The sequence below is a fragment of the Acipenser ruthenus genome, chromosome 5, assembly GCF_902713425.1.
Source record: "Acipenser ruthenus chromosome 5, fAciRut3.2 maternal haplotype, whole genome shotgun sequence".
NCBI lineage: Eukaryota > Metazoa > Chordata > Actinopteri > Acipenseriformes > Acipenseridae > Acipenser > Acipenser ruthenus.
In genome coordinates, this window is record NC_081193.1 from 67,725,765 (window position 1) to 67,786,712 (window position 60,948).

A 60,948-nucleotide genomic window follows, 5' to 3' on the forward strand; every position below is an offset into this window, starting at 1 on the left:
CATGAACAGTGAGTTTTTCAAAACCTGATTGGCTGAGCTATTTCATAATGTCAACTACTGTTTTATGGTGAGGACACATTGGACCGTATTCACTAAAGATTTATTCCAGTGCTGTGATTTATATAACTGTTTTTTTCATGGAAAAATAATGTTGCAAAACTTTAAATATCCAGTGTTTATACAATGTACCCATGTAGTTATTTGTTATTTCTGGTTGGATTTGTAACATTACTGGTTTGTTTTTCACTTTTGAAAACATGGCATAAACACTGCACTGGCGCCTTCTGTTATTTTATATTTTCATTAATTACATTTGTTTTTTAACCTGTACTCTGTCAAGATAAGCCACAGTTTTCTTAAGAGGTTTACAACACTGAGTATCACCCGGAATGGCTTCAGCCATCTGTCTGGTTATCCAAGGATTACCCCTAAAAATACCTGTTTGATACAATCCAGGTAGATTTCCTGGCATTGTAAAATGGTCTACAATAGATCCATCTGTGGTTCATCTTGTTGGGTAAAAATGAACTCTGCAGTGCCACCATTTGACAATATTATAGGAGTCCTAATTTAAATAATGTCAGTCTAACATTGTGGGTGTTTACATGCAAGTTTTAATCGCGCTACTATAGTGCATTCATGACATGGATCCTCAGCATGGTACTCATAAATGCTGTCAGTGTATTTTTTATTTTATTTTATTTTTATTTTGTTTTGTTGTAATAAAAGAGAAATACATTCAGGCCATTAACAACCGGGCAACAAAACAATACATGTCTTAAACACATGTGGATTAATTTGAGGCCACCTGTTCATACATTTATTGTACAATTATTTGAAAAAAACACATTAAAAGTATTTTCTTTTTATATATAGTTCAATCAAATACCAATTTAACTTGTGTGAAAAGTTTTGCTGAGAAGTTTTTTTGGGTGTTCTTTGAAATACCTGCCAATATTTTAGCAGGTAATCAAGACAAAAGCAAACGTTTATTTCCAAGGACATGTCATGCCAAGTCCTTGAAACAGAGTTCCCTGTTCTTCTACCGGAACCCAAGGTAATGAATTCAGCCAGAAATTAATCATTTCTATGCCATACACTCATTAGACTCAATCTTGGAAGTCGCCATCACAAAAAATCTATTTTTGGGGGTGTCCCACTGGGACTGGAACAGACTGCACTTTTTTCTGTATATGGAAGAATAAGGGTCTATCAAGATATTTAGGGCCAGATTTGTTTGACAGAAATGTGTGCAAATTGCATTTTGGTGTAAAAGACTGTTACAAAACTTGGCAGGTTAATCTGAGGACTGAAAAGCCATTTTGTAATATTTTAAGATTTTTCTTTAAAAAAAAAAAGTTCTGAGTGGGATAAAAGAGGCAACAAATGCCCCACACATGGCATATATATATATATATATATATATATATATATATATATATATATATATATATATATATATATATATATAAAAAGAAGAACATAAGAACATAAAGTTTACAAACGAGAGGAGGCCATTCAGCCCATCTTGCTCGTTTGGTTGTTAGTAGCTTATCGATCCCAGAATCTCATCAAGCAGCTTCTTGAAGGATCCTAGGGTGTCAGCTTCAACAACATTACTGGGGAGTTGTGTACTGGATACATATATATACATATGTATATGTATATATATGTATATGTGCTACATTTGAAACAAAAATAGAGGTAGCATGTTATGCTATTAGTCCTGAAAAGAAAATCCCTTGACCCTGTCCTTTTCTATTTTGACAAGAGTTTACAACAAACTTCTAAATGCCACTCCAGCAGGTGTCATTTTATGGTAATTAAGGAGGGATTATGCATGTCATATAGCATGCATAATAACGGACCATGTATTAGGAGGCTGTGTGGTCCAGTGGTTAAAGAAAAGGGCTTATAACCAGGAGGTCTCCGGTTCAAATCCCACCTCAGCCACTGACTCATTGTGTGACCCTGAGCAAGTCACTTAACCTCCTTGTGCTCTGTCTTTCGGGTGAGATGTAGTTGTAAGTGACTCTGCAGCTGATGCATAGTTCACACACCCTACCTAGTCTCTGTAAATTGCCTTGGATAAAGGCATCTGCTAAATAAACAAATAATAATAATTAAATGTGCATTGCATTAAAAACAGTGTTTACAACGACTTTATCAGATTTTAGAATGATTTTTCAGAAGGGCACCAATTTTACTTACCTAATCATGGCCAACTGGGTTTACAACAGATGAAATTGGAGCGTTCTGCTGGTCATCTCTATTTTTTGTATCTCTAAGGATGATTACATGTAATTATTTATTAAATATTTCCATTAATATTCCCTCATAGCACAAAAGGGATTCCTTAATGTGCTGTGTTAAAAGTTGTGCCAGCCTGCTACTGCGACTACTAATTAAATGAAGTTTATTTTTTTAATGACATAAGTTAATATGTGCTTTGGTTTTTTGATTATTCAGAATTGCAACTATCAGAATTGCTACACTGTAATATGAAATTCATAAAAAAAAAAAAAAAAAAAAAAAAAAAAAAAAAAACTGTCTGGCAAAATCAATTAATTTGCAAAGGAAAGCTATAACTATTATAATTATTATAAGTTAACTATTTTGTATTAAAATATTTTTCAACAGCAGGTTTCACTGCTAAGAGTTTATTGATTGATCTAAACAAAGAGCTTACCTCGCTGCTGAGATTTCAGTGATTTATCAGCCACACTGGAGGTATGTAGATTGCATTTGTAATGTATATGTCAAATGTACATTATTAACAGATTAACTTGTTTTAAAATGTTTCAGAGAAGTTTGTTATGAAATTACTAAGAACGTACTTTTGACAATCGTGGAGAAGCACTGGTGTACCTCTGTGCCTTTCCCGGGTTTGCTTTTTTATTTTTTAAACTGAGCTTCATAGGCCTTTTCGATATTTGATCTCTTAACACAAGATTTAAATCAGGATTACAGGATATAAAGAAGTGTATTTCTGTTTCAGTAAAATGATGATTGTTCCATGTATCCCTGGAATTAGACTTTGACTCGTGGAACGATGTTAGTTGTTCCAAATTGGCACTGGCCTACCCCTTCCAGTCGTTCCATTTCTAAAATCTAGAAAATGTACGATGACTGTATGATGACATCAACATTCTAGAAAAAGAACATTCTATTCTGGGTGCCAGAAGTTGTTGTAAACATAGCCAATGATACATTTGGCTTTCCCTACAAAAATGTAACTTAATCTAAATTAGGAATGCACAGCACATATAACATTGAAACCTGTTCAGGAACAGATCAAGTTTCTTAGAACACTCATAAGATAACAAATTGAACCATTTAAAATAAGTACTTCCAGAACAGAACATAATCTTTGTTTATCTAATGGCATAGTGGTTTTTAAACCACTAGTTTAAACTTTACTCACAAGAAAAGATAATCAAATTGAAAGGTGAGTGAACAGTCCTGAGTTAACATTTTGTCAACAAAGTCTCACTGATTTATATTCTAGCCTCCTTTCATTTTTCAAAAAAGGTAAATTTATCATAAAGGTTTAAAGATCAACCTTCAAAGGCACAAACCTCAGAGACTTATCAAATTATCCTTGAGCATAGATACAGATCTACATTTTAACAAAATTATTAAAATATGACTCCAGAGAAATGTTAAAAACAAACCTTAAACCAGCAGTGGTTCAAGTCATTAAAATATTTGTTCTGTGGTGCTTCTGACAGTTAAGTGCTACTTGTTTTTATGTGTACAGCCTGAAAAGGGCCCATCCCAAAACAAACAATTTCAGGATTATATTGTATTCCTCTTTCCAAAATTCCCTATGGGTATTTCTGTGCAACGTAGCCATTTACAACACAAGAGATGAGTTGATAAAGAGAATTACAAATCCCCAAAAGTGGGAAGAAAACCATATTCACATTCCTTCAGTCTTAGGGCCTCATTTACAAAAGGGCGCTAAACTTTATGGTGCATCATAATTGCCATTAGTGTGCACGTTAATGATTTCCGTATTTACTATTGCAATTTTATTCATTATCGTGTGCGATACTAGGTATATTATGATGCTGTCACGGATAGCTCTGTGGTGACGTCAGGCCAGGAAGTAGACAGACAGCAGTTTTGTGAGTGAATGCGCTGTTGCACCAGTTTATTCTAAATAAAAGGCTTTAGCAAACAAAACAAAACGACACAGTGGCTAAAACAGACAGACTAACAAACAGACATGAAACAAACAAGTATCATGCTGGTGTAGAACCAGCACGCATAGCAATTGTTATTGATATTTTCTCTTTCGCTCTTTCACGCTCGACTCACATCTCTCGTTCCACCTCTGAACACACCAACCTCGATCAGCCAAAGCTGCGGGTTTATATACATGTGACCATCTTCAAATTAGCAATAAATTAATTATCTGGAGACGGTCATATTCTGCATGAGTTTAGCATGGATGGGGAATTTTAATCCCATCCATGCTGCAAAACAATAACAAAATACTGTATTTTTACAAACTAAATAATACGTTTTTAAATAATAATACAACACAAATACAAAATAATACATACACACACAGGGGTGTACCCTGTCACAGTTGCACACTAAATGTACTGCTTCACACTATGGTAATCAGAATGAATATGTGATTTTTATGGTAATGTATTCTGATGTATTTAGATGAGCAACCAGCTCAGAATAATGAGATGAGCTGTATTCACACGGCATTCACTAAAGGACGTTAATTTTAGTGCAGAACAAAAAGAAAAAAAATATACCATTGCACAACATGACTTTTATTGCATTAAAGGAGAAAGGAAAAAGACTTTTTTTTCTTTCTTTTTTTTTACATCAGACAAGGAATACATGTTAATATTAAAAGGTAAGCAGTGCAGTTTCACTTTACGTTGCCTCTGCCTGTCCCCTGCTGAGTGCTGTGTCTGTTGATCGCTCATTTTCGGTCAATGTAAGCCACCTCCACCTTCACAATAAGCTACTGACCAAAAGATACACCTGGATTGCTGGGGCTTCTGATATCATGGTGGTCACAGGTAAGTCTCTGACATTATCGTGCACATTAAATTATTACTCACAATACATGTAGTGTGCACGGTACGGTATGTAAATTAGCCAAATACTGTGCACGTAAATTAATGCATTCTATGTTAGTAAATGGGGCTGTAAATTTAGATTCAAAAAGAAAATGAATGGCACACAAAGACCTCAGCCTGGTACTAGCCATGGTGATGAGGATGCTCTGAAGCAAAAACTGAAATTTACCAATATGGAAGTGAAGATTTTGGTACAAGCCGTACTTGTAACACATGAAGATGTGTTACACGCTTGAAATACATCACCAGGACAAAGGAATAAAATATGGAATGTGTGGTGGCATCTTGATAAACAAATGTACCACTTCAGAGTTTGTAGTCTGGGTTGCTTATACATTAGGATGCATCATCCAATTACTGTGTTTCGCATATTAGTTCAACTTCTTATTTTGTATACAATAATTCCAGGCGTATAGACTTTTCAAACTTCAGAAACAATACGTTTTATTTACTTACATCTGTGGCAGTCAAACGGGTGGAAAATCCTTCCATTGTACAGCAATATGTTCAACAACAATAACTCCATACAACTTCATACGAACAGTCTTCAGTTTAACTACGACTTATATCTTCTTAATTTCTTATGCAGTTACAACTCTCTTATTTCTTATATGTCTGTATTTCTGACTCTATGTATGATTTTAAAGCATATCTGTATGGTCTATAATATAGCTACATTATTCAGATGTGCCTACAACCAGCTATACTGTATTTGCTCTAGCTAACTGCGTCATCTGTCCCTCTGTCCTTTTTTTTACCGTTTTCTTTCCAACTCGAATTTAACAATACTGCTTGAACAGGTATTGTTAAATACCAGAATTCCATCTTACAAAAAATACTTTCTGTGGGCATTACTAAAATAACGGTGGAGGATGAGCCCTCATTGTATATGAGACTTTTTCTTTCGTGCGCCTCGGAATATCGTTCCATCTTTTCGTAATCTCCTCCACCGTTCTTTTGCCTACACTCTAAGAAGTAAAGGCTCTCGTTAGAACTTTGCTTTGCCAATGTGGGGAGACCTTTTTAGGTGCTTCTAAGAACCTTTTTTTACATGGATTCTATATTCTCTATTTGCAGACTTTCTTTTTTGTCATGTAAGCTATGAAACATGTACAGGTATTGAAAATTGGAGTTTGCAAAACAATACGGTATTATAAACCGTAATTTACAAACTGACTTGATCAGAAGGGTTAAAAAATTAGCTCTTTACAAAATGTTACTAAATGTTTCTTTGTCCTTGAAAATGGTGTCTCCTTCTTGCTGCAGACAAGTCTCCGACATCACCTTGCCTTTTATATAACCTACTGACTGACTGCGGCAAATTAACGCCTGCTTTTCAGAGTTCTTAAAATAATCACGCAAATACGAGGCCCACATTTACCGACAGCTTTAATAAATTAGATGGAATATTTAATAAACCTCATTTGCAAAATCCCCTCCCAATTTTAGCGGTTTCGTTTAGAAACACCCCAGAATTACATATGCACAGAATTACATATGCATCAAGGGCTAAAGCACACAGAGACATTGCCCCCGCAAATCACGTGATAATTGCGTGTTTATGCTATTGCGTGTGTTTTATAAATCCCATCCAAGAATTCAGAACCCTCAGCGCCCGTTTTACAGTCGTAAAACATGCACAATACTTTTATAAATCTGGGCCTTAGTGTTTTAATAATAGCACTTGGATTAGTGAGGGTATATTACTTTATAGTGCTGGGACAAATATCCGAATGTTCGAACGAATATTTTTTTTACATGTATTCAGATTTTTTTTTACATGTACCTTGCACTTATTTACCGTCTCAACAGAATTTGCGCGACGGTTTTCAAAAAATGAAAAAATGAATGAAAAAAAGGAATAAATAAATAAATTGCATTGTCAACTTTATATACTATTTATTTCGGGAAGAAACAAAACAATGTTTAACTTGAACTGCTATTTGGCATAATTTGTTTTGTGGTTAATTCACTGGGGGTAAAGTAAGGCCTGCACAACTTATTCTTTACTCCTGGGATATTATTCTATTTTAACATGTTACATATTGTAAGGTCTTGCTGTAAAATAAAGGCGCATACACAGGGGTCACGGCCACTGCCCCTGCTGCTATGCCGTCTCTGCCTGCGTGCAGAGCAATATAATGGTTTTTATTACTTTTTGAAAAACAAACAAATATTTAAATTATGAATGAATATCTGAACATGAAAATCCTGTGTTCGTCCCAGCACTATTACTTTATGGGTTACAGTACAATTCTTATTGAACCTGACATACAGTATGCCTCGCACAATGAAGCAAGATATGGAAAGTTGTGTTACTAGTTTTCAGGCACTTTGTGGTAGAGCACCACTTTAACTGTTAACTGAAATAAAGATTAAGCAATTTACTGATACACATTCATGATATTTGACCAAAAATGGTATTTGTTTCACCACATATGTGCAAAAACAGAACAATACCATGGAGTGGATTAAAACATTTTCTTCAGGTTCTAAATTTCCTGTGGCAGCTCAGACCACAAGTAGCTTTTTAACAGCACACAGTGCAGTAATATAGCAATACCACCTGTGCCAGATAACATAAAACAGTCAGACAGCGAGTTCAAACAGCCCAGTGATGGTACAGAAATCTGTAGAAAGAATTATGGTCTGTGTCGCTGTATTTTATAAAGCCTAAGGCATTGCACACCAGAACAAGATATTTTACAATTTAAGAACAATGGGGTCTAATCCAGTGATCTAAACAGTGGCCTTTGCCAACGTTTTACATACTGACACAGAGAAACCATGACGACACACCTTCTAATTTACACACTTCACTGTTTGAAAATAAAGAAGCAGTCCAGTGAATATGTCCTGAATTGTTTCAGCTTTTTCCTACTCTAAAACAAAGTTATTTGGTAATCACTAGCTCTGGAGTACAATAATGAAGGCCTCTCAGGTGTTACTGTCTGGAGAGATGCCATGTATCCCTGGAGTACATCCAGTGTTCCAGAGGAGCTAACTAAACTTTATTGGAATGCAAGGGGTCTGTCCAATAAAAAATCCACCTGCTTTAATCTTTATCACCTGTTCCTCCACTGAGACATTTGGCAACCTATAGATTACTATCCAACATAGTGAAGCTTTTGTATACCAGTATACACTACATACACTGCAACAGTTATAAGTTATATTTAAATGGTTAATCAAGTGGTAGAAGTTATACTAATTAAAAGTTCAAATAACATTTATTGTTAACAACTAAATGTGAAACCAAGTACAATATTTAAAAGTAAATCAATAAGAGTTTGTGATATAGTATATATATATATATATATATATATATATATATATATATATATATATATATATATATATATATATACACACTACCGGTCAAAAGTTTTATAACACCCCCATTTTTCCAGTTTTTATTGAAATTTAAGCAGTTCAAGTCCAGTGAATAACCTGAAATGGTACAAAGGTAAGCGGTAAACTGCCAGAGGTTAAAAAAAAAAAGTTTAGGTTACCAAAAACTGAAAAATAATGTACATTTCAGAGTTATACAAAAAGGCCTTTTTCAGGGAACAAGTAATTGGTTAACAACTTACAGCTGTTCTGCAGCAATGGAAGTAAATTAAGCCTTGAAAGTTGATGCTAACAATTCCTACAGGGGTCCCAACTTTTGTTGATTACTTACAAACCCTCTGTCTGTATAAAAGCAGTGTTGGAACAGACAGTGTTACTACACCCTCTTAAGCATTATTTGGACAGTATTGTACTGCAGGAAGTAGTATATTGCTCTCATAATGGCGAGAAAAAGGCAATTAACAAAGGAAGACAGACAGACCATTATAACCCTTAAAAGTGTAGGTCTTTCCTTTAGAGAAATTGCAAAGAAAGCCAAGGTGTCAGTGAGTACAGTTTCCTACACCATCAAAAGGCACTTGGAAACTGGAGGAAACTCTGACAGGAAGAGTCTGGCAGACCCAAAGCCACAACAGAATCAGAAGACAAGTTTCTGAGAGTCAACAGCTTGCGTGATAGGCGGCTCACAGGACAACAGCTTCAAGCACAGCTTAACACTGGTCAAAGTAAGCAAGTCTCAGTTTCAACTGTGAAGAGAAGACTTCGAGCTGCAGGTTTGACAGGTCGAGTGACAGTAAGAAAGCCATTGCTAAGATGGCAAAATAAGAAAAAGAGGCTTGCCTGGGCCATGAAGCACCGCCAGTGGACTACTGAAGACTGGAAGGTGGTCTTATGGACCGATGAATCAAAATTTGAAATCTTCGGTTCATCACGCAGGGTTTTTGTACGCCGTCGAGTAGGCGAAAGGATGGTTCCTCGGTGTGTGACACCAACTGTCAAACATGGAGGAGGAAGCGTGATGGTCTGGGTCTCTTTTGCTAGATCCAGAGTCGGCGACTTGCACAGAGTGAGTGGCACCCTGAACCAAAACTGCTACCACAGCATTTTGCAGCGCCATGCAATACCCTCTGGTATACGCCTAGTTGGTCAGGGGTTCATCCTACAGCAAGATAATGACCCAAAACATACCTCCAGGCTATGTCAGAACTACCTTAGAAGAAAAGAACAAGACGGTAGGCTTCAAATCATGGAATGGCCAGCACAGTCTCCAGACTTAAACCCCATCGAGCTGGTTTGGGAAGAACTGGACAGAAGGGTGAAAGCAAAGCAACCTACAAGTGCAACACATTTGTGGGAACTTCTGCAACAGTGTTGGGAAGAACTTTCCGAACAATATTTGATTTCCATTGCAGAAAGAATGCCACGAGTGTGTTCGGCTGTTATATCTGCAAAAGGTGGCTACTTTGATGAGTCAAAAATTTAGATTAAATTTTGTTAAACAAAACGATTCCATGATTTCATTTTTATCTCCAATTGTTTATTTGTTCTATGCTTTAATTTCAGAGTACATTAAGACATTAAACTGCGTAAATTTCAATAAAAACTGGAAAAATTGAGGTGTTCTAAAACTATTGACCGGTAGTGTATATATATATATATATATATATATATATATATATATATACACACACCACAAGAATGTATATCTAGTGTGGGATATATTTTTGTTATCTCACTTTAGTGGGATAACATGAGTGCAGTTGCGCAGCCAGGATTTTGTTTGGCGGGTGGGGGGGTGGGGAGAGATTTTTACAGATGGTTAGTAACTAGGACTGTCAATAAAATCACAGTTAGCTTCTGCGATTAACACATTTTTTGAGAGATTACTTTTTTAAATCATGTTAATTGCACTCCTGTCTTCTTAGCAATATTCTTCATTTCCTTGGTACAGGTTTGTTGCTTTTAATTACAGCAATAGAATACAGTGCTCAATGAAACTTGCTCAAAGTACCCCGTGGTAACGATCTCTCCCCCTTGACCCAAGACACCACCAAACTCACCAGAGTTGAGCAGCCATGCCAGTAGGGCTCCTGATTTTCCATTCTGGGAATGGCAAGTTCCATTTTTCAAAATGGCCAATTCCGTTTTTTTTTCTGTTTTTCAAAATGACTGTGACAGAGATCGAATGATTCTTGGTGTTAGATCTCCCTCCCGACCTGTGAGGACGCTGTGTAAAAGGAACAGAGTACCCTTAACTAAATGGCATGACAATTTATTCCTTGGGGTAGGTGGAGGTCGGTCATTTAGGAAGGGGGTGGAGCTATGGCACCCAAACTCAATGACTCGGACTGGAAACGGCGTGGCATCCGAGGATTGGAGGAGCGGATGCGCTCGTTAACCTAGGGGTCATGAGCGAGGGTATAAATAGGGGTCGTAGTGTAAGTGATCTGTTCCTTGGTCAATGGTTGGTTACAAACCTACAAGGAGCCTGTGTCTGCAGTATTGTGAGAACCGTGAGTTTTTGTCTTGTGTGTGTTAGTATCTGTTATACTGTCTGTTTGTCTCAAACTAGACTACCCATAACACGATCTGGAGCTGTAGCGGAAACCAGCATGAATCCAGACATCACTTTCACCCCTGCATTTCACAGAGAACTGTAATACACCACTAGCACTTATTCACTGTCACTAAGAACTGTGTTTGTGTTTTGTGTTTAGTGCTGGTGTATGAAACTGGTCTTTTGGTTACGGGTCAAACCCGGGGATTACAAATACCGAGTGATACACGCCGCTGTATCACTCCATCATTATTATTTACAGGTGTTAGCCATAAGGCTCTGGACATTGTTTAATAAATCAATAAACACCCTTGCACCTGGAAATCATTGTCTGTCTGTTTTGTATCCGCTTTGCACTGCACACACCTGTAACCACTCACATTGCCACAATGACCAATTCTGGTTTTACCAGTGTATTAAGAATTAATAATGTAATTTGAACATAAATAACATTTTTACAATAAAAATCCATTGAATTTTTTTTTTTTTTTAATATATACAATATATACAATTTTCATAAAATTACAATGTTCAGAAACACTTCTCTCCCACTGTAGTTTGATCTGCAACAAGGCAGACTGGTTTATTATGTCGTTGCTGTAAAACTGCTTGCATGTGTTTCTCGTATATCCTGGACAGACAAAGGTTGCCTTAATTAGAGCAGAGCTCTTCAACTACTTTTTTTTTTTAATTTAAGGGGGCCAGATTGGAAAAAAGTTAGGAGTAGGCGGGCCAGAGTATTTTACTCTGCACATTTTTAAGCAATATAATAAATATTATATAACTTAATATATTCATATATTGAACAAGACTTACATATTTTACCATATGAATAGTACTTTAATAATAGAACAGTGTGAGAATTTAACACAGTATCATTACAAACATCTTAAAATGTATGTGACATATTAATAGTTTAACTGTTAAGAAGAGATCAGCGCTTCTACTTTTGAGCTTCTAACTACTGTGCCCTCTGGATACATATTTCCAAAAACTCCTTGTTTGGTTTCCAAATGCCTTTTCATATTGTATTCCTTAACTACTGACACACATTCATTGCACAATAAACACACTGGCTTTGCGTTTGGTACAGCTGGTAAAATAAATAAATATTTATTGGTCCACTCATTGTTTAATCTACAATTTTGAGAGAGCCATGTCATAGCAACATGAGTAAAAAAACTAAAAATCACTCTGAGTAGATAGTATTATTAAGGAGTTAATTATAAATTAGAAATACAGTAGATGCAGGTTATTAGCAACCCTGATAAAGACAACTTTTGACAACATTTTCCCAGGAACCAATCCTGTCCCATAGACTTTAACGTTAATGCAATTATTGACACTTATTGACAACTGTATTACTAGTTGCCAGTGCTACAGAACGCACTTGCATGATTTATGCGCATACTTCATGCAGCTTTTATAACACACTGACTTCGCAACTGCGTATTTCTGGCAGACTGAGGCAGAATTGTGGCTTTGAAACTGGCTACGAAGCTGCACGCAAAATTGAGATGGATTTACAGTAGGAGGTAGTACATTGTAAAATGCAGACAATGTTGGACAGTTTCTTATTTTAAAAGTGTGTTCTTTAGAATTGATTGTAAGTACAACATATATTTTTTATGTTTGCTTTACTCATTGTAAGGACAATTGTAGAACATCGTTGTGTAGTACTATTTACTATTTAAGCCTACTCCCTTTTTTTGTTTTACACACGCGTGAAGTAAACAGTTCTATGTTTGGGTATTTCGTGTTTCTCATGTTAATTTTTTAACACTGCCGTTTTTGTTTTTAAATTCTAGTGGCATATGGATATCTGCCAGTGATTTGCCCATTTTTGAAAAAAAGTGCCGACCCATGATGATATGCTGTAATAGCAACACCCCCATGTGACCTGTTTTGACTAATCAGGATAGAGTATTTAAAATACCCATTTTATAAAAACCAAGGTTCAATTTTTTAATCTCAAGATTAACATTTTTTTAAATCGATTGACAGCCTAGTAATAATTTATAAAAATGTTTCTGTAACTAAAAACTATACACTTCAAACTTGCAATGTACTCGAAATCGCCTTATAAGAACTGTGATGTTTAACCTCACAATCACATTTAGAATCACTACAGTTATCAAACATACCATAAATAACAGACAGAATAGCCTACCTTACCTGATGTTTAGATCCCCAAGTCCATCCTCCTGTTTTTCATTGCAAACTTGTCAATTACCTAGGTCTTGGTTTTATAACAGCTGTTAAAGCACGTTTCGCACAGGACTAATCAGGTGTCCTCAGAGTTGGTCAAAAGCAGAGGATGTCTAGTAACCTCCCAGACGTGGATTCGTTTTTATCAAGGAAAGTCGGTAAAATCAAAATTTGTGAATGATTTGTAAACAATGAACCGGGTTTAAATAACTAATTTAAGGCTAGAATAATTATTTCATGCTTTGACTCAAAGTTTGAGTGATATGTATTTTCATACATATTTTCAAATGCACCGTTAAAAGGATACAATTTTAGTCGCCAGTTATGTTTTGTATTTTCGACCGTCGCACGAGGCCATAATTTTTCTCCCACGTAGTTGAATAATGAATTTCGAGGTGGCGGTTCAAACCCCCGAAACCACAGGACGGAGCTGCGTGTCGGTATTTCAAACAATACTGCCACCTATGTCTTTATAACAACTTAAACTTGCGAAGTGTTCAAAATTAATTAGCGTATAAGTATAAATATTGACAATGAAAGTAAAGATCATCCAGGTAAAATAATCCCTGAATTAATTGATTTAAGATAAAAAAAAAATACAATTTTATTGTTATTTATTTCAAATATGTACTTGTGGTTATAAACAGAATACTTAATGCTCATTTGTGGTATATGGTTTGTATTCCCCATGAGGAGTATGTCCTTACATTTAGTGGGACATCCTCCTACGGTGAATAAAAACCCTATACATATATATACAAAGAGCAAGAAAATAAAAATACAACAAGAAAAACACTTACTGACATAAACCTCACAATGTCATATTTTGCATTCAGTGGGAGAAACGAGATAATTTCACCAGCTACCTGAAAAAGACCTGGACATACACCTTTTCGAATTTCATCTTGTCAGAAAAAAAATAATGAAATGGGGGCGTAACCTGCACAGACATAATTAAGAATGCAGCATTTTCTACAGCACCGCAGTTTACACAAACAAAATTAAACTTAAACAGCTTAAGAAAGAATGTAAGAAACATAGAATATATAAAAAAAATAATATGGGTCAGAATATATTACCACACAAAAATATGTCTCTCGTTAGTTTAAGTCAGTAAAGTTTTGAGCTAGCAATTACGGCTCAAAACCAACTGAAGACATATTATTGTGTGGTAATATACTGTGACCCATACAGTAAGTTATTTAGAAATGTATGGCATGTCTTTCTTTTGTGATTGTTAGCTCCAATGTTCACTGTGTCTGAATTTAATATGCATGTACTAGTTAGAGTGCAGTTCCTGTGACCCTGTACAGCAGTGGTTTCCAACCCTGGTCCTGGAGAGCAACTGGGGCTTCTGGTTTTTGTTTCAACCAATCTCTGTTACTTAATTGAACTAATTATTGTTTTAATTAGTCAAGATTTAACAAGTGTTCCAGATCTTCGGCCATTGGTGATGTAAAGGCACCTATAAAACCTGCTGGATAGGGGCTCTCCAGGACCAGGAATGGAAACCCCTGCTGTACAGTATATCCTGGCTCATTCTGGAGGAATGGTAACAGAAAGGGACATTGATTTAAAAATGTAGATTGTGACATTGTAGTTAATTGTTGCCTGAATTGTTTTACATACCACTCCCTCAGAATTCAGTAAAGGATAAGAGTCTATAAGATAGTAATTTAGCCAATCTTAAGGTCAATTTTCCTACTTTGCATTATTTTTTTTTTAATGTGAGCGACATCTTAAACGACTTCAGTGTTCAGTATGTTGATTAGCATTATGAGATGGCACTTAGAAAGTAGGAACAATTACTTTAAAATGAGCACAAGTCTTCAAAGCTGAAACTGTTGTGGGAGTTGTATGGCTAACTCCATAGACTTTAGGTCTTAGGTCTTTATGTATTTGGGCTGTGGTGTATACATAATATTATTGTCAATAGTAGTGGATTGCAGTAGAATAATCTGTTGTATAAAATTACTTCGTAAACTGTAGCTGACTGAGTGCTAGTACTGAAATTCGTGTTGACAAAAAGGAAACAAATCTGGGCAATGAATAACATTGAGACCAGCACAAGGTAATGCAGCTGTGTTCCTGTTAGCAGTGTCTGGCAAGACAGCATGTGGTAAAGGGGATAACAAGGCTCTTTTCACACCAGTGCAGTTTTGGCACTAAACCACCATTTGGTGTGCTAGATATGCAGCCTCTTATGATTTAGGCAACCTTGATCAGACAAGGGCCTTTGATCTTCCACCACTGTGTCATGCCAGATCTATCACCATGGAAGCTCACAAGAAGGTGGCACTGACCTCATGGCAAGACTTAACACTCCATCATGACTGATCGAGGTAAGTGGCTAGTTAGATGAATCCGGCTTCCTGCCCAAATGGGGCAGCTCACATTGGCTTTCCCTCGCACCTCTATATTTTACAGTGTATTTTGGCTCATTCTGCAGGAAGGGTAACAGAAAGGGACATTACATTGACTTAAAAATGACGATTATGACATAGATAATTGTTGCCTGCATTGTTTTATATAAGGGTCCCTTCACTCATGTTTAGTCTTCACAGTTTTTATTTCAATATTGTTTTCTAAGGGGGATTTTAAAATAAAAACGTGTACACTGAAGCAAACATAATTTATTCACATGGTAGAAATTACAAACAAGAAGTGATTTAGGTAATTATGAGGAATGGCAATATTCATTATTCATATAACACATAATCTTTAAAAAAACAAACTGTTTCAAGGACTGTTTATAAACATCATCTTAAGTTAAACAGTGCTTTAAAAAAACATACCTACAAGCCTGACTGGATAAAACAGTTCTCGTGAATAATGTTGGCAAAATAACCCTTACAAGGTATTTTAATTTGAAAAGGGATGCATTTTTTTATTTAAAAACTAATTTATTTGAACAATTTAAAGAGTATCCATAATTTATTATTATTATTATTATTATTATTATTATTATTATTATTATTATTATTATTATTATTATTATTATTATTATTATTATTAACCTAGTACTTTTTCATGCAATAGGCCAAGCATGACAATGAGAAAGGGCTGCAGAGAGTAATTGTTAATGGCTTGTTTCCTTTGCCATTAAAAAGGTTAAAAAGAGTTTGGATTAGCTTTGAAAACTACACAAAAACCACTTTGTTTCTAAAGTGTCCTGAGAAAGCTACTTAATTTGAGATAACAATTTTAGAGCTTGTGACGGGGTGCGTTGGCAAGGAGACTTAGAGACCAGAAACTCTAGTTAAGTGCTCTCACGCATTTATTTACAACAATATGCACAATACAAAAACAACAAACCACACTGTACTGTTCCTTCACCATCACTACCTCACTAACACTCGTGATCATCCTTTAAACACTTGTGGCTGGAGCCTAATTAATAATTTAATGTATTCATTTGACAGCTCCAGCCACATCCACACATGTTTTTGCAGGGAGGAATTTAACCCCCTCCCTGCCACCCAATATTCCCCACACACCTGTGCACCAGCAGGGCTTTCAGCCTGCCACAGAGCTATTTAAAATTTAGTGTTGCTGCCGTAGCATCTAATTAACACTTTTTTCAAGAGCATGCCCAGAATACTATGCATCTCTGAGCAACTGTATAGAAATGTCTAAAGAAGCACAGCTCTCATTGTATTTGCTATAATGTTTTGGGGGAATTTACAACATATGAATATGATAAAATAATTTAATTAAATGAAGAGACAATAATATACATGTAATTAGTTTGAATGCTTGTCAAGAACCATAAATGTGAGTCTGCAGGACAAAATTAACTGGTGATAGCAGTTCTGTGGGGTCTAGAGTGACAGTTGTGACTCCAGCCAAGCCATGAATGGATTGAGACAAACTACCATGACTACATACAAGGCTTAACTTTACATATGCTTTATATTAACTGGGAAATAATTAACAGTAATTACAGAGAAATGTAGGTAATTATATGGTGAGCACAGCGGACAAACTTTTTTTAAAATGTTTTCTTGGTTGCGTGTTTCTTTGTTTCTATGAAAGCTTGTGAGGATTATAACTTCTGAACATCATGTTGGATTGATTTAAATGTTGTATACTGTTTTATAATCTTTGGCAAACAGGCAGTTTCATGTTTTTATAACAAACTATTGTAACCCCAAAAACCCACCCGCTAACTTAATAGATCTATGAGCATAATCAATTGCAAGCAACTAACTTTGGAGTGTTATCTGTAGCTGTCCTGCCCCAATAATAAATGTTATTATAAATTATGTTAAAGTTTAGCTCAAAGCTGGGGTTAGGGTAATATTTATTATTTCTTCTTATAACATGTATAACCTCTGATAAGGTCATTCTTGTCTGGTTAACATCTGTATAACATACAAGTAACATCCATACCAACATACATAACCCAGAGGTGAATCTCATACAGTATAAAAATAAACTAGTGGATGCAACTTTGTGTGGGAAGTGTGAGGTGTTCCTTTGAACTTTTAAATTAAATTTTACCATGACCATACTCTACTGTGTACCGTGCCTTATTTGGCACTTTTGAGACCTGTCACATGCAGTCCAGACAAGATACAGATCAAAGGTTTAGCAAAAGATGGGAGGTGTGTTGAGTATGTACCTTTATTAAGAGGCCCACTAATATAAAAAGGGGTCTTTCAATAAAAGAGAACAGGCCGAGTCCGACCCCAGAGCTTCTGGTCCCATAATGCAAAACCACTCTATAGAACTCTGCATATTGTTGATGCCAATGCCAAGAACGTACAGTAACTTTAACTCTTTATTCTATTACTATTAGAGCAGTGGCTCCCAACCCTGGTCCTGGTGACCCCCTGAGTCTGCTGGTTTTCATTCCAACTGAGCTCTCAATTACTTAACTAGACCTTTAATTGAACTGATCATTTGGTTAATTAGACCTTTTTAATTGTTTTCAGCTCTTAAACAGTTGCAGAGTTCAAGTTACTTATAAAATGTTATAGCTAACTTGAAATCTGTTAACTGCTTAAAAATGTCTAATTAAGCAAATAATCAGTTCAGTTAAGGGTCTAGTATTTGAGAGCTCAGCTGGAATGAAAACCAGCAGATTCAGGGGGTCGCCAGGATCAAGGTTGGGAACCACTGTATTAAAGTACCACCTTCAGTAAAATTCTAAAAATGTTTCCATCTCTATAAAAAGCTCACTGCACCAGCCTTTTACCAATCTACCACAGAAAGGTTTACAAGGTTTACTTTCACCATGAATAATTCCATTTTTGGCTGTCACTTCTAAAATTGTATAGAGGTAATCTTAGACAAACATTTTGTAACTATATTTTATGTATCTAAATAGTGGTGTTTTTTTAATACTGTTGACCTAAGACTTAACACAGACATCGCTAGTGTGCGGTGAGCCTAGGACATGGGGACACATCAAATGCCATTGTGCATGAGTAGTAAATTATTATTTGGGTCACCACTCCAATTGTGATTGCTCATTTGCATATATTGAAGATTTATTCAAGGATACCAAGATTTTTTTTGTAAGCAAGGTGTCTAAGTGGGGTAGTACAGAAAACAAATGGTTGGCCCCCAGTTGTTTTCCAGTTCTTCATGTTCTCCAATTGTTGGAGGGTTGTTTAATTCTAATAACTTTCCTTTTTGAACTACATGGCAAACTCTTGCAAGAACCTTCCATTTTTATCAATGGAGGCCAGCAACTAGAAAGGGTCACTTTAAGAGAAAATAAGTTCTGTCTGTGAACATCTACAGGTTGAATGGTGCCACTAGACTTCTTAAAGCCCCCAGTAAAACACTACATTTCCTTGTTGTACAAGACACTTACTCCAGGGGATTTTGCTCAAGAGACATACACTGCTGTGCAAAAGTCTTAGACACATACAGGAGTTACAATATATATATATATATCGATGTTATGAGCATCAACAATTTACTCAAGGCCTCCACTAGTGTTTTCCACTATAAAACAACTTTGACTGTTATTAATACAGCTTAGTGTGGGTGAGAAGAAACCAAGCTTGTCATTTAGCACTGTCGTTTGTCATCTTTAATTCACATTGATCAGAATCTTCAAACAACTCAAAGATCACAACAACTCAAAGTAAACTATACATGAGCAGTTAATGTGAAGTAGTGTAGTAGCTAATCCATCACATTTACCCAGTGGTTCTCAACAAAGGGGGGGGGGGGGGGGGGGGGGGGAGCGTAAGAAGCGTCCAAAAAAAATAGTAAAATGTTTTTTTTTAATTTATTTAAAATGTATATGTGACATGACTTTCTGTAGATGGCGCGGGTTGATTCTATGGTAGTATTAAAGCAGGTTGATTCTATGGTAGTATAAATGTCTAAGACTTTTGCACAGTAGTGTTCATCATTAGGTAGAGACCTCTAGTTCTCTTATGATATGGTACTACTGCAGAACAGCTAGTCTTAGAAACATGTGAAGATATTAAGAAAAGGAGAACCAACCCAACCTTTTCTTACCTAGGTACTTCAGCTTCAGTTCTAAGCACAATTTATACACAGTAGCCTCCAATTACTTACTATTGACCCCAAGGGTCAGAAGTCTTTACTCTCCAGAATAGGGTAGGAATTGGGCCATATTGTGGATATTTTCAGTGACCCTTGGCATTGTGTAATCAATGACTATGCTTTTGTAAAGCTTTTATTATTGCAGATTGCCCATATCCATCCCCATCATTATTTCACCTTTGCTGCTTCTTGACCCCTACTGAGGGCGGCTGTTGCAAATTCCTGGTGCCATTGCATACTAATACCTTATTCTGGCATCAGCATTTGTGATTGATTGTTAGAAATGTCCCATATTCTCACCCCATAGGGCTACCATTCATTTGTTACTAGGCTGAGTGACACTGGGAATGCACTACCGTTACTACCCATAACATAAGCACCAACCATATATTTCATTATATTGCACCCTTTACAAAACCTGTGTTCCTGGGTACTTTACGGTGGCATACTTCCCTCAAACACAAGCTTGAAATGCAGACTAGCATTGTAAAATTAGTTTAAGATCTTACGGAAGAGGTATCTCTTTTGAGGGAAATTCTGACATGCTGGTAATATTTTTTTAAAAAAACTGTTTAATTGTTTAGGAGCCAAACTAGTGAGCCTATAATCCCACCCCCAAGCTTGGAACTCTCTTGGAAATAACATAGATATATTACATTACATACATATCGCTTGTGTTTCCATACCAAAATAGATACAATGAAACGGTCAATATTATTAAATGCACCCTAGTATTTGATTGATGAATTAAATGAAAAATCAGCAATGTGGGTTTTCTCTGCCTTTTGAAAATCGCCATTTTCTTCACACTGTGAAGTAGTTCCAGGACCAGAAACATTGAGTTTAAATGCATTTTCTATGTATGTTAACTTTTGTGTCCACTCAATGTTCTTATTTGAAATGTTTTGGGTTAGTTTTCCTATGACTTTATTTTTTAATTCATGGATGTTCTGTTTGAATAGTTCCAGGCAACTCAAGTCAATGAGAAAATGTTGCTGACATTTACATTTTTTGCCTCAACCCTGCTTGGCCAAGGGGCTATTGCCTGGTCACATTTTGTTTTGTAGTTAGGCCAGAGGTGGTTGGTTACAAAGGAACTTGACCACATAAGGAATGGTAGGTATTTATAATTTAACGGTTAACTTAAAGAGTGATGTTTACTTGGGTGTGTTTTGATTACATGTGTCTTTTTACTCTACAGCTATTTGTCATCAGAATATTGATAGCTTCAAAATACTTATCAATGTAACAGTAGATGATCTCTAAATTTAAAACAAAGATCAACATGTCATAAAGCTTGAAGTTAAACAACACCTTGCTGTGGACATGTCAAGTAGGACTGACACAATTGATTCATATGCTTTCTGCAAGTCTTTTTTCATAACAGGGTTAAAAATGAAGATACAGCTGCAGAAACTGTACCAAATTAATTTCCATAATTGTATTTTTACAAGGGATTCTGTAACATAGAACAAATAAAGACCTTTACACATATAACTCAATAGGAAAAAGTTACAAACATCTTCAATCTGAGCTGCTAGTACTAATACTGGCTCATCCTTTCACCTATAGTATATTCACCATATGTGTATTCCACGCCACAGCAACAGCCAATAACCGTTTCTCTTCAAAGGTGTCTTAATCAAACCCAGACATTCCCAACCCCCAAGACATCAAATGGGGGGGGGGGGGGGGGGAGGGCGGACACAGGTGTCAATGGAACCCTTTCTTGTCTTTCAACTACCTGGAATGTAATGAATTGAAGTTTTAATCTGCATGCAAATGCTGATTACCTACTTTTAGACTTTTATAGATGGGTGCCCCCTCCAGCCCTATTCAGGAAATGATTTGTTTGGGCACATAACAGATTAATAATCTTCAAGCACTTTAGAATGTGCATTCACTTAAATATCTACTGAATAGTATTTGAGTAAATACAATGGCATATATTTATTTGCTGAACTGTTTATTGTTCAAGTGAAGTCTGCAGAAATAAAACAATTATTTAATTAACTTTGTAAACTGTCAATTTGTACATTTCCCTTTTAATAGATATGCATGTAGATATAAAAGGGATTAGTTGGGTTTATTTTATGGTTTTGGTTTTCAGGGTTAGTTTTATGGAAGGGTGGTTCTAATGTGTTTGTGTACCTTGCAGAGTTTCATTCATATCCTCTGCTATACTAATAATAAATGCAAAAAACAAAAACATAATGTAACAGGATGTGTTCAAACTGCGTCACAGTTTGTGTGGTAAGTATTTACAAGCCCTTTTTGCAATAAATCAGCACAAACTTGCACAGGGAATTTATGAAAAAAAAAAAAAATCCTCAAACATGAACTGAGAGTTTAATGTTATTATAATAATCAATGTGTGTAGTTACGGGTACATTTATTTGATTATTGAAATAATAAATAAACAATTAAAAAGATTTTCGAAACAAATAAAAAACATACATAATGCATACTTTCCTTGTATTTCCCTTTGGTGTTGCCGAGTGACAGCGCTAAGTGAAAGCAGGAGAGATATAAGGGTTAACAGTAGGGGGAGGGGTAGTTGACAGCAAACCAGCAGAGAGCAGTATAAAAACATTACAGAGAGCAGTCAAATACAAACAGTGTGTGTGAGAGAGGAGTCGTTAACAAATGCCCTGTGCAGCTGTACACATAGTGCGATTTGCACACATCGACTACATACTTCAGCAGCGTGTAATAATACAGAGGGCATTTTTTTAACAGAATGCTGTGTTTTTTATTAAGAAAGTATACCGATTCAGATAAGTGTATTGGAGCAACAAACTGACAGAGGAACTTTAAGAACAAGTTAAACTACGAGAGAAAAGTGGAAAAGGACACAAGCAAAGGAATATCTAAAAAGAAAAATCTTTAATTGAAGACTTTAAAGTTGAGGATTAAAAATACGTAAGAAAGTGAAAACAAGTATGCAGGGATGATATCAAGAACAAAAGCAATATTGAGCAGGAAAGAATAATGTGGAAAAATACAAGATTGACAGGATTGCAACCAAAGCGATATGTCGCCCGGTCAAATTGATTTGAAATTCACCTGGAAGAAATACTTGAAATGTCCTGGATCTTTTTAGATTACTCAAATCACTATAGTAACTAAGTATCGCTTCTGTATATATATAGATATATATTTATAAAGTGGCTATTATTGGTTCTGTAAGACTTTATATTGGTCCGTGTATTATATTAGAAATCGTTTATGGATATTGATTTATCCTCAACTATTAGTTTTACACAATATTTAACAAACATTTTAGATTAAATATTAGACTACAATTTAATAAAAGTCTAACAGGTGACTGGAACTATTACTCCTATATATAATCCTAAAAACATCAATCAAACTGTTAAAAATGTGCCCTAACAACTGCTGAAATCGGGGTATTTCTATTTCTTTAAAACATACCAGAGCCCATGCTGAAGAATTCGAAATAGTTTAACATATTTAATAACTGCACTTTGGGTTACCCCGTTCGTTTAGGGTGTAGTTATTTTAGTTTTTCTTAAAACATTTCCCCTAGTTTGTCATTTTTAATCCCGAAGTGGCTCCGCTGTGGTGTGGCGGCTCCTCGTCCCCGGCGGATCCGGAGAGTGGAGTCTCTACCGCGGGAGGAGGCGGCAGTGGATCCGCTGCTCCCCCGCAGGGTCCTAAAGCCGGAAGACTGAAAAGGATGGTGCGGCTGGTTGCAGAGCTTCTCTTACTGTTGGGGCTGCTTCTCCTAACTTTACACATCACCGTGCTGCGGAGCAGCCCTTTGCATCAAGCAAACGTGACTTACAGCAGCGAGCAAGACACCGTGCTTACGGAGGTAAGGTACCCATCAATGTAAAGTACAATTATAACAACATATTTTGCTTTGTGCCTTTAGCAGTCAGTGTCATCGTGAGCCAGATACCATGTAGCTAAATTAAAAGTTTACTCGTGTACTCGCTAATTTTGTTCAGTTGTTTTTAGTTTGTGTTGCAAGTTTGTAAACTGTTAAACAGTTTGGAGCCGCACGGGGCTGCAGTTAACATTGTATATGATAATGAAGTTTTTTTTGTTTGTTTGTTTGTTTTTTCTTGGTTGTGAACTAGAAACATCATATTAGGGATGACATATAATTTACATCTACCATAACTATAATTTGATGTCATATATGGATAATATGTGTATATATGTAATTAATATACTCAGATTCAGGACAGTGTATTAAGCTATATTTCCACATAACAGTTCATATGTTTTAGGCTTGCACCACTCTGTAAATTGATAAAAGCATGCATACATTTCGTTTTAAGGGGTGCTGTTGTTGTCATTTTTGCTTTCACAATGTTCAAAGTGTGCAATGCCTGAAGTCAGTTCTGCTTAAGAAAACATTTCCATCGAAAAGCCATAGATGCCAACGTGAACAGGAGGGAGAATTTAGTATGATATTTGGGAAAGACATTTACTGAAATTTATGGTAAAATGTTGGTGCAAGGGCAAAAACCATCCCTTCAGCAAGTTCAAATACAAAATCCCCACTCAAAATCTATCAATCCAACAGACTTCAAACACTGAAGTCATGGACTAATATATATATATATATATATATATATATATATATATATATATATATATATATATATATATATATATATATAATGTGGACATGAACATGAAAACGACAGTTGCTTACATAAGGATATTGTTGACAGTCCTTTCATGATCCGTCTTACGAGCTGATATGTGTTGGTCTTTCATGGACAATGATAGCAATTCCATGATAACTATGTAGCACAGTAAACATCATCTTTCAAATATGTTAATTTAGATTGAATGCACATACTGTAAATGTCGTGCAAATATTGATACCAGAACAATATTGTTCTAGTATCTTATGTCTATACTTTTTTTTCTTCTTCTAATTTGGGGTTCATGGGGCAAGTATCTAAGATGTACAGTGTTCACTGTCAAAGTGTAATTAAAACAACACAGTAACCTTAGAAATATGTTTTCTTGTGCTTTTGGAATGCATTCACTGTCAGCCTTTTCGCGTTTTTACAGTACAGGTTGAGATACTGTAGGCATTGTAAAGCCCAATAAGGTATGGTAATTGTATTAAAACATGTCAAACTATGTTGAATGAACCATATAACCATGGGAAGAATACTGAAACATGACTGTTAATGTATGTAGAAAACTTAAAAGGGATGATTATGCAAACCTGACAACTTGTCTTACTGCAGTATGTCTTGCAATGCAAATTGCGTTTTGCTATTTCTTTATATGGTACATTTTTATTAGGGGCTAGTTAAAGCCGAATAAAGGCACACATGCTCGTTGAAAATATGAAGATGGATAAACTTGGTGTGTGCTCTTTTCAGCTTTTTCTTGATAGATAAACAATTTCAGGATCTTCCCATAAGAGGCACTGGCAGGATTTTCAAACACCAGTGTTATTGTATCGATCTTGCGGTATAGTAACGAGAGCTTTAGTAGCAAGTGATTTTCAAACGAAATGTGTTAATTAAATCAATCCGTTGATGCTTTGAAATTGAGTCGTTAATGAACGCATTTCTTGTTAAAAAGCTTAATTGTCACGTATATCACTTCCTGTCTCAACGACTAAATAAGTGGAACTCATTAATCGAAATGCATGTTAACAAGATGAAAAAAAAATTAATGGAAGCATAATTCGCTGTTATGGAAACTACTAGCGTACAGCGAGACGGCTCTCTCACCTGCGAGCAGCAGCCAAATGGAAAAATGTATTTTCTTATGTTGACATCTACTTTTGTATTTTAGTATGTAGGATTGTAGGCTATAAATAAATACATTTGAAGTGTCATTTGTGTCTATAGTTGTTAGTTATTATACATGTATACCATGTATGTAACACTACATTAAATATTTATTAAGCCTTTAAAATTACGATAGAACTCCCCAATCCAATACACAATTTGTTTATAGTTAATTTTTCGGTGAATTCCTCTAATTATGCATTTTCACGGGTACCGTTTGCTCGCCTCCGCGATAAATAAAATCAACGTGAATAGAAGTAGCCACCGAATATTTACAGTATTATAAGAAGATGTTATAATATGTGCATACAGAGGTGTGAAGGTGAGTGTACACTGTACATACAGTGTGGGGGGAGTCTGACAACATTACAAATACAGGCAAAATCCATGTCCATGATCTCGATCACATTAGGTATTCCATTCATGTCTGTGGCGGTATCTTTTGAAAGCAAGCCCCATGTTGCACTTTTTAACTATTAGACTAAATGTTTAGAGAATACTTAACAACTGCTATTGATGCTGCATGATTTGTTTATTATTAACAGTATAAGTTACCTTCATTGTAAATAAAAAACGTGATTTGGTATAATTTAATGATTTAACGCTATTAATAATACATTGACCATGATTATAGCAGCAGTTTTTAAGTATTCTTCAAATATTTTGTCTAATAGTTAAAAAGTACAATGTGGGGCTGTCAGGTCTTCTTTTCAAAAAATATCAGCGTGGGCATTATATACAAACCAATGGCATACCGTGTGTGTATGTATGTGTGTGTGTGTGTGTGTGTGTGTGTGTGTGTTTGTTTTAATAGAGAGAGAGAATACATGCATGTCTCCAGTCATATGTGGTTTTCACGATCATGTCGCCTTAAGTTCTAGCCAAAATTGTAGATATTTATTACTGCCGTAGCTTTATCTTTTCGCCTATTGATTAGCCCCATTGCCACTGTACTTTATGCATCCATGCATCCCTTCCTGCAATGTCATTGGGCAGTGTGTTCTGGGCTTAAAGTCACAAATTGATAAAACAAGTCAACAAATCTTATTCATAACCACAAGCATGTAAATGTCTAAAATATTTCCATAACTACAAATATTGAATTATCTAGGTAGTCTGTATCGTCGGTGTCACAACCTTGGTGCGTTAAATTTCTGTTTTAGGGTGAGTTATAGTCTTTCGTTAATTAAAACCCTCCTTTTCCAAGTGCAATTTAACTCCAGATAAATTATGACAACACAGATTTGCTTTTAAATTCTCACGCAAACAAAAGAATTAGTCTCAAGAAGCACTGCTCGTTAAGATATTAACATTATTTCATAAATCAACATAATTTCGGAAATCATGTTATCTTGATTATTTAATAACGAGATAGGCATAATGACCTCTTGAAAATGCCAAAATCAATGCTGCATAATGATTTGTTGATTAACACTGGAGTTGTCATTTACAAACTTTTGAAAATCCTGCCCACTATATACAGTCAGCACTCGCATATGTGACCCTATAACATTTTTACTTCAGTGACAGTTAAACGAGTGTGACCATATCTGATTATTTCATTTTCCAACCCATGTCTGTTTTTCAGGAAACACAAAAAAGATACAATGTCAAATACATAGCTGAAAGGTCTGTGTTTCAAAATAAATAAACTAGATGTACTGTAGTTGGTTACAGTACTATATTTAACAGAAATATGTTAATTCAGAAGATTTGATTCTGACAATGTCACTTACCAAAAGAGAAGACTGTAGACACATGGACTGTACAGTACATTTTTATAAATCTGGGACATATTAATTTGTAGCAGTATGTAACGTTAGGCTACGGATGTAACCCTGGTTCCCTGAAAGAGAAGACGACTGCCTGCCACAGGTCAGGTATTCACTAAGCATTTTATGTCAGAGCTGCCGATAGGCCCCTCCAGGGAGTGACGTCCTCGGTGCCGCCTCCCGCGGGATCAAACAGTCACTCCACAGAGCTCAATTCCTCTTTTGCATCAACCCTGTGAAAGCGACTGATGTGACCTCGCAGGTTGGGGGTCGTCTTCTCTGTCAGGGAACCAAGATTACATCCGTAGCCTAACGTTCCCTTTCAATTCAAAGACGACCACCAGCAATACTTTTGGGTAAAGTATACCAAAGCCATCGCAAGGGAGCGTGAGCGGTGAGAGCAGACGAGGGATGACTCGAAACCGCTAAACCACAGTTAGCAATGCGAGCGTGCAACCTCAAGGACCCTTGTACCTAACGAAGGTATAGAGGGATCTACCACATTAAGTCGGTAGAGCCTGGTGAAAGTATGCAGAGTAGCACAGCTAGCCACGTACATTTGTCAGTCAATGAGGCTCCTCTAAAGAGGGCCCATGATGTAGCCACGCCTCTAGTAGAGTGTGCATCGAGTCAGTGGGGACATGGAATGCAGATACAGCTCCAAGTTACACTTTCAGTGTAGAGGGGGATTTACCGCCTCCAGCATGACCTCTGCATGTAGTATCAACTGCATCTGAGAGCCGGAAGGAGTCTCTCTGGTTCTGAGTGCCAGAGAGTGTCTCTTGCCTGACTGAGGAAATCCAGGCGTAGCGGGATCTCCCAGGGCTGGCCTTGCAGTAGCTGGCAAAGGGTCAAAAACCAGATTCTCCTGGGCCATCTGGGGGCCAACAGGAGAACTGTCGCCTTCTCTCTCTGGACCTTCTCTAAGAAGACCGGGAGCAACGGTATTGGCGGGAATGCGTACAAGAGCGTCCTGGGCCACTCGTGGGCTAGGGCATCGTTGCCTGGTGGACCACCGCAGTGGTGGACAGAGAACCATAGGAGGCAATGAGTCGTTTCCGCTGTGATGAAGAGATCGACTTGGGCCTTCACGAAACATACCCAAATGTGCATTCTGATGGGTGAGGACCCGCCCTCGAGAGGAGGCCCGCCACCTGATTCACTATTCTGGGAAGATGAACAGTCCAGAGGGATAACAGGTTCCGTTGTAATCTGAAGGTTATGTGATGTAACCCCGGTGACCGAAGTCCTCCCTGACATACGCCACTACCGACATGTTGTCCGTCCGGACAAAGAAATGCCTCCCATGGAGCACCGGGAGAAAATGCTGGAGAGCAAGGTGAACCGCTTGCAATTCCAGCGCATTTATATGCACGGATGTCCAGTGGCCCGACCAGGACCTGCGGACTCCTATGCCGGCCCAGACTGCACCCCAACCTAAATTGGAAGCGTCTGTCATCGCCACCTGGCGGCTGTGGATCACCCCCATCCTTACACCTTTGCGCATGTGAGAGGCCGACAGTGTCTGTCGCATTTGGGATGTAGCCGGAAGGCATTGAGCCACGTCTAAATCGGACGTATATGGAGCAATCCCAGCTGGAGGGCTGATGAAGCCGTGACCAGAGGTACTATCGATCTCTGTTGAAATGGGTATAGACAATTTTGAATGGCGGCCACTCAGGTAGGCTTGCATTGTAAGGGAATCCAGCCGGAGTCCCAAACCATACTTTGCACTGGAATTAATTGACTTTTGGCATCATTGAGGGTGAGACCCAGTCTCGACAGATGCTCCGTCATGATCACCGTGTGGGCCACTGCTCCTTCCTGCTACTGGGAACAGATTAACTAGTCGTCTGGGCAGTTCAACACCCTGATCCCTTGCAGCTGCAAGGGGGCCAGGATCGCATCCATGAACTTTGAAAACCGTGCAGGGCTAAGAGAGGTCGAATGGCAGCACAGAAAACTTAGCGATGAGTAGATATTTCCTGTGCGCAGGACGAATAGGGAAGTGAAAATACGCGTCCTTTAAGTCCACAGTAGTAAACCAGTCACCCGGCCGCCCAAAGCTCTGAGGCACTGAAGTACCGAGGGTGACTAAAGACTGGAGCACTCCGGTATCAAGGGTGCAAAAGCACCGAGGACACTGAATGCAGGTAGGCTGAGGCAGCATGGCGCCGAAGCACCGAGGGAGCAAGGGCACAGAGTGCACTGAGGCTCTGATGCTCCAAAATGCGCAGAAGTACTGAGGAATGTCTGGAATTGAAGCACCAATGCACTGTAGTAACGGGGCACCAAGTGCGCTGAGGCTTCGAGGCCATGAGGGCACTGAAGCACCAAGGGCATCTAAACTCTGGAGTACCGAGGCACTGAGGGCGCCAAAGCATCGAGGGCACTGTGTGCACCGAGGCTCTGAGGCCCCGAGGGCGCCGAAGCACCAAGGGGCAGCGAGCACCGAGGGCATTTGACTCTTGAGCGCTGAGGGTGCCGAAGCACAGAGGCTCCGAGGCATCGAGGATGCCGAGCACCAAGGATGCAAGCACCGACAGTACTGAGGACAGACAGGCGCCTAGCCATAACCGCATGCAGTCAACACAACTTGGGGTAGCACGTAGCATATGCCGGGGTGGATACACAGGCTCGAGTGGCTGCGGTAGGCAATCAGGATAGCAGTACAGGGAAGCACACTGTGCTGCACCAAGGTGCAGCGTAGGCAATAGCCTGGCCTGGACCGTGTGCAGTCACACAATGGGGCAGCGCGTAGCGTACACCGGAGTGGAGCACAGGCTGAAGGAGCTGCAGTAGGCGATATTAGACAGGAAAAAAAGTATGTACTGCTTACTGCAAAGCTGTGGGGGTGGCACATTGACCACACCAGGTGGGTGGGTTTTTTTTGTTTTGTCTTGTTTTTTAGGCCAAGTGGGCCAAGACAATCCAGCATAGTCGACTCAACAGCGGGACGCAGCAGAGCCGGATACCGTGGAGGAAATCCCGTGTCTCCTTCTTCTTCTTCTTCTTCTTCTTCTTTGCTGCAAATAGTAGGAGAGTATACACACAAACAGCTGAAGCTCAGTATAATCAAGAGTATCTCTGCAGCCCTGAAGCACGGAGCTGACACATTGTCCTGACACGCAGCCATGTGCATGGACCGATATGCGCATGCGAAAAAAACAAAAAACAAAACCAAAAAAAAGGTGGGCTGTGACAGTTAATCAAGTACATTTTAACATTGAAAACTGGTGACAGAGTCAGAAACCGTGTGTGACGGGTAAGTGCATGTATATAATTGGAATTGATTTTATTCTTAATACAAGGACGGTAAAACAAGACTGACATGTATCTGGGTGTCATATATCTGAGTACTACTTGGCTTAATACATACATTTTTCTATAAGTTCTTCGAAAGAAAAAATAAAAACGTACTTGGTACATCTGACGCATTACAGTACCTACAAGTGGTTTCGGTTGCACGACAGTTCGTCCCGACAATGCGTCCCCACTCGACAATTCGTCCCGACAATGCATCCACACCTGACAGTTCGTCCCCCCCAAACAATTCATCCCTATTACTAGATGTACATATTTTAAGTCCTAATATGAAAGCAATGTGTGTGTACTTTTAAGATGTTGACTGTCTAACCACATAGAAATTGTTGATCGTTCACTTCAACAAGCTAGTGTTGTTGATGAGACTGTTTGTTTGTTTTTATTGGTTCACCTGGATGGTGGGGGGAGCTTTCTGAATGTTCCGTTATTGATAATAGACTGCTAGGACGAACTGTCGTTAGGACGAATTGTCATGGAGACAAATTGTCATGGACTCAGTGGTTTCTGTCTTGTTTCACTGGGTTTTAATTGAATTAACATAGTGTAACACATGCAGGTTCATTTTCATTTTTAGTTTTAAATTGCAGGTAGTGAGAGGAGAAAGAAATGCTTGACAGTGTGTTAATTCTTAATTTGCCTTCAAGCAATTCAGTCTCCTGCACAAGTGAATTACAGAGGTTTCTGTTTGTTAATTTGGAAGACTGTGGTAGAGGACTGTGGACAGAGAATCCTTGGGGAGGTTAAGTGATCCTGCATACACTACATCTACTGTATTGTAAAGCATCCTCTGCATAGCATGGCTTTTATGTGCACATTCTTATAAATCCGATCTCTAAATAACACTAGCAACATGATCACTGGTTCCCCATCTGACCTACAGCATAGCATTTGTCTAATTAAAGTAAATAATAAAAAGATATTCAGCACAACAACATAGTGACCAGTGATTGTGTTTCTGCTGCTAATAAGAGGTAAGAAAACTGTTTCTAAAGCATCACTACTCCAATGGGCTAGTGTAATGGGCAGTGTTATTTCTTGGCAGACACCCTTATCCAGGGCGACTTACAATTGTTTCAAGATATCACATCACATTATTTTTACATACAATTACCCATTATACAGTTGGGTTTTTACTGGAGCAATCTAGGTAAAGTACCTTGCTCAAGGGTACAGCAACAGTGTCCCCAACCTTGGATTGAACCCACGACCCTCTGGTCAAGAGTCCAGAGCCCTAACCACTACTCCACACTGCTGTGTTGTGTGATACACTGCCATTACAGATTCTGTCCAGTCCCCTGTCGATGAGATGAAGTTAACAAGCTCTAAAACCATGGATGCAAAGAAGCCTGGCTCTTTTGCATTGTGGTTAGACGCTCGCTTGCAGTGAGCAGGGAACCGATTCGTGCCAGACTTCGCCCTGTTACACCTAGGTTGCTTTTTCTGGAGAACTGTGTTCCTAAAGGGGAAGTGATGTGAACCACACTATCTGAATGTTTTTTTACTTGCCATAGTATCTAGTCTGCCTTTTAGCTGTCCACCTGCTGTTGTTTTGAAGTTGTATACATAACACTGCAAGTAGTCCCATGTCAACACAATTGCTTCGCTCTTCATCTACATGTGCAATAAAAACAAAGAATTGTCCCTTCTCCATGTTGCTGAAGACAAGAGGGGCAGGGTTAGAAATCCTGATAAACCCAGGGGTGATCATTACTGCTGTGGCAGCCTGCTGTCAACATGACTCCATCAGTGTCATTGGAGCTTCCTGTTGACATCACCAGGAAGAGTTATGTTCTATTAAAGTCTTCTTTGTGTCTAGTGCAGCAGGTTTGAGTTTCAGCGCAGCTAGCATTTCATCACTCTTACCTTTTTGAGTGCACCAAGTTTCTTGACCAGCAGAAGATACTGCTGAATGAGTCTCTTTACCACAGGATGTAGCTTTAATTGAGGGTCTGGACTCTTGACCGGAGGGTCGTGGGTTCAGTCCCAGGTGGGGGACACTGCTGCTGTACCCTTGAGCAAGGTACTTTACCTACATTGCTCCAGTAAAAACCCAACTGTATAAATGGGTAATTGTATGTAAAAATAATGTGTAAAAACGAATGTAATTGTATGTCAAAATAATGTGATATCTAAATCTATTTAACAATTTACTCCATATCTACACTCATATTTGTTATCATGCTAAGTAAGGTTGCTAAGGAATATAATAATAATAACACTGTGTAACAATTTTTTTTTTTTTTTTTTGGTTCCTGGGTAGTAAGAGTTATTTCCTAATTGCTTATGCCTCAAAAGTATAGAAAATGGCTATTATTCCCCACAAACTTTGCTTTTGTTACCAGGACAGTGGTATTTTGAAATTGACCTATTTTCCAGAACATTCCAGATAGATTCAGTGCTGAGTAAACTTGGAGTAACTTCTAGAACTTTCTAGAACTTTCCAGTAATATAAATAGTAGTATAAATACAGGGGCCTTAAGCCCACCAGTTCAGTTTAGTTCCAGTGGATACATATCTGCATTTTTCTGAGATGGCATCAAGGTCATAGGAGACTTCAAAATGGTGGCATTCCTGATGGGTCTCCAAGGTGGTTTTACCAAGTTTCCCTGCTATCTTTGCCTTTGGGACAGCAGGGACACCAAGGCGCACTACCACAGGCGGGACTGGCCACAGCGGACCGAGTTCTCTGTGGGGAGGAACAACGTCAAGTGGGAGCCACTGGTGGACCCCCGGAAGGTGCTGATGCCACCACTGCACATCAAATTGGGCCTTATGAAACAATTTGTCAGAGCTCTAGATAAGGAGTCGGCAGCCTTCAAGTACCTTCAAGACTTCTTCCCTAAGCTGTCTAAGGCAAAGGTCAAAGCCGGTGTCTTCGTAGTAAGGAGAAAGCGGCTTGGAACAGCTTTGTCACAGTGGTTCGGGGCTTCCTGGGCAATCACAAGACCGAAAACTATGTGGAGCTGGTTGAGACTCTGGTGAAGAACTACGGCACAATGGGCTGTAGGATGTCCCTCAAAGTCCATATCCTTGATGCTCATCTTGATAAATTCAAGGAGAACATGGGAGCGTACTCAGAGGAGCAAGGCAAGCGCTTCCACCAGGATATACTGGACTTTGAACGCCGCTACCAAGGACAGTATAACGAGAACATGATGGGAGACTACATTTGGGGGCTGATTCGTGAAAGTGCGAAAAACTACTCGCTTCTAAATCTTTTGTAGTCATTTTTGGATTACTTTAGTATAAATACATGTTAATTTGGATTCATATATTGTTTTTTTCTGACTTTATGTGAATGAAAAGACACATATTCGCCCGTTTTCTCATTGGAAATAGGTAAATTTCAAAATATCACTGTCTGGTCACAAAAGTTTGTGGGGAATAATAGCCATTTTCTATACTTTTGAGGCATAAGCAATTAGGAAATAACACTTACTACCCAGGAACAAAAATTGTGTTACATAGTGTAATAATAATAATAATAATAATAATAATAATAATAATAATAATAATATAAACATTTGCACCAGAATTTAATGTTAATGTAATGTTACTGGCGCAATATGAGTAGAGCTCTATGAGTTTTTGTTTTTTATTTTTGATCATGTGATGTCCCTTTTTTTGAGCCAACTCAATTATACTCTTGGAAAAGTGATTGTGAAACAAGTTTGCTATTTTTTTCTCCCGTAAATTGATTGATACTATGATTCTGTTTCAAACCGAACGCAAACAGCAAGTGAAGTTAATGATTTAATTCAATCGTAATTAAGGGGAAACTATTGTTTGCAAAACAGGCTATAATATTTTTTGCCACAAGTCATTAAGATTTTAAATCCGGGAAAAGCAATTTAACTAAACTTACTTTTTGTGTTCGGTTTGACTTAAAAAGAAGGAGCTGCCTTTTTTAACATTATCAATTAAACAGAATTACAGTGTAATTCAGGTTACGGGAGAAAAAAAGTGATCTCATTTCCCAATCAATGCTTTTCCAACAGTATATTGAAGAAACAGAGTTGGCTCAATATAACTTTAACCCTTTTGGGACCAAGCATTTTTCAGTGGGATGCTCCACCAGGACCAGGCATTTTTTTGTCTGTATTTGACTCTCTTTCTATAAAAATTAATTTTTACAGTAGCATCTTGGAAATTGTGTCCTTTTTTTCAGAACACTGGGGAACATTATTATAAAGTATTTCAGAAACCACAACAACTCCTCTCTCCAATCTTTTAAACTCTGTTTTTATTATTATGCATTCTGCATAGTGTTTTCAATGTGTAAAATATATATAAAAAAATAATATTCTGTGACCTGAGGGACCTTACAATACTTCCTGAACGTTTTGTTAAAAAATATTGATATTTTGGTAAAATACATTGGATTTCCAGTGTTTTTCTGTGTCTTTCTTACCTCTAAACAAGTTTCTCTGAAGCAGGCTGTGATGTCTTCTTCGCCCTTTAGACACTAAATGCCCATTTCGGTGACGTCGCACGAAAAAGAAAATCCATCAGGAAGTGAAATTCAATCTCTCCCCTATCCACTGATATGTGTTTCAAGCCTGTTCATCAATGTACGGTGGCCCTATAAGATCAAAACGAAGAGCGTTTTTTATCGTGTTTACACGATCGCGGTCCTAGAAGCCCACTGAAGTATGATCATGTTAACACGACCCCAGTCCTTAACACTAGAACCGCCACGGCAGTCATTTTGACAATTTTTGGTTTTCAAATTTAAATTACTCTGCGTGTCTGAAAGTTATGCGGTTGTCCGTTTATGACTTTTCCTAAATACATGTATTAAATACCCTGACGACCTTTGAAAGGCAGGATCACGAAAATAAGGTCGTTATAATCCCATCTACCAAGAACCGCCAAAGCTGTCATTTTGACTGCCTTTTACAATACATGTTTTTATTTTTAATATAACCTACAATATTCTGCCAGGTCCAGTTGTTATCTCTACTGGACGTGGCAGCCATAAATTCTTTCGTTTTGTACAAGGAATGCACCGGGGAAAATATCAGTAGGAGAAATTTCATCTTGAAGCTTGCCATAGCGCTTCGGCAGAAACATTTCGATCAGAAAACTGCAAAGCGAGTGGTGCATCAGGTAAAGGTGCAGGATGCGCCCTATAGCCTGGACGTCGCCGGTTCAAGTCCAGGCTATTCCACTCCCAACCGTGGACGGAAGCTCCGATGGGGCAGCGCACAATTGGCCAAGTGGCACGGGGGGGGGGGGGGGCCTAGGTTGGCCAGGGTGTCCTCGGCTCACCACGCACCAGCAGCCCCTGTAGTCTAGCCCGGTGACTGCAGGCTTGCCTGTAAGCTGCCCAGAGCTGCATTGTTCTCTGATGCTGTAGCTCTGAGGTGGCTGCATGGTGGATCTGCAGTGTGAAAAGAAGCGGTCGGCTGATGGCACACTCTTTGGAGGACAGTGTGTGTTCGTCTTCGCCGCTCCGGAGTCAGCGCAGGGGGGTTAGCGGTGAGCTGAGCCTAAAAATAATTGGCTATTCTAAATTGGGAGAAAATGATAAAAAAAATTGGCGACTTCTAAATTTTGAAAAGAAAAAGAAAACTGCAAAGCAGCAGGTTGCAGCAGCACAACCTGGATTCAGTGCTGCACCGAGTGACACATGCAAGAGAAAACATATGTTACTTTCGTTTTAAATTAAAAACTACTTTAGTTTTTACAGTTTTGTATGTACATATAGCTGTTTACACACTAGTTTCTTTAAATTGTTTTCTTGTTTAACCCCTGTTATGTTTAATTTGTTCATTTAAATACGGCTTTTCGGCTGTGCACATGTTTGATATGATGTGCTTGAATAAAACTTTTGAGTTGTATCCAATAGTTTGTCTTTCATTTTAATATTGATGTTGTTTAAAATGTAACCATCATAATGACTGCCGGCGGCGGTTTTAGGTATGAGTATAACCGCGGTGGTTCTAGTGTTAAAGGTTTTAAAGGGACATCACGTGACCAAAAATAAAAAACGAAAACGAAGAGCACTACATATGAGGTACCCTGGCGCTAGAATCTAGTGCAGAAGCGCCAAATTTGCATGCCTGAGATACAGGATAAATATTGACTACCTAAAGTATGTATCTCCTGACCACTTTCTCCAAATTACAGGCCATTCAAAAAAAAAAGAAAAATGATATACACCCACACTGAACTGGACAAGAGATTATGTGGCTTTAAAGATTGTTGGTGTGACTCCAGTTCTAAAACGGTGCTCAAAATCCTCTCTACGGAATGCGTAGCCGCTGCATGGAAGCAATAAACACTGAGCAATGGGAAGTCGTGTATGCAGGCCTTATGGTTAGGAGAAGTAGGGGATCAAGGTTTCTGGTATGTCGTCAAATCTCAAGTACTAATTTTAGAAGCATTTTTAGCACGCGATTTAAACCTGTCCTTGTCAGTAACCAGTGTAGATGTTAAAACATTAATGACCATGTTTAGATGCTTCATGATTATTGTAGTGGACTAAGTGTCCATTATTCATAATAGAAGGTCAGGTTAAATGTTTGCTAAATAACAGAAAATATGGGTGCTGAAATCCATCTTAGACATCTCTAGGTTGTTTTTTAGTCCAGACCATCTTCTAAAACTGCATGAGGGAAATTCTTATTGACTCTGTATGTAAAGATAATATTGCACTCCCAGATCCAGACAGACACTCTTTTATATTGCAGCCTCAAAGCTTGACTGCCATAAATATATCATACTCAGTATACCCCTGAGGTGCAATAGTTAGTACTGATGTATTTTTATGAATAGAGTATGTCAAAAATTGTTGTATAGAGATTATACAAAGATCAACTTAGTTTTTAGATTTTCCCATGTTTTTATATCCATGTTTCACTCTTAAGAAATCAGCTGCAGTTTATATTACAATTAGTGCTTCTGATTTTCGGTTTTAACCGATAAAAACAGATAAAATCGGTGTATATCCAATAAACACTGGAAAAACACTGGAAACGTTGACTTGACCCCTTTCCCCATGAAGTAAATAAATAAAATAACCTAAAAAAAAAAAAATAAATAACCTTGCAGTTGAGCAATGCCCCTCCTTCCTGGCTTGTATCTCGCATTGATTTGTTCTGAATACTTTAAACCCATCCAACTACTGAGTGGCAGCAAATTCCTACATTTCTACTGGAGGATTGTACACACTTGCGAGATTTAAAACGAGATTACAATTAGAAATGAAAGATTGTTCTTGCTCTTTCTTGTTCTTGAGATTTAAAGCTGTATTCCAGAATTTAAAACAGAACTGCAAATTGAGGCGAAATGTAAAAAAATGTCTAAACACACAGGAAAACCCAGAATGTGCTCGTGACCAGAAGGATTTAGTTGTGGAAGACAGCAAAAGAAAGAAGGTACAACTGAAGTGTGCAAGTACTGTCGAGTTACTATACATGTTGTGATAGAAAAAAACGGATTTACATAACTCAAATAGCTAATGAAATAAGCACTCAAACTAATAAAAACCAAACAACTGAAGCCCTGCTTATAATATAGTGTAACAAGTCAGAGCAAAAATGTGTTAATATTTTAGCATGAAAGCTATCAAACAATCACACTAAGTAGTAATGCTTGATGATTTAAGAGACCAGGGAACAAGATTACTCCACAAAGCTGTAATTTGTTTAGTCACTGAAAATAGTTGCATGCTGTACGAGGCAGTGCAAAATATGCCTGGAATGTACTGAGCGTGTGTCACACAGAGTAATGTATAACTACAAGCTTGTTTTTTATCCACCCCAGGGACTTTTAAAAGCATAATGAATTTGATTTACATTGGGAATCACTGGTGTTCACACTAAAGTGGAAGTCTTTAAGTAGAAAACACATTTCTCATCAAAGACTGATCATGCTAATTGGGACCAATATGCATATATCCTTGTAATAAGGGCTATTGTAATATTTTGTCAGATATCTAGAATACTTATATGTAGTTTTTTTTAAATCAATAGGTCAATGGCATAATTTATGGCTATATGCACTCTACATATACACACACACTTACTCGTGAGGTGCTCGTCCAGTAAAGAAACTTGGTAGTGAGATTGTAGGGAAGCTACTGATTATTATTATTATTTTTTTTGGCCTTATGGAGGCTCTATCTCGCCATTATCATCACCAAGGACAGTGGGATAGTAGGTCAGGTTTATACGCTTTGTGGGTTATTAAAGTCTGACACTGTTTAGATAATTAATTAAAATATAAACCATTATACTCAGATTCTGTGTGAAAGAAATCTTCTGTATGAGAATCAACTGCTGGGTTAACAATAGTAATAGAAAATGCTCTTTCTTTTGTTGCTACCCTCATTTTGCAGGTAGAGTAAAAGGATACGTATGCCTATTCTGATAACAAGCACTGTTTGTTGAAAATGCTAAATGGGGCTTTTGGCTTGAAAACCTGCAGGCCGGGCTTTTGTTGGATGGCCCAACAATTGTCAATTGTAAGTCGCCCTGGATAAGGGCGTCTGCTGAGAAATAAATAATAATAATAATAAATAATAATAATAATAATAATAATGGCCCTATGGTTTTCTTAATCTCCCAGTGCAAAGGCCTGTTTGCTAGACCTCCTGTCGGGGTTTAGTAGCCAGCAGTGCAGCTGGAAGGCTGTGGAACGTGCTGGATTAGTATGAGTGTGGCAGTGGGCCAATGCGCCTCTCTGCAGAAAGCACGGACTGAAATCCTGTAGCCATTCCTTCCTCCTGCAACAGCCTTACCAGCAACCTCTTTAGGATTTTGTGAGAAGGTTCAAGCCAAGAAAAGATAATTGGTGTAAACATCAGGAGGATGCTCAAAGGAAAAAAGAGAGATATAATTTTTCAGGTTTGAAAGCATCTGCCACGGCCCTTGTGTATGGTATTCATTTCCTGCTTGTAGTCCTATTGGAATGCCCCCTGCATCGTTTCAAATTGAAAAAGAGTCATGCTCCATTAATCAACCTTAGGAAACAGAAAAAAAATTACATTTCATTCATGTTTTTAAGGCACGTCCTGTGATGTGCAGTGAAACGTGCTGAACTGAATAATCACAATTCACCTTTGATCTGCCATAATTAGGATGTTTTGTTAGAAATGCTAATTGGGAATAGTCAGCTGTTGGCAGACCGGCACTCACATTTCTGTATTTGTTTCTGCTGTCAATTTGAGGTCCAAAATTCTTGCTGACCTTTCCCTTTCTAGGTGACCTTGAACAGAACATTTTACCAAAACTTAACTACTGGAGACCTGGAGCTATTTTAGGTACTGCTTATTTACATTTACTTATTTATTTTCTTTTTTAATTTTCCAAATTGTCGAATTAAGATAAGAAATGCAAACATATTTAAGCAAAGCTATTTAAAAATAAATAAATAAATAAAAGGAAATATTAAGCATTTCCTCCATGAATCATACTCAAAATTACTCCCAGACTTTATTTACATTAGCAGTATATAACGCAAGACTAGTTTAATCTCATTGAAGTTCATACAGGCTGAGATTAAGAACATCATAACAAACAAAATCATAATTTATTATGAGCATAAAGAGGTTAAATATTCATGAAAATACTCAAAGCCAATCATACAATAAATACTGCTGCATGTTTTAAAAAAAATAATAAAATAAAACATGCAATGTTGCAGTGGACTGACTGCTTTTTTAAACTTCATATGTCTAAATAGTTACTGAGGGTAAGCATGGTGCAATGCTGCAGCATATGTGCTTTCTAGATGTAAAATGGTAGATGTGTAACACTATCACAGAAGCTCTTTAGCCAAGTTTAATGTGTTGATACTGAAATACTGCAGAGTGGCAGGATTTTGCATCGGCATACATGCTTGTCGTGCCTCTTCACTAATTAGCAAATACAAGTAGAAGTTTTAGATCGTTTGGTGGGGCCAATTGCCGGGAGGTGGAGAGATTGATTAGTCAGCTCTCCGTTTAGTAAAAAGCTGACTACCCAAAAAGCGTAGGTTAGTCGTAAAGATGCAAGAGCAAATTATGTTTTTGCTGTTGATTGGTTTTGATGTAGAATCCCTAATCTACTGCAACTAAAGAGTCTGGAGGCTTAATCATGATCTGCTGCGGCCCCCAAACTTCAGAAGCAAAGCATGCTGATCCAGATTTCTCTTATTAGGAGGTCAGGTCAAGATCTTTATTTTAGCAAGGCCAAGTTTAGAATCGTCAACCTGTCATGTCAAGATTTGACGGAGGGGAGGAGATGAGGAGATCTTGTGATCCCCTGCAGTTTTTGCACCTGGATGGAATAGAGGCTCTGATTATTATTAACTGGCCTGGTCAATAAACATGATTAGGAAGCTTCTGAAGCAACGCAACTTAAAGGTCATGGTTTCACAGGGCACTGCGATTAAATGGACACCTCCTGTAGTCACCGCCTGAAGCTGTGCCATCTTGGCCACAACTGGATACACCTAACATGGAGTATTCCAGCTGGGCATGCGTGGCAGGGCAGAAGGTCTGCCGGTGTAATGTGTGGGTGTGTGTGGGGAATATTCGGTTGGCAGGGAGAGGGTGCCAGAACACACATGGGAATGTGGCTGGGGCCATAATGGAATAATTGATGATTAATTAGACTCCAGCACCAGGTGTATAAAAAGGGAAATCACAGGTGTTAATATTATTTAATGTTGGTGATGTGTGATGTGCTATGCTATGTTGTAGTGGAGGGTATATGTACAGTCGTTTTTGTCTGACCCTTTTATTTTGGCCCTTGTGCCTATTAGTTTTGTTTTGTTAGTGTTTGTATAGTTTTGTAAATAAAGTACGCAATAGTGCTTAAACCTGCAGCTTCTTGTGTCTGAGTCTCTCTCCCTGATGGTAACAGCCTTACCAGTGACGCTACCCTTTCACAGCATGCCTGAGGTTAAGGTGGCATCACACAGTTAACCTGGAAGAACGTGTTAAATCTTGAAATGGACTACATGTGACCAGAACAGCTGTTTTTAAATCAATGGAAATGTATTTGTAAATAAAACATATGACCAAACAAACTCCAGCTTCTAAAGGGAGTCCATAATGCCTGGCAGCAGATGAAACAGATGTTCATAGAGATTGTCAGTCCTTAACCTTTAAAGTGAACTGCACTGTTTGTGTTTTTCCAAGGGATGGAGAGTGTGAAAGAGGAGTTAAAATTAGGCATGAAAAGATCAAACATGCTTTGGAAAAGCTAAGGTTGCACACTGGGAGCCAAAGGTAATTCAAAGCCGTTTTTTTTTTTAAAAAAGCGGTGCTGCACCAAAAACAGGCCTGCTAAAACCAGGATAAAAGCATTGTATTAGGAAAGATGTCGTCTTTTTTTTTTCTAAAGAAAAACTATACAGAAATTTCAGAGAATTTACAGGTAAGTAGGGTGACCACCTTTTCAAAATGCAAAAACAATGACTGCCTATTATTATTATTATTATTATTATTATTATTATTATTATTATTATTATTATTAGAATAGCTGCATAAATATCAAACCTTAATCAGAGTACCATGATGAATGTTTATTCATAGGAAAAAATATAAATAACTTATTGTATGCTGGCTGAGATTACTGTAATTACTATAGTATGCTATAGTCATATGCGGGGGTGGGCTTAAAAAACAAAACCTTGAACTAGTAGTGCTAGATACGAAATCTGTTATTTCTCACCATTGTCGGATTCAAAATCCATCCAGGACATCCTCACTTGAACACAGTAACTTAACCTTTGTATATGTGTTGGTGAAACGTACATGCAATTTATTATAGAAACTGAAAATTCATGCATTATTTGAGTAGTGTTTATTTTTAATTTTGTCAAATAATAATATAAACCGAAAAAACACCCCCGAACTAAACAGAAAATAAAACCTGAAAAATTCAAGCCCTACATGTAAGTATAGGCAGCCACAGGTAAAGGCCTTGTATTATTAATGTATGGAATCATTAATCTGCTGGTTTTTAAAAACAAATTCTGTTCAGGATGATTTACTTCTTTGTGGGGATCAGCTTATCAAAAGTAGGAAATTGCATCTGTCTGAATGTCTCTGCCTGTCTCTGTAGTTATCTGTATGTGTATGTATACCATTTGAAAAGTATGCAAGAGAGGGTATTGTAAATGAGCAACATGAACCAGATTCTTTACCCGGTAAAATAATAAACAATAAAGAATCAACCACTGAAGTCTAGAAAATGGACATTAGACTCCCTAACGGCTGTTATCCCATTCAGATAGTAAGCAGAAAAGAACATTTATGAAACAATAATTGCTGTAATATTTTACATGAACTAAATATTTAGATACATTTGTGAAATAAGTATTTTTTAAATAAAGACATCGATAAAATCATATCTAGTATTTTGTTCAATTGCTCCCAAAGATTTCTAACAGACACTAAACACATATAAGTATACATGTAAAATATTAGCAACTGGTAATTTTACAAAACTACAACCAAATAAGCCATACATTTTAGGGCTTCCTAATCACTCAAGTTTGTTTCTCATTTTGTAACATTAACATGGGAACTCTTTGAACATTCATATTTAAATAGCATTTCTGAATATAATATAAAATTATACATATAGTAACTATTTTCTTGTATATTTTCTTGTATACTAGGTGCACTATATACACACATTGTAGCGGGACTGCATTCTTGTAAGGTTGGGTATTTTCTCACCAAATTAATCTTGAGAGAAATGGAAGTTGATTATGGAGTTGACATTAAATACAATACAGTATTGTTGTTATTATTCATAGTATTACTACAATTCAGAATAAAGTTGATCAGAATTACATCACAGAATAAGGTTTTGTAAAATGAGAGATGTTGTTGTTATTATTATCCAAAGTTTCAGTCAGTTTTGTTTGGTGTAGAGAATTAGTGTAAGTACGTGCTGAAAAAGAGTCTGTTTTTTTGGTGTGTAATTGAATTAAGAAGGGGTATCACATGAGGATCTGAAGTCTTACAGCAATTATGTTTGCAAAATGTTTCCTGCTGGCACCATGTACAGTAATATAAGGTGGTGCGTCCCTGTTTATTAAAATGACATACTTTCCTTCGGTATGCCATATCCTGTTTACTTCCCTTCCATAATTACCGCCCAAATCAGAAACACTTTTTGTGGTTGTTGGCCCTGCAGACACAAATATTGCAACATTTCCCCCTTTTTTTGCTTCTACTAGTAACACCCAATACTCTTAAAGGGCAGCCCGGCTACGTGTTTGGATTTAGGCATGGCAGCCTGTAACTGTTCTTTACAGATGCAAATGTTTCAAACAGTACTTTTGAGGTTATTATTCAGCCAGTAACGTCATGGTAACGTCAAAGACAGGTCAGACACTATGGTTTTAATGTCATGATCTCTGTGTATGCACCATAACATAGAATCTTGGGTCCATCCAATGGTTTAAAACCAAGCCTGTATCTTCCTTGTTAGTCCACATGGACATATCCAGAATCCACCCATGAAAAAAAGAACCACAGAGTCAAGTATACTATACCTTGGCTTTTTTGATTCTATTGAAAATGTACTATTTAAATATATATATATATATATATATATATATATATATATTGTAAAAGGTTCGCACCCACTCGGGTTCGTTGCCCCTTTAAAAATACGACCCAGAACACAGAAGTGGATTTTTTCCAGCGCGTTTGCGCTATTTTTTTAATGAACACAAAACAACACAAATACAAACAAAATAAACACCTAGCTCCTCTTGGAGCACTAACTCAACTTTCAGGAACCCTTCCTAACACGGGACAGCTAAGCTGTTTTCCCGTCTTCACAAAACCCAGGTTTAACACCGCACTTACTCTTCTCTCTTCAATGGCTACTCGGAGACAGCGCACCTCTCTGCCTCCTTCCACTCAGCAGCCTCGAGCACACTGCCTGCTCTCCTTTTAAACCCCGCACCTGGGTCTAATTCCCCAATAACGCCCAGGTGCGGATGATCATTAATAATAAACAATTGAACTAAACAATAAAGCAATTAACAAATCAATTAAAAAGGTGCATTCTCACATGTTTTCTCTCTCGCAGGGAGGTTTTAACCCCCTCCCTGCTGTCTCTCACAACCCGCTATCTTACACATCCCCCCCCTTGTCTTTACAAGACACAGGCCACGAGACGGCCACCTCCTCCCCTAAAACACAACCACCCACCCTCGAGTCCATAAATGTCAATTTTCGCCCTCTTCCACGGGCGAACTCGAGGGTGGATCGGTCCACGTCCTGGGTCAGCCAGGTAGGGACCGCGCACCGGCGACGAGGGACCCCACCGGTTTGTCAGGGGCGACCGGCACGACAACCAGGGCACTGGAGGCTGCAGCAGCGGGCAGAGGTCTGCAGCTGGGACCCAGTGCAGCGACGTCCGGTCAGCAAGGGGGAGCGACGTAGCGACCAGGGGGAGCGTACGCGACGTCTGGGAGCAGCACAGCGACGTCTTAATGTCCGGGAGGAGCGGAGCAGGGGACCAGGTGGAGAACTGTGCCCGATCCTGCCGACTCCTGGGCTCCAGGTCAAGTGAAGGGAGGTCCAGGCTAACCGACAGGGTGTCCAGGAGCAAGGGGTAAGGGACTGGACGCAGCGACGCCGGACTGGACCGTAGGGGTGGTGGTCGGGGCTGTGGTGGAGGTACGCTTTTCACCTCCTCCCTAGGCTCCGGAAGCGGCAGCTCCTCCCCTCTCGGCTCTGGCAGCGGCAGCTCCTCCCCTCTGGGCTCTGGCAGCGGCAGCTCCTCCCCTCTGGGCTCTGGCAGCGGCAGCTCCTCCCCTCTGGGCTCTGGCAGCGGCAGCTCCTCCCCTCTGGGCTCTGGCAGCGGCAGCTCCTCCCCTCTGGGCTCTGGCAGCGGCAGCTCCTCCCCTCTGGGCTCTGGCAGCGGCAGCTCCTCCCCTCTGGGCTCTGGCAGCGGCAGCTCCTCCCCTCTGGGCTCTGGCAGCGGCAGCTCCTCCCCTCTGGGCTCTGGCAGCGGCAGCTCCTCCCTTTCTGGCTCGGGAGACTGCGGAGCTGCGCTAGCCTGCTCCCATTCCAGGAGTAACCGCTCCAATTCGGTTGGCTCCCGCTCCTGTCTCTTCTGCGGTGCCAACCCCATCTCTCTCTCCCATCTCTCCAGCTGCTCCTTCTGAGCAGCGGCATTTCTATTGATCTGCTCGATCAAGTCCCATAAATCCATCTTCTCTGGGTCTTAGGGGCGCCCACACTTTCTGCCACCAAATGTAAAAGGTTCGCACCCACTCGGGTTCGTTGCCCCTTTAAAAATACGACCCAGAACACAGAAGTGGATTTTTTCCAGCGCGTTTGCGCTATTTTTTTAATGAACACAAAACAACACAAATACAAACAAAATAAACACCTAGCTCCTCTTGGAGCACTAACTCAACTTTCAGGAACCCTTCCTAACACGGGACAGCTAAGCTGTTTTCCCGTCTTCACAAAACCCAGGTTTAACACCGCACTTACTCTTCTCTCTTCAATGGCTACTCGGAGACAGCGCACCTCTCTGCCTCCTTCCACTCAGCAGCCTCGAGCACACTGCCTGCTCTCCTTTTAAACCCCGCACCTGGGTCTAATTCCCCAATAACGCCCAGGTGCGGATGATCATTAATAATAAACAATTGAACTAAACAATAAAGCAATTAACAAATCAATTAAAAAGGTGCATTCTCACATGTTTTCTCTCTCGCAGGGAGGTTTTAACCCCCTCCCTGCTGTCTCTCACAACCCGCTATCTTACAATATATATATATATATATATATATAACAGAAAATTATTTTAGGTATTGATCTGTTTAACATAAGCTTAGATACTGAGAGGATTTATGACAAGGTTAATTTGATCCTTATTTTAATAGTTTAATGTCGGTAAATGGTGTTTTCATGGAGACGTTATTGGCTTATCTCTACACTGTTCTGCGAGTTGTTTTTTTGAATGAGGAGGGGGGTTGATATTTATATTTACTGCTCTAAGGCTGTAATAATAACATGGTTGTTTTTTTTTATATATTTTCTTGTACTAGAACAATCTAAATGACGAGACCGCAGCATTGTCTTCGAAGTCTACCCTTGGTTCTCCTGGGGAGCGGCGGACTTTTCATGAGCACCGGGCTGCACACAGACCGTTTCCAAAGCACCGCTCGCACGCGGACAACGGGGGCACATCTGTACAGAGGGATGGACCTGGATCCTTCGTACTAGACCTCCACAACTTCCCTGACCTGTCCAAAGCAGACATAAATGGACAGAACCCCAATATTCAAGTAAATGCAGTTCTTAAGAAGAAATGTGCCTTTTCTTGTTTGTATGATCTAGCTCTGTTGAATAATGTATTGCACTGTGTACTTCAGGTTTCTACAATATCTGGTTGTGTAGTTAATCAACAGTCGTGTATCAGGACTGTAATTTATGATACTGTTAGGGAAATGTTTGTGAATGAATAAAAATGAAGAATCGGCCACCTTTGTGTAATGTCCGGTTGCAGAATTGTAAACAGTAGATGGAACAGCGCCAGCCCCAGTTTGATACTGGAAAAAGATTGAGTTTTGCAGACCGTTTTCCTGGTACAAATGCAACTATTTTATTAAATGCGACTGTGTTTTATAGAGAGGTTTCAGTTTTATTTTAGTTCTTCACTGCACCCAGTACAACAATGTCTTTGTGTAGCGGACTGACTACTGTTCTGTCACTGGACACTTGTCTTGCGGATACAGTTAACAAATAGATGCTTAAAACTTTATTCCACAGGCCCTCAGTTTAATACAGTTTACATTCTGAGGAGCAGAAATACAGATATTAGATATTTCCACACTTGTGCAGTGCTCTGTAGAGGGTGATGCTCAGGCAGGAAGAGTAAACAGAGGGGCTTGGTTGTACTGTGCGGTGGCTGCCTAAGCACACCACGCAGCTGTTACCAGTGAGGACGCAGCCCAATGCTCTGCTGCACTTGGTTACTCCCCATTCATTGGTGGTCCTTTTTTTTTAAATGTAAGGAGCTCCTGATGCCAAACGCTAATATATTCCTTGTAAGCGATAAAACTGAGGGGGATTATTACAGTACTCGCTTTTTTCCTTTTCTTTTAAGAACTTAAAAGTATGTCTTGTGATTTACAAAGCTAGTTTTAAAAATGTTTGTACATGTATATCTTTACTTGTTTACAAAATACACTTGCATGTCAGTTTAAAGTACTTGGCTGAATTCATATAAAGAATATAGCCTATGTTCTGCATGATGATTATACTTAATCTATACTTAATCGTATTAAACCAATATTGATCACAAACAGGAATTTAGTTTACTATAAATATTTGTATGTTGTGAAAGATATATTCTACATATCAGGGACCCTTTATGTGGTGTTTGTTTTTTATGAAAACATTTCTGTGGCATCACCCTTTGATCATTTGATTGATTAATTCTACAAATCTTCTAACGAAAAGTGGCTTTGAAGAGAAGGGGAATGTGTGGCAGATCTATTGTTGATTTAACGAATCAACAGTATATGCTACAAATCCACAGTCAGAACAATTCAACAGAAAAGCACATTTTATTTGTTAATTATAGTATTACATATTTCAAACATAAGACTTAGAAATGGGCTTGCAATTTCAGTTTAGCATTTCATATTATTAAAGAAAAGTAATACAATTTATACATTAACAATGTAAAAAAAAAAGTTTTCATAATTACAAAATGACTTGCACATAAACATCCCCTTTTCTAATTTATTTCACGTTTCTTCTGGACAGGTTCAGGAGCATCCTCACTTTATAAATCTCCATCAATTACACAGACGTTGGATGTAAACTCAGCTTTTGCATTTCTTTCATTTTAACCATTGTTCAGCAAGCTTATAGAGCCCTTGCATTTTGCCTGAGTGCTTCTCGAAATCCACTCGCTGGCAGTGATATTTAGGTCTGTTTTAGGTTTGGCAAAAATCAATAACTTTTCTTTCCATTGCTGGTTCATATTCCTTTGTTTTTTGCATTTTTATTTTTGTAATGCCACGTTCATGTTCTATATGTAAAACATAGTCCTTGCTAATATCTTCACTTTCAACAGACAATTTTGTCTGTATAAGTGGGATTTGAAATCAAGAAACACATGGCAACATTCCCCCAACCTAAGACATTTTAACTGTTTGAACTAAGCGTAACAAAAGAGCAAAAAACAAATCCAATTACAGAATGAACAATCAATTTAATCTAATTATTGAACACGTATCAATTAGGAAGAAATGTTTTAAGTGGCACTCAGTGTTGAATTGGTAAGAAAATAATCTACTGTGAATTATTTGTACTGATTCAACACATCGTTGTTTATCCCTTACTGAATACTTTATATAGGTTTTGCCTTTTACATGCAAGAGCAAGACTGTTATAGATTTTATTTATGGCAGAATGGAACATCTTTGATCTTTGTCTCATCCGGCCTGTATGAGTGTAAAACACATTAGCTTTGAACTAGATGTTAAGGTGGAGAGGACTAATCTTATGACCACTGGTTTTTATATACACATGCATAAAAAAGCTTCATATGGGAGACACATGTTTGATACGACAAGAGCCCGACTGCTGCAGCTAGCTGTAATTCAGAGTGTGTCATTTCCAATAGAACTGTATTGAGACAAGGGAAAATTAAACAATGGTCTCTTTGTGGCTATTACATACTAACGATATACAAAGAGCTTCTGTCACTAACCCACCGTTTTGTTTTATATTTGTAGATGAAAGAGGAGCCATGTGCAATGTAATATAATGGCAATGCAATTGCAGTGATTTTCAGAAAAAGGCCCACTGCAACATTCTAAAAAAGCTGTATTTTAAATGTTCTTTTAGAATCAGTGTTTAAATTATAAATCTGTGACCTCCTGCCAAATAACAAACACCAAGTGCTAAAAAAAAAACTTTTTAAAAAGCTGCTTAAGGGATAGCGGTGCCATTATTTAAATTTAAACTTAGAGAGAGTTGTTATTCCAGGATAAACCAAACCACCAACAATACCATGCAATCAATCTGCACAAAATTCAGTAGAGGTTTGTGACAGTATACATTTTGTGTGGTCACTCTGGAGGGGTTATAAATAGGGGATTCCAGAGGTAAAGCGGTTGGGAGAAGCAATTTCAGCTCTAATAAAAAGTGTTGTCTGTTATGCAGGTGACAATCGAGGTGGTGGATGGGCCGGATGCAGAGCCCGAGAAGGAGCCCAGCTGGCCCTCGCCGGACTGGAGGAACTGGTGGCAGAGATCGGCCACCTCAGCCCGCCGCACTGACAGCCAGCAGGACTACAACTATGACGCCAACACAGAAGACAGCAACTTCCTGAAACCAGTGGGGGGCTGGGACCAGCGGAGTGGACACAACCAAAGGAGATTTGAGGCCAAGGGGCAGCCTGAGTATGGTATGTTTACAATGCATGTCACAGGGAAGAGAATGAGATGAGAGGTATGGAAACATGGTGAGGGGAACTAAACCTGTAACACACATGCCTGCTCCACTCAGCACGATCTCTGTGGTCTGGAGATTTTGTCTCCTCTGTGTCGCTTCTGGTGTGTGGTCATTTCGCGGCGAAAGTATCTCGTCGCCAGTTAAAAAAAATGCATTTTCTTTCCCTTGGCCAGTATCAGATATTCATAATGGCAGGCAGTGGAGGATTTTGGGCTTATATTTTTGGAATACACAGTACAGTATCTAGACTGCAAAGCACAGCCTCTGGAAAGGATTGTTTCTTTTTATTGTCTGGCCAAATTACTGGATTAAACACTGTGCTCTGTATGTGATCGATAACAAAGCACTACTTTAATTTAGATTTTGCTATACCTATGATCTCCAGACTGTCTCTACCTTGATGGTAGCACTTACCAGATGTTACAGATGCTATTTAAAAAAATGTCCAAAAAGGTCAACATCTCTAGAAAACTGGAAAACCTGCAAAGCTGATACATTGCAGAACTGGTGTGTCTAGTCTTATGGTATGATGGAGGATAAAGGGGAGACAAAATAAACATTAAAAATGACACAAACGTTACTTAATAATTGAATTGGGTCTCCTGTTTACTTGGCCTTTTACCTAAGTGTCTGGCTTATCCAGGGCGACTTACAATTGTTACAAGATATCACGTTATTTTTACATACAATTACCCATTTATACAGTTGGGTTTTTACTGAAGCAATCTAGGTAAAGTACCTTGCTCAAGGATACAGCAGCAATGTCCCCCACCTGGGATTGAACCCACGACCCTCCAGTCAAGAGTCCAGAGCCCTAACCACTACTCCACACTGCTGTGCTGGCACAGCAATGCTGGCTTTGGAGCAATATGAATGTGAAATATGGGTTGCTTAAAACACAGTGGTCCAAGGGTGCTTTAAAATTGTAGTCTGGCTACAACATTAATGGCCTGTCTCATTGAGACAGGAGCCTGAATGGTTTATTACTGAACATGGCAGCAGGAATTTAATGTGGTTGAAGAAATAGGTCCACTAACTGAGCTAGCGGTGGTACCTCATAGGGCACAGGTCACAGATTGACAGTAAAGCTGCATGTTTAAAAAAAAAAAGAAGTGTAATTATTCTGATTTACATTTCAAGTAGCCCTGGCTGGTTATAATTGATCAAACATTTTAAAAAGAAAGCTTCTCTAAATACTACTCACTCACACCATTATATATGCACTATAATTTACTTAACGGTCCAGCATTTAAGTGCAGGCCCCCTGCGCTGTTAAAATAGACAGTACCCTGTATTGCACAAATGTACAGCCTTTTATTTATGAGGAAATGCTTTCTGGTTTAGTGGGAAGGAGCCTGGTAATTAAACCTGGCCCTCCATAACTTGAGATTTACAACTGAAGATTCCCAGCTGCCCCAGAGTCAGGGGGGAGAGAGGCTTAGAGGGGTGGAAGAAGAAGAAAATGTGCAAACAGTGCTCTGTACAGCCCCATGTGTGAAAGCCATTTAGAAAGGCATGCTAATGCTTAGGTGCTGGCCTTAGCTTCAGGTAAAAAAAACATATGGACCCGATTTACTGTAGCAATGGACTAGCCTGTTGACCGATTTCCTCCTGGGTAATTGGGTTTACTCTTTTTCTGCACTACAGATTACATTGATGGGGAAGGAGACTGGAGCCCCTGGTCCATCTGCAGTGTCACCTGTGGAAACGGTAACCAGAAGCGCACACGGTCCTGCGGTTACGCTTGCACAGCTACCGAATCTCGCACTTGTGACATGCCCAGTTGTCCTGGTTAGTAAAAGTAGCATTGTGTTTTATTTTATTGGAGTAGTGGTTAGGGCTCTGGACTCCTGACCAGAGGGTCATGGGTTCAATCCCGGGGGGGGGGGGGGGGGGGGGACACTGCTGCTGTACCCTTGAGCAAGGTACTTTACCTAGATTGCTCTAGTAAAACCCAACTGTATAAATGGGTAATTGTATGTAAAAATAATGTGATATCTTGTAATAATTGTAAGTCGCCCTGGATAAGGGCGTCTGCTAAGAAATGTATTATTATTTTTTTTTTAAAGTAGCATATCAACAGCAGACATTGGGTCAATTACAATTGTAATTGTGTAATTTGTAATAAATTGCAATTACAGTGTAATTGTAGTTGAACCTGGGCAGACCTGTGTAATTGTAATTACCATATAATTGATCAATTACAATTCAATTACACACCTTTCCAAGCTTAATCATTCACAGTTCCATGTTGTGATTTAGATTGACCGAACATACTTCTCGTATTTTCAACCACTTTTAGTGACCCCATTTGAGAACTTTTATAGTATGTTTCTTTGTGTACCTGTGATTACTGCTTGGTAGAATAAACAGAGTAGTGCAATTGTTGTTGTTAAGAATATTTATTATTATTATTATTATTATTATTATTATTATTATTATTATTATTTATTATTATTATTATTTTTCTTTCCGAAAACAAAACGTTGCATAAAATGAAAACTGTTGCACGAAAACTCTTGAAATTGTAGATTGCAATGGGAACTAATGTCCACAGCTGAATGAACGCAATTGGTCACATGGTTTGGCAGCCATATTGGATTTTATATAAAATTTGGAACAATTTACAAATATCTTCTTGTCGGAAACCACGTACCACAGAGTTCTGAAACTTGATATACATGGTTAGGGCTTGTCCAAGATGCATGGTGCTCGAAATTAAGCTGATTGGTTGAGTGGTATGGCGGCCATGCTGGATAACCTAATTAACGTACAAATGTCTTCTTCTCCAAAACCGCTAATCCTTATCGAAGCAAAACTTACTTACATGATTGAAGTATGGTTTTCTTTTAAAGTTTGCCCAAATTAAGTTGCTACAGTAAAAAAAAGTTAGGTTACTTACCGTAACCCTGGTTCCCTGAAAGAGAAGACGAGCACAAAACATTATGTATTACCAGAGCTGTCGATAGGCCCCTTCCTGGGATGATGTCCTCGGTCCCGCCTACCGAGTGGTTAAAACCGTCATTCCACGGAAGCCATTTCTCTTTTTGCATCGAACCCATGTGGGCAATCGATGCAACCTTGCGGTTGGTGGTTGTCTTCTCTTTCAGGGAACCAGGGTTACGGTAAGTAACCTAACGTTCCCTTTCAATTCGAAGATGACCACCAAAAAATTACGTATGGGAAATGTATACCAGAGCCATCGCGAGGGAGAAGGAACGGCAGCAAATGAGGGACACATCAGAATTGCTTAACCCTATGTTAGCGGTATGAGTGAAGGCAAAGAAGGATCTACCACATTCAAGCGGTAGAACCTAGAAAATGTATGCGGCGTAGCCCAGCTAGCCGCCGTACATATATTGGACAGTGAGGCCCCTGTGAAGAGGGCCCAAGATGTAGCCAACCCTCTAGAAGAGTGCACAGCTACTCTCCCAGGTAGGGGTAAGCCAGCACCATCATACACAGTCGAGACTGTGTCCGGAATCCAATGCGACAGTCGCTGCTTCAAGGGGGGCTGTCCTAGGGTCAGTATACCGTGACAGACAAAGAGCTGGTCAGTATGACGCAGAGCTCTGGTCTTATTTACGTAACACCTCAATGCCTGCACCGGGCAGAGGAAATTCAATCTCCTGTGGTAAACCAGTTGCCCGGCCGGACTGACTGGAGAATGTGACGGTGAGTCAGCATTTGGAACCTCTTCTCCTTCAATAACTTGTTGAGGAATCTCAGGTGTAGGATGTGGTGAAAGCCGACGTCCCTCTTGGGTACTAGAAAATATCTCGAATAGAACCCCTTAACGCAGGAGGTGGGGTCTACGAGACGAATGGCTCGCTTGCACAGCAAGGCAGCCACTTCCTTCATTTTGCACGGTAGTGAGCACCAAGGTGTCTGAGGTGCAAGCGCGCCAGTATTGCAGCTGTTGTGCAGCGAAAGGTTGGGTCTGAGGCTGCAAGCCTTTAGGTCCCCTGCTGGGGCTGCTGAGGTTGGGGCAGTGCCCTCTGAGGCACTTGCCTAGGGCGATGACCCTAGTATTGCCTCTTAGAAAGCTGTTGTGCGGACACACCACGCCCGATGTTCCTTGTACTCTGTGGAATGCCTCGGTTGCCCATCGCTACTGTGGCCTGTAGGTGATGCCTCAGGTCACCCAGCAGAGCCATGGGCACCGGGACCGTCCTTGTGACGGTAGGCACCTGGGGGGCAGGCCAATGGCTAGACCTACCCTGCACCGGAGCACGGGGAGGGAGCAGCACGGCCACCTGCCGAGATGCTTCACACTCTGGAAGGGAGCGCTGTAAAATCTCCTCCACAGCTGTCCCGAATGTATGTCCCGGGGATATCAGCCCGTCCAGCAACGCTGCCTTATCTTTCAGGGAACCAGGGTTATGGTAAGTAACCTAACATTCCCTTTCAATTGCCTGCGACAGCCATAGCTGTCTACGAGCCGCCACCACCAGGCTTGCCAGACTCCGGCCTAGGGCTTGCCCTTGAAGACCGGGGATCTGGAGCAGCGTACTTGAAAGGAGGTGAAGCTAAGTGGCCACCAGCTCTGGGAGCAGGGTCCCTGTGAGCACGCCATCCAAGTATACTGTCAGGATACCCGCCGTGTTAGCCAGGCGGGTCACCTGTGCTTCCGCTGCATAGGCCCTTTTCAAAAGAGGCTCCGTAACCCCGCACTGAGGGATCGGGCACATAGGGTCCCTAGGCAATCGACCCACCGGCGGGGCCTTAACCAAGGCTGCGATGGTGGAGTCAACCGGGGGAAATCCTGCCAGGCCCAGCTTCTCGCCGCCCTCCAATGAAGCAAGCCGAATAGCTTGCTTCAACACACTCAGCGCTGATGCATGTCGATCCCAAGAGGAGCACACCTCTGCCATAAAATCAGGGAACGGCGGGAAGGGCTGCGTTGTGGGAGCCACTGCCTGCGTTGACGGCACCGGCTCCTCTCCTTCCTCCTTATCCGTGGGGAAGGAATTGGGAACACATTGCTGTTGTTGTTCGATTATTTCATTTTTTTTTATTTTGAAGGCCCAATGCACCGAGGTGGTTGGGCCGAGTCAGCCAGCGTTGTCTACTCTACTGCGGGTGCTAATAAAAATACAGCCCCGTGGAGGACAAGGCCTGCTGATGTTGGGTTTTTTAAAAATTTTTTTAGCTGTAGCACAACACAGGCAAGCAGGAGTACCACGTGTGCACTGCAGATGTGCCAGCAAGGTATTTCATCAACAACAAATATATATTTAAAGTAATAACAGCAGCCAGCAGAGCCACTCAACAGCGGGGGTAAGGTGAAGCCTAGCCCCGTTGGAGGACGTGCTCCCACACGAGTAAAGGCTGGAAAAGACAACAACACTCACTCCTTTAAATCAATACTACATAGGCAATCGACTCACGTACCACAGATAGAAAGCAGCAGCGTGCAACATGAACGCGCACAGGTTGCTGAGGAAAGACAGAAAGAAAAAGGCTGAATCAGGAGTCACTGATTCCATGAAAGCGGCAAGCCAGCTTTCAGCCTGAAAGGCAAGGGAACTGCAGTAGACTCAAGCTCTTTATCAAAAAACGCTCAGATACCAACACAGAGGGTCTTACCTTACCGCCTTGAGAGGCAAAAAGAGAAATGGCTTCCATGGAATGACGGTTTTAGGCGGGACCAAGGGCGTCATCCCAGGAAGAGGCCTATCGACAGCTCTGGTATAGAGAGCTCAGAAAATACCTACCAATAGGCAGGCACATCCCATACGTAATGTTTTGGTGGTCGTCTTCGAATTGAAAGGGAACATGTCTGCCATGGGCCAATCAAATTTCAGCAGTGCTCTAGTTGCATATATTGCACATACAATGAACACCATTGAACAAAAACTCTTGAAACTTCACAGAGTAGTGGAGGCCTATTGGAATTAATGTATGCTCTATCAAAAAATACCCTGATATTGACCTTGACATTTGACCTCTCCTTAAGGTCAAATGTAAAACTAGCTCATAACTCCTTACAGAGTGCAGATATGGTCATGGTTACTATAGAACAACCAATCAAATGCTTACATTTCAGAATAACGACTTGGAAGCTTGCAACTTCTAGTTGTAATTAGAATTGCAATTACTGCAGCATAATTGTAACTGTAATTGTAATTGAACACAATAGCATTGTAATTGTAATTGCATTTTCAGCAAACAATTCTGCTGTGATTTGTAATTGTAATTGACCCCAGGTCTGATTTAACAGTGTGAAATAAAGTACAGTTCCAAGGGCAATTTCATGAATTTAGATCACCAAATAATATAACAAACACAGGAATGTAGGGTTTAAATCAAAGATTTGTGGTGATTGGACATTTTAAGTACTTTCTAAATATGTTTTTTGGAGTCCCATGATCCCTGCCTGTTGTGTATACCGATTAATGTGCTCTATTCACAAAGCTTTAACTCATTAATTATTTATAGAAGGTATTTTAGGAATAAAGTTCCAATATTGTTGGTAGTGAAACCGGCAATAGTCCAGAACAGTTTCCGGGAACATCAAACTTGATTTTATTCTACAAACAACTTATGAGTTAATACTGTGAATATAACCTCATGTCTACTTAAATTAGTTTATCTGTGTAGATTTAATGTATATGTTTTTGTCCATAGGAATTGAAGATACTTTCAGGACTGCAGCTACCGAAGTAGGTCTACTAGCAGGAACCGACGACTTCAATGCTACGGAGCTGTTTGGAGTTGGTAAGAAATGATTGATGTTTTAAATGTAACATTTACATTGATGGTGGCATATGGGAATGAAACTACTGATTTTCAGTATGTGAAGAATAAATATAGTTTTGCTATCTTGAAAAAATGTGTTTTTAAAAAGACATTTTAAAGTTGGCATCCAATACTTTGAAAGTTGGTATTGAATCCTGAAGAATAAAAGCCGTATTTTCCGACCGTGCCGTTCTAACAATAATAGCTACTGCTGACAAATTCTCATAGATGAGAAAAACACATGATGGTCCAAAGCATCCTTCGTTTCTATGTATTACATAACCTGTAAAAGAGTTTATTGTGCTCTAATGCTTTCCAGACACTGACAGCTGTGAGAGGTGGATGAACTGTAAAAGTGAATTCCTGAAGAAGTACATGCTCAAAGTGTCAAACGACCTTCCTAGCTGTCCTTGCACCTACCCCACTGAGGTGGCCTACAACACGGCGGACATCTACGACCATGGCATGGGCACAGATTTCCGCTGGAAGGACGCCAGTGGCCCCAAGGAGAAGCTGGAGATCTACAAGCCGACAGCGCGCTACTGCATACGATCCATGCTGACCTTGGTGAGCACGACCCTGGCTGTCCAGCACTGTTGCTATGACGACAGCATGAAGCTCATCACCAGAGGCAAAGGGGCTGGTGCTCCCAATCTCATCAGCACTGAGTTTTCAGCCGACCTGCATTACAAAGTGGACATCTTGCCATGGATTATCTGTAAAGGTGACTGGAGCCGATATAACGAGGTCAGGCCGCCGAATAACGGACAGAAATGTGTTGAAAACCCATTAGAGGAGGACTACTATAAACAGTTTCAAGAAGCCAGGGAATTCTAATGGTATTGGTAATCTATCCTTATACACTATTATCCAAATCCCACCACCCCTGATCTTTACAGATCAAGAATCCATTTTGAAGAAAGTTTCTGAATTTTGCAAACAGGGTTCAACCACTTTATTTCCAGTATACTTGCTGTTAAAGGTTTGTGTGAAGAATACAGTGTAATTAGAACTGACCTTGATTTATCTCCCTCAAACTCAGGCTAAATTATACCTGGTGCCAGAGACTCCGAGGGACACACCAGACTCCCATGCGTTATTCTGTATAATTTAAATTACAAAAAGATAGTTTTGTGACAATAACAAAGTAAGTTGGGTTCTTCATTTTCTTATATCCTGAATATATCATCACCTTTCAAACTAAAACTGCTGAGATATTGTTTTGCAAAATGTACTTTTGTCTGGTCTGTCATTGTATCGGGCTTCAAAGAGAATGGACGGTAATTTATGGTCCACACAGGGGGGAAAAAAATAGATATTTTCTGATAATTCTTGGTTCCGTCTGTGAAGTAAAATTCATATATTGTAACAGTAATGGGTCTACAAAAACAGAAAAAGACAAATTGAGCAAAACCACCAGTGACTTGGTGCTGGGCTGGTGTTTTACTTGCAAAAAGGACTGATGCAAGTGCAATATGCTTTAAAGTCTCCTGTTATTTCAAACACAGACAATCAAAGGGAAGCAAAAATGCGTTTAATCTCATTTTCAACAAATAGGACTGGGTGCAGAGTCCAACCGCAGCATTCAAAGTATTTCTGTGGATGGGAATCATTTACAGGGACGCAAACCATAAACAGAGGAAGTGGCACTTTTGATATTTTTAGAGCTTGAACGTTTTTCCCATATTTGCTTGGTTACAATGTTCGGTCCCCCTCCAAGCTTGTTTATTTAGCATGTACCGAATACTAAGAATATGCTATAGAGTACTATTATTTTTAAGGCTTGTTTTGGTCCTGAAGATTCTTATTGATGTATAAAAAAGGGAAAAAAAGGCTGCATTATTTTTTTAAAGTATTTATTAATTTGTAGCAACATCCCACACACTGGGCATTTGTATGTGGTCTGCTTTTGTGGGTCACTAGTTGGTATAAGCAAAAGGGATGTCTGTGCACAAATGTACTCAAAGACCTCTCTGGAAAAAGAACATATAAATAAAAATATAAATGAAATTCAAATTTGCCTTGTTTTTTAATATTTATTTTATTTCTGGGGGTAAGAGGGACTGGTGGCATTGCCTTTGAGATTGAAGAGGAACTAGGTAAGAGAGACCTTGACAGTTTCCAGTTTCAGGCCAGATGTTTCACGGGCAGTTGTTTAGAACACATGCTACTTGATGTCGTTTAGTGGATGTTCGGTGAAAGATAATAATCTTGTTTCAATTTTAAACTGCTTAACCAAATGCTTATGTTTTCCAGTGGTGTGCTTTTTTTATCTAAGCGAAAAGGGAATTTTGCAGACATGAGAACCACTATACTGGCTCCACACTGTTTTCTCACAATATTTTAGTCAATAAAAAGGATCTGATGCGTTAGTTTTTATTTAAGCAATATAATTCTGATAAGAGGGCATTAGTCTGGCAGTTGACCGCTTTGGCAAGGTTAGAGCGTACCGCACTGACAAGGTCAACTACTAAGTTAATGCCAGATATTCAGGTTTTTATTAAGATTAGAAACCTGTTAACATTACCTTTTTAATTGGTGTTTTAAACATTCTGAAAGTGCAGATTTATTTACCATTCCTTCTTTTTCATTTATTTTAAAGCTGGAAATTCTATATAAACTGTGTAGCTATGCCCTGGAATTGAACGTCCTTGTTTTGGTTGAATGGAAGTTCTGATGTTTCTAATATAATTAAAAAAACGATGCAGTTCCATCAGCCAATCAGCTCTAGTGGGCTTCTATCAGACGGTAGATGCCCGCTGCTACGTCACAGCATCAACTGTGAATTAAATTTAAAATCAATTCACGCAAGTATCAGCTTTTTCATTTTGACCTACCATAATGAAAGCTCAGTTCACATCTAAACAAAGAGACATTTGGTCCAAATGTATTTTATTATCGACCAAAACAAGCCAATCAAATACTTTGCAACTACGAAAGCAGCCAGTCCTGTACCCACCACTGCCACATCAGCCGATCCACAGCCTGTCAGCTCAACTGGAGCGCAGTGTCTTTCAACAACAACAAACTGAGACAGTTCAGTAGTATTGCACCATTCAGATATCTGGCACTATCTAGATAAACTATAAGCAACTCTGACAAGTAAAACCATTTTTTTATTTACTAAAGTTTTTCTCTCATTATGTATGTGATCAGCTGTCCAGATAATGCCATTTTGTATGAATTAAAAAATCTGAAATATGTACTAAATTAAATTATTATTGTTATTTTTAATTTAGAGTGACCAGTTATTTTTATTTAGTTTTGTCCTAATTTGGAATGTCCAATTATGTTTTTTCTCCTCACCGCAGCGGGTCCCCACACAGCACAGGTGTTCTGAGGGCGTGTGAGCGTCCTCCGATCTCGCAGAATCGCTTTTACTCCGAGCAATCCAGAGCAGAGGTGGGTGGGCTACTGATCCCAGTGAACAGAGATCAGCCCTGCTTTTTATTGACTCTGAATGTGCTCGATGTCTGGCCAGTAGGGTTCGTTGTTGTGCGATGAGGAGAAGGAGTCCCTGCCGGTTTCCCACCCCCCACCCCAGGAGCGTCAGAGCCAATGTGATGCCCCCTTCGGAGTCCCAAGCAAAGTTCGGCCTCTTTGCACAGCCTGGACGCGAACTGGCGCCGTCCAAGCTGTGTGACTCATCCTGCGCTCCCAGCGGCAACGCTTTCACTGGATGAGCCACTCAATACGCATAGCAATTTTGCTGCACAGCTTGTCTGCCTCCCCTAAAACTTTGACTAACAACTACATCTCCCAGAATGCAATGTTTTCAGTTACTAGGAAACTACACAAGAAAAACCAACCCAACAAACAATATCTAATCTTTGCAGCCAATCACAGTAAAATAAAGAAAACTACACAGGTTAAAGCATAAAACATCCCAGTCCAGCTACAAATCCAACTGGAACCATCGTCATAGGCAACCGCTAAAAAAATGGTGCTATAATATTAAACTAACTGTTTTCTAACTTATTATTGCAGTTCTGTATGGCTTTATATTAAAGTTTTAACATGTTCACTGAGTTTAAGCATTTAACGTTACTTATATTTTAACATGTGATACCTTGAAAAAAATGTGCTGAGCCGATAAAGACATGGTAGTTAA

At 39.1% G+C, this 60,948-nt stretch overlaps 1 protein-coding gene and 1 long non-coding RNA gene across 2 annotated transcripts in view; both read left to right on the forward strand.

Annotated features, from left to right (window-relative positions):
- Nucleotides 1–1,304, forward strand: part of LOC131737162 (uncharacterized) — a 14,724-nt gene extending 13,420 nt beyond the window's left edge. The window contains exon 3 of the long non-coding RNA XR_009328731.1: nt 1–1,304. This exon is cut by the window's left edge and continues 172 nt beyond it. This is a non-coding gene — a long non-coding RNA (uncharacterized LOC131737162).
- Nucleotides 1,305–22,368: 21,064 nt separating this feature from the next.
- LOC117402281 (isthmin-like) lies at nt 22,369–58,853 on the forward strand. Its single transcript, XM_034003276.3, has 6 exons — nt 22,369–23,596; nt 46,673–46,912; nt 49,806–50,049; nt 51,744–51,887; nt 56,727–56,816; nt 57,157–58,853. Exons 1-6 carry the CDS (start codon nt 23,459–23,461, stop codon nt 57,672–57,674), a joined length of 1,374 nt encoding a protein of 457 aa, XP_033859167.2. The 5' UTR covers nt 22,369–23,458; the 3' UTR covers nt 57,675–58,853.
- The last annotated feature ends 2,095 nt before the right edge of the window (nt 58,854–60,948 follow it).

Excerpts from the sequence above, each read along its gene's own strand:
- LOC117402281 (XM_034003276.3), top strand. The coding sequence starts at position 23,459 with ATGGTGCGGCTGGTTGCAGAGCTTCTCTTACTGTTGGGGCTGCTTCTC. Across the intron at positions 46,913-49,805 it reads GACAGAACCCCAATATTCAA|GTGACAATCGAGGTGGTGGA; the intron begins GTAAATGCAGTT and ends TCTGTTATGCAG. Across the intron at positions 51,888-56,726 it reads TGACATGCCCAGTTGTCCTG|GAATTGAAGATACTTTCAGG; the intron begins GTTAGTAAAAGT and ends TTTTGTCCATAG.